Source organism: Anopheles stephensi, chromosome 3, assembly GCF_013141755.1.
Source record: "Anopheles stephensi strain Indian chromosome 3, UCI_ANSTEP_V1.0, whole genome shotgun sequence".
Taxonomy (NCBI): Eukaryota; Metazoa; Arthropoda; class Insecta; order Diptera; family Culicidae; genus Anopheles; species Anopheles stephensi.
The window spans coordinates 32,669,875-32,741,953 of NC_050203.1; the positions used below are offsets into that span (position 1 = coordinate 32,669,875).

Genomic DNA, 72,079 nt, shown 5'->3' on the forward strand with positions numbered 1-72,079 from the left:
ATATATTCATTAAGCAAACCAAAACAAAAAACGGAATTGATGAATGATGCCTACCGCCCATACGCAAACCGTTTGAAATGACACTTGCTCTGAACTTGAACTTGCTTTCCCCACCTTGGAGCGAAGCAGTGGGCAGCCGAAGTGCCACAGTGCGACTTCGTGCAATCGTGAGCCGAGCGAGCACGTGGCGCGAGCGGACGCATGGTCTTTTGTTTGGGGGGTTTTTGGTACGGCGCGTTGGTATTGGTGAAATGAACGAGAGGAGATTCGTTGGGGAGCCATGCTTGAAGAGTTTCTAGGATAAATAATGATCGATATGGAAATTTAAATGTGAGTTTAATTTTTTAAATAAATTAATTAAATAATAATGTTTATAATAATGATACCTTTAAACTAACAAAATAATACAAAATTATACAATATAAAAATAATTTTGTAAAATATGATATAAAATATATTAAAAATAATACTCACAGAACAGCGTCGTAAGTCTGGAAGTCGTAATTCTGAAAAAATTAATAAGATTTTTTTTTTATTAACATCGCAATTATTACCAAATATTAAAATATAAAAAAACCATTTATATTCCAAATAAATATTCTTGGCTTCTTATGTATATTTCATATTCGTTTTGCAATATAAGAAATATCGATTTTTGCATATAAAAAAACTAAAAATAAATTGTTTTAAATTTGATCTACTAAAAAGTACTTAAGACACACAACATGGCCGTTCTTGGGAGATGGAAGAAAAATTACATTTTAAATTATACTTTTGATTATTCCTCAAAACAATACCATTTAACAACTTTAGTTACACAAAATTTTAAAATGCTCATTCGCAGCAAATACATAATTGGATATTGTCTTGTAGACGTAAATTAAAATGCATGCCAAACATATCTTGTTTATTTCAAGTGAATCAGATTGAAAAGAGACAACAAGTTTAATGTTTTAACCGATATCTTCTCAATCTATTTTACGCAACTCTTTCTACGAAATTATTTATCTACTGATTAATGTTTATCTACTGCTAGTTTAATATACTGGCCTTCAAAGATACGATTAATGTTACTGTTATCTTAAAATCCTGTACATATTTACCATCTGGTTTCATTTAATTCAATGTTTTAAAATGAGTGAGTTTAATAGTAACACGCCTGCCAAAGAACATGCCCCACATATTAGTACATTCTCTTCGCGTACATAGCTAATCAGTAACTTGGCTCGGTAGGTGGGCTAGACGAACGGTTGTAAAAAATCATTGATAATATAAAAATATGGTGATAAAAAAAAGAAATTTGGCAGTAAAGTATAAAACAGACATTCTTATCGTACGCTCTTATCATGCAAAAACAGTGTACATAGGCATCACATCTACCGTACAGCAACTTCCGTTCATTATTATCGATCACTCGATAAGACATATGAAACCATTACCACCGCAGCACATTGGGCATTGGTGTGAAAAATTACACAGTACTATTAGGACACATAGATTAATTCTCTGCATGGGTGATACATGCCACTAGTTACAGCCATACCACCTCTTATACATTACCTGTTCCGCAGGCTTCTTGAACCAATCGTCAGTTTCCATCCATCCACTCCTCATCAATAGTACCGATGAATCATGAGTATCGAGTCGAGTTGAGCGTAAAGTATGCACTGTCAACATAAGGCGTGAATCATGTCCCAACCGATAAGATGATAACAGTGTTCGGTGGTGGTGGTCGTGGTCGGTGACAACAGTTTGATCAGTTGCATCTGCTTTTCCTGCTCTCGGGCAACCTTTCAAGCAAGTTGTTGAGCGTAGTGGTGTACATAGACGAGTTTCGGGGTGTTTATTGTGCTAGCAACTTCCGTCAGTGTGTTGGTGGTAGCAGCCCGATATCAGAACCCGAGCTTATCAGTGTGCCGTATTTATTTTACTTGTTCAGCAACAAACCGCCCCGAAGAGTTAGTCACAAGCGAAACGCAACCTGCAACAGGTCCAAGTTCGTACGAGTCCCGCGTTGGTTCGGTTCAGTAGTTTTTTAATTTTGTTAGTCCGTATTAGCAAACTGCAAAGTGCAAGATGAACACAGGTAAGCCGATTTTGTGGTATCGTTGTCTTAATGTTCAATCAGTGTACTTGGAAAAGCGTCGTACAACTGTTCAAACAAACCAGCGAGGAAGACGAACTCTGTGCATTGCATTCGTGGAGCTCCGGTGCAAGGGAGAATAAAGCCCTGTTCTCCTAAGTGCACCTTCGAGCCACGTAACTCAAGTACACGCAAAACATCGAGAAGGTTCGTTATCTTTGCGCAAAACAACAGGAGAAAAAAGCGGGCTGTCTGCAATCGGTCTTACCAACGCCCCATCATCGATTCTTATCTTTGCCTCTGGCAAATGACTAACGTGGACGGTGGACGGAAATGGAAAAAAAGGCCCGCATAAATCGATCGCTAACGCATCTCTTATCGGTTGGATTTCGGTGGGTGATTGGCAGGATTTAACTGGATTCCGTGGACCTCACACCAGGGCATTCCACCGGCAGCGGTGTACGCCGGAAACGACCAGGACGGTTCGCCGATCTACGTGGGCCGGGCGTACCACGAGGGTGACCAGCTGCCGGCGAAGGTGATCCCGTCCAAGCAGGCGGCCTATGTCTCGCACAATGGTATGGAGATATTTAAGTCACACTTTGAGGTAGGTTTCGATCGCTTGAAGTAACTCTGAAAGGGAAATTAGGTTGTATTAAACCGTTCTCCAATTAGGTTCTCACGGGCACCGGATTCACCTGGGTTGGTAGCGGTAATGGACACGTTCCAGCGGGTGCAGTGCTGGCCGGCAATACGACGACCGGTGAGCAGCTGTACGTTGGACGTACCCATCACGAGGGCAGTTTGACACCGGGCAAGGTTCACCGGTCCCACGGATGTCTCTACATTCCGTTCAACGGTGCAGAACAAAGCTTCCTGTCCTATGAAGTGCTCGTTGGACAGCAGCGCTGTAAGTACCTTTCTTCGCTTAAAGACCCTCAAGAATCCCCCCGCTATAATCAACCGTCTTTACAGCGAACTGGCAACACTGCTCGGCACATGCTCCGATGCCCCCGAACGCTATCCTGGCCGGACACGACTCGGACAGCTCACCGATCTACGTGGGCCGCGCCTACCACGAGGGTGATCAGCTCCCGGCGAAGGTCCTGCCCACCAAGCAGATCGCGTACGTTTGCCACAACGGACAGGAAATTCCGAAACACTCGTTCGAGGTGCTGGTCGGTGGTAACGTGTCCTGGGTACCGTCCGGATTCGGTAGCGTACCACCGAATGCCGTCTTCGGTGGACGCACTACCAGTGGGGAGGCGTTGTACATTGGCCGGACGCACTATATGGGCAGCTTGACGCCGGGAAAAATTCACCCCAGCCACCAGACGCTCTACATCCCATACGGGGGCAGTGAGATCCCGATCAAGAACTACGAAGTGCTGATCGAGCACTGATGAACGGTGGGAGTGTTCGATCCCAAGTCTAGCCGGGTTTATGACATGCCTTCCGTTTTGCTTCTTTCGCATATAAAATGGTCGAACTAGTATCGTAAAATGCATTTGTTGGGTTGTTGTTTATTTGTCGATAAAAAAAAACTGCGCGCGTGAGGTTGACAGCTGAATGTGCGAGAGTGGGCATCGCTATGGGAACGGTTTGAGTGATAGTAGTAGGCCGTTAAAAGGTGCAATCCTTCGTCGTGTCCGGTATCTTCTTCACCTGATCTAGTAGCACCAGCTCGTAGGTGATGATTGTACCGGCCATCTGTTGGGGGAGATGAAATTGACATCAATAACACTAGAGACTGTACCAATAAATGCATTTCAGACGGAAAAGCCTTGCTTTATCACACACACACACACAGAACTCAGGAGAAGGCCTCACTGTAATCTTGTAAAGTACCTCAAAGTCCGTTTTACTTTTGTTTTTGTTTGCACTTTACTTAAAGACCGACAAACTGATAACGGACGGAGTTCGATTTACCTTACGCGGTAAGTACTTAGCGTTGTCGGTGAATCAGCACAAAAGTAAGCGATGACGCTCCGGTACTTTACCATTGTGCAACGCTGCATCAAACGCGTCAAAACTGACCGCAATTCAATTGATAAGCTGCTGAACGGAAAAGCTTCCTGTGTGAAGAGCGTAGCATTCCGCCGTCGAAAGCTTACCGCCAGTATCAATGGTCGCCGGACGAAGAAGAACCGCTTGCCGGAAAGAGCATTTTCGGACGTCGCAACTGCGTCGCACAGCCGCCTGAGGTCCAGGTTCCAGTTGGAGCTGGGAAAGCGGCGCAACGTTTCAATAGGTCGTTCCGATGCTCTGCTGATCGAGGACACAACGAACAGCATCAGAAAGCAGCGTGCGATGAGAAATCCGAGCGAGTACCAGAAGTAAACCGTGGTTATGGTGATCGGTTTAAGGCTGCAGGAATGACATTATTTTAATATCGACAGGCTTACCGTACATGGAATCGGACTTACTCGAAACTGTTGAACAACTGCACCGTGATGAAGAACATATCGTTGGCGCAGCTGAACAGAATCAACTTTGAGAAGCGTTCGTCCACAAAAGCGACCAGCTCGGTAAGACGCACAAAGTCAAGCCTCAGTCCACGCCACACGCTCTGCGACTGTGGTTGTCCATCGAGCCTTTCCAGCCGTTCGTTAAACTGTACAAAGCGACGCTGCAACCCAAGGCTCAGGCAGATAATGAAAACATCCACATAGTGCCAGGTAAACTTGGCGATCCTCATCGTCAGCTCGATCGTCCAACCGACTACCGGGTGGTACGGGATGGCGCGCAACACGTACGGATGCTCTCGATGGAAGAAATTCTTCCAAAACCCACTCCGATGAGGACAGTAGCGAATGTGAAGCTCGTTGAGTTTGTAAGCCGAGCAGAAGTTAAGTGTGTCCTCAAGGAACGCGAAAAACATTACGCTGAACGCGATAAGATTGACCATACGGTGGAACGGGAGCGTGCGGGCCGGTGGTCGATATGAGGCACTCCGGAACGGTAACTCATCCACGTACCAACGGCCCATTATTTGGGACCAGTTGCGTGCCAGCAGCATGAGTTCCACCATGAAAAACACAATGATGGCGTAGTACACGAGGGAAGCTACAAGAGAACATTTGGGAGTGGTGGAATTCTGGTCTCCTTTTTAGGGATACGGACACTTACAAGCCTGCTGTACACCGAACGAACTCGCCTCGGCTGTATAAGCGCCCAACATGCCGATGAGTGTCAACATTATTAGCAGCGTAACACACCCGTACACGAACCGCACGGACAGGAAACGCATCGTGACGTTTCGCGGATCACTTCCCGGGCCGTAACCGATGATGGGCATGAGTGAGAACAGTTGGCCCATAAAGATGACCGCTGCCAGCGCTTCGTGCATACTGCATTCCCGGTTTCGATCCTCTCTGGACGATGGTTCCTCGGCCAGTGCGGTCGACGGTGTTGATGGTGGTCTTGTCAAGCTACGGACGCTCGGGAACCGTTCGACCGGTGTCATGTTTTGCATGGTGACAGACCCGGTCCTAGAATCCTGACAAGAGATTATGTCCCGGATGTAAGCAAACACAGGAAGGTTAATCAGGGCCACAGTGTTGAGTCACCGAGTGCAGGAACTATCCACGACGCGCCAGAGGATTACAACTGCTTTGCTGAGCTGTCAAACGAGACTGTTGAGTCCGGGCGGGCAAACAAACCGTACTATCCTTGCTACTAACCTTCGTCCCGAGCGAAAATTGAATATTCGTGACAAACTAATGTAAACAGAACAATTATCCAGGTCCACTTGGTCCACTTGGTCCACTTTCACTTTACGCTGGGAACCGGAACAGATGCTCGCTGGCCGGTCGGGTTGCCTATTCGACGACCCACCACAGCACTATCATAATGCAGATCGTTTTTGTCTCGTGACGTCAGGAGCAGAGCGCGGTCCGGTTTCGGGTGATTGAAAGTCAACATTGGGGTTGGACTTTTCCGGTCAAAAGGGTTTCGCTTATGATTACAATGGGCATGTGCCCGTGTGTGTGTGTGTGTGTGGTCAATGGCTTTGGCCTGATGAGAGCTGATCGTTATAAGCCAATTATGCTGAGCAGTGGAGCGATTCGTTGGCTCGATTTTATCGTCCATAGTGCAAGCGGGACCATTAGCGGTAAATAAGAGCATTAGCGATTCGGAGAGCAAAAATAGAGCGAAACCTTGGCGTGTAAATATTTGACGGTGTAATGGGGTGCTAATTATCGGATTACGGTAGTTGTTGGGTTTGAAGTGGATAGTGGATAGCTTTAGATGATGCATGTATGGGGAGTTTAGTATTTAAAATATTGGCTTTAGTTAAATGATTTAGCCAAGAGTTTTTTGTGAAGCTTTTTGGACAAATATCAGCTTCTATTGCAAGTTGGTCTCAATCGATGTACAATTGAGAAATGGGAAAGTGGATGTCGGTACGATAGCACGAGAGGACATACCGAGGAGTTGAAAATTATTGTTAGCTATCGACAGCATCAGCTAAAAGGACGGACAGAATATCTAATCCAGTTCTTGCTGACTTCTTTTCGTGGAGAAAAACTTTGTGGGGAACACTGGCTAGAATGGGAAGCTCCTTCTTTTTGGAATGCTTTGATATAAGCTTCGCAGTGAAATGGCCAGTTCACTAATCCTTTTCCAGGAAACTTGGTCTTGGAATGCATTCTATTACTCAAAGCTACACCCGATCTCCGACAGTTTCGACTCTACTTGATCTAGCCCACGAACTCTCTGCACTCATCTACGCTTCGTGCAGAACGGGTCGCGGACGAGCATCTTCCTGGTGGAGCATCGTTATCACGAGCCACAGCCATCCTTCCGGCTTTTGCCGCTGTCAAAGTATCAGCGCCGCCTAACAGCTCAGTTAGCTCAAGGCTCATTCAGACAGTTCTTAGCATAAGCCGCACGAAAATGGTGGCTTTATTGGTGTCGTCCGTCAGCATATTCCAGGACACAGTGTGGATCTTCTACCTTTTTAATATCCTCATTTTTCCAGATCGCTTTTGCACAAGCTTATTCTCTGTTTCTTTTAGTGATTTTCCTCTCTTCTTGCCTCGAAATAATCGAAATGTCGTAAATTATGTCCTGTTTTGGGGCAGTCCGGTGGCCGAGGCGAAAACGGCGCCGGTCTTTACAGGACAGAGCACCTCCCCGTACGTAGGGCTGACTACTTTGCTACGGGTAAAATGAAGTCACAGAAAATCAGATGTGGCCGGCCGAGAGCTCTCGAGGTTTTAGTGCCAAAGAAAAAGTAGAAGCGTCTGTCCTTAGCTGCACCTTCCTCTCAGTTTTTAGTTCTAATCTTGCCTCAATTTTCCTAGGATGTACAGACTCCATTTTCGTTTTTCGTTGAACAAGCCTGGTTAGGCTTGAAGCAAGAGTTTAGCAAGCTTATGGTTAATTAGAAATTCCCCTGGGCTCCCGCAACGCATTGATATAGGCGAGGCTGGCGATCCTTTAACAGTACTGACGATAGCAATCATAATGCCAACTCAGTACACACAATGATGAGGATCCGACCGAACGCCAGTCATTGGAATGTTTAATTCTCTGTGAACTACTTATTGTGTAAGACAATAAATTTATGTTTTATTATAAAAATATCTTAATTTACATTTATTTAACTAAGATTCCACATGAGCTATCGTAACCTTTCTTTCCCACGACATTTTCTTGTCTCGGTCGCCTGCAAGCACATTGCAACCAACTTGCAAGCAATGTATGTTTCCATCTCCAGCCACTAGATGGCGCTACGGGTACTGCTAATGCAGAACGTGCGTGCTGCTGATGTTATGCTTTAAGATGAAATTTATCTTACTACAAACCACTTATATATCTTTTACTTTAAGCTATTCTGTGGTAACGCTGTTTGATAATTCTCTCAATCAAAAGAAATTCTAATCATGAACACAGCATCAAAAACCAAAATATTCCCATAAAATCTCCATGAAAATAAATGCGTTTCCCACCCCCAGAAAAAAAGAAGTTCATCGACTTCTTCGTGGCGTGGTAAATTTTTATTTCTCTTCCGTTTATTACCACGTTGTTTTTTGTGTTTTTCCTCTTTCGTTTCCGTTTCACGTTTCCGTCCACGAAATGCGACATCGTGTGCTTCGTGTTTGTGCCGTTCGGCCGTTGATTGCCGGCTTCTGCCCGAAGCTGGCCGGATTTCTTCATGCCGTCATTATCATCATCATCATCATCAGCGGGCTGTGGCGGACTGGAAACGCACAAGAAAACTACCGCGACACAATCACACCATCACCGGCGGAGGTGAAAGACGGCCCGTGGCCCGCTGAGGGCAATAAGAAAGAAGAAAATCCAGGTCGAGCAGCGGAACTGAACTGAGCGCGCGATGATGAAGCGCCCTCAGGAACAACGGGCGAGCATGACTTGCGCAATAAAGCCAGCAACAAAGCGAAACCGAAACGGCCAGTCGAAACAGTCGAGCCGAGTGTAGGTGCAAAGAGCAGCGGGAAAATGTTTAGCAAACCGAAGGCCTCTGCCAGCACCGGGGCTGGTGCTGTTGGCAAATTCGGCGAGGGAAGCGAGCAAGATTCTATCTTGCGGACGAATTGAAACGGAACGAGCGTGGGACGCCGTGGCGTCACTATAGAAAGTGCTTCCGAAACGAATCCCACCCCGGCCCGTTTTGCGGCCAACGACGACGACGATGATGATGATGATGAGGCTGTTGTTGTTGAGCAAGAAAGCTAGAAGGCGAACCACGTTTCTTTCGCTTCGCGGCCAAACAGCGCACAGGGAAATGATTTCTGGGCTGGCTTCTTCTTACCTCTCCAATTCAATTGTACCGCGTCCCAATTTCTTCCAGCACCGTGGCAAAAACGTCCCCCCGTCCGATGGCTTTCCCCGTTGTGGTTTTGTCTGCTTCCCTCAAGGATGGTAAGTTAGAAAAGTTTTCGTGAAAAAAGACATCGGGAAAAAGGGTGCTCCAATAAGGGGGAGGCTTTGGAATTCGGATGCTCGGGAAAGAGATTTTGGGAGCTGTTCTCCTGAGTGGAAGTAATTAGTTCCATCTGGTTAAGATGTTACTGATGGTAGGTTGGGGAAGCTTTTGGGAGGCAGTTAACGTTATGGAAATCAATTAGAAAATTAGCTTGAAAAAGTTGATTCTGGACGTGTTTGGGCTGTTTAGAAACTCAAACTAATGTAATCCAGCGATGAGAACGTCAAACCTCGCTTCATAAAAGATATATTGAATATTTCCTCTTCAGACACTATTTAACTGATATCCTTTATCTATGAATTTTACTGAAGAAAAGTGAAAACAGATCTTCTATCATGCTGCTAATGAAAGTAAAGGTTATTAATAGAGCTCCAGAAATGAGATTCTCTGTTGAGTTTTGATAAAATGTCTGGAAAATGTTTCTTAAGATGCTATTTTACTGAAAACTATCTGGATTCATCTCAAGTCACACATTGTTTAGTCTAAAACATACGAAACGGGCTCGAGGACGCTAGATCTTATTGAGCTTCTCTTCGATGTAACGAATCAGGAATATCAAGAACTACTGTTCATAACGGGGAACGAGTGTCTGAATTGTTTCTAGTAGTACTATCTACTTAAACTTTGGCCTAGAATATAGGTTTTGAAGGAAGCTAATGGGCTGAACCACTCACTAAATATTCACTGTTCAAGATCCGCTGCTATCTCCAGTTTGTCTCCAGACAGTTTACTCTACCTTAGACCAGGGTAACAGCTAAAGCAGACAAGGCATTTTAATAACTTTTGGGCCTGAAGTCGGCGAAGATCGGTCCGTGGGACAAATCTGGCCCCTCAGCTGATTTTATCCAGCCCACGAGATAATATCTCTGTTCAAAGTCACCAAAGTTTTGTTTCCGAGTGAGTGTGCATCGATAACGACCGCATCTAACTTTCAGTAGTTGTTGAGACAGTTTTAATTTGGACGGTATTCGAGCGAGAAACACGTATTAAACTTGCAAAGAGTAATGAACGGATGATTGATGTCTTTAATTTTGTATTAATCCAACAATCGATTATCTATGGATAAAAGAGGCCAGAAGGTCTAAAATCTCTAAAAGTATATGAACAACAACAACCGTCCGGTAAATGTGAAAGAAGGCGTGGACTGGTCCGTTGCAATAAAATTTCATTTGAAGTATTTCAAAAAATCAAAACTCAAAAAAAAATCTTAATTTCTGACGCAATAACGCTATCATTTGGTTTGCTATTTTGTATTATTTTCAAAGCTAACAGAAGTGAAATATGAAGAGGACTGGGGTTCAAATCACTTCCGGGCCGTCCCCCCGTCGTGAGGATTGACTATCCAAATAAGGGGTTTCATTATGTCTTGTAAGCCAGAAATGGCAGAAATGACCTTAAGAGGTCGTTAGGCCAAAGAAGAAGAAGAAGAAGATGACCCAAATTCTAAGCTTCAAAGAGAATAAGACATTAAGAGTCTTACGTTCATGAATTAAATCAAATGTTTAAGATATGGTTAACTTCATGGTGCTAATTCCTATAAGCCTATCTCGTACAAGTGATACGTCTGATGAGTATGCTGATATTGTTTTCTACAAACGAACTCTAGAAGAAATAAGATTTGATATTGAACGGACTCTGGATAACTACATTGATAGACCAAGCGTTCTGAAGAAAGAAGAGAACCAACAAATTTCTTAGGTTATCATAAATGTTTGAGTAAGAAGATTATATTAAACAATTTTCTTTATTAATAACACATTCCTTTGTTTTCTGAAAATTTACAAGAATGACAAAAGAACAAGAAAAACAAAACAAAAATCTTATACAACGAATGCACAAGCCATTTGTCCGGTTGTGTAAGAAAGCGCCATCTAGCGGAGGCTAGCTGAAGTATGTAGGCTACTAGAAGCATGCATCTAGTCTTCGGGTTTCGGTAAATAAACCAGTTAAACCAACGTCACAGCTGATAATTTCACACCAACTTTACACCTACATCCATCCGGTTTATTCTCGATCGCTTATGTCAGCTATGTGCACTTTCAACATTATTGATATAATGCGCCAAGCGAAAGCAAAAAACAATACAAAAGAAAAAACCCGGCATCACAATCGTCTCGATTGATCCGGCCCTTATCAAACCATCCTTTAACCCACATACCTTTACCATACCCCTTTGAGCCACCCAACCTTCCACCAAACCAATGGGCAGACGATAAGAAACGGTGGGGGCAGCCTTTGGTCCGAAACAAAGCAATTCGCGCATGCCTAGCACCAGTGTTACCGACCAGTGGTGTTGCCAGAGTGATCCAGGTGCGCGCGTTTGCCCTGGCCGCGGAACAATGATTTGGCGACGGTGGCGATTTAGTGTAGGGCCGGGTGCAAAAATCAACGAGTGTTGGTGGATTTGCACACGGCACGCTCGGTGTGCGACATGCAGCAGGTCGGCTGTGGTCGGTGCTGCGCGACTTTAGAAAGCGCAACATTTAGCGCAACATCCCTAGCATGACGCGACAGCAGAAGAGAATTGGTGGTATTTTCCGTAGAAGTTAGTCGGTTAAAACATAAATTAAAAAATGGGGAATTAGAGATGTAAAGGTGGACAGTTGAAGGCTTGAAAAAGATAGCAAAATGGTGAATGCAATTATATGCAAAATAGGAAAAAGTAGGAAAATGCAGAAGAAAAATTAGAACACATCGACATTGTTATTAGTGGTAGGATTCAAGTAGGATAATTAAACCAACTAAATCACTACGCCTTAATGCATCCATCGACCATTCTACCGCTTGAAGTTTGTCATCTGTCTTCAAAAGATCGCAAGAAAGCAGTTGATGCAGCTGAGAGAGGCAAGCAAGGGTGTTGCTGTAGAGTGATTAAACGATTGCCGCCTATCACCCGCTGTGAACAACCTTATCAGATGCCTATAAAACGAACCGATGTTGCATTCGGCAGTAGTCAGTATATCGCGAGATTCGACCCGTCTCTGTTCGCACAGTGTGCTTGGTGTGGTGAAGAAGTGATCAGAAGAGGGCCACTATGCAGCGCTGGAGTACTTGGCAGGGTCCTCTGAGCCTGGTGGTGCTCATCCTTGCGACCGGATCCGTGTGGGTGCAGGTCCAAGGGCACGAAGAGCACGATGCACACCACTGGAAGCATATGGCGCACGAGCTGCTGTTCGAGAAGAAGGACTACACGATGCAGAAGATTGTAATTATCGATTGGTGATTCGTTTCAGTGTAGTTTATGTTGGTGAAAGTGTGTGTGTCTTACGGTGTGATTTTGTAACAAGATGTGCCGTACATCGTACCATAGCATAGGTATCGGGATTGTGATAGCTTTCGTTCGAACCTGTAGAGCGAGAGTTTTATGAATGAATTCTTATCTCGACAGAAGCATATCTCCTCAATGAAATGATAAGATGATGCAAAACCAAAATCAACTCTCAACTCGTCGCTGATTGTGAACAGGTTGCGTATCAAACAGGTCGAAATGGAACAAGCCTATCAGCCCGATGTGGTGTAATTGCCGTTGATCCAGTTTGGTAAATAACCGATCCAATTGCGAAAACGGACAACCAGGAGCGTTTCTTATCGTGGGATTGAAGTGGATGCATTCGGATGAGTAGGAATGGGATGGTTCGAAAAGCAATTAAGTTTAATGACTGTTGCTATCGGTAATTTTATTATACACGGGATCAAACTGTATAATGCAACGAATGGTTCATTAATGAACGTTTTACTGCTTTCGATACTTTTACTTGGTATAATCAAAGCAAAATTTCTGTAAAAGCATTCTCAACATCATAGATTTCTACATCAATTTTGTTTGCATTTAAAACTTTACAAATCATTCAGCAGCAATAAAAACATGTCAATTGCAATCGAATTATTTTTATAACGAAATTACTAAGGGGCTGATAGAGGCGACAACGTGGTTCAAATCCCATCCGGACCGTTTCCCCGAACTGAGGACTGACTAACCAGCCACGTGGTATCGTTCAGTCTAATAAGTCAGAAATGACCTTAGGAGGTCGTTAGACCAAGAGGAGATAGAGAGAGAGAGAGAGAGAGAGAGAGAGAGAGAGAGAAACCGTTGAAATACGGCACCATGATGTCAATTTTACGAATTTAAACCAACAGGAGGGCTTATTCTATTGTCCATCTCTGTATTAATCTCGAACGTCAAACGTTCTAAAGTAGCGCTGCTGCTGGTCAGTGGTGGGTCAAGATATTTGGAGACCCCGAGCGGAATGGCAGTTGAGGCCCCTCTAATTGTGATATTAGAGGGAAACAACAGGACAGGAGGCTCCGAGCGGCCGCTCCTTCCACTCCTAGAATGATCCGCCGCTGCTGCTGGTTGTTCCAACCGGTCTTGCTACTCACAATACCTGCCACGACGAATGACTTTGAGGCGCTTTAAGCCTTATTACACAAATATCCCCTTGACACGTGGACTATGGCCAAAAAATATCAAGAAGAAGTTCGGGAAGAGGACCGTGTTTGTGGAAGGACAAAGGAATAGCGAGTTCTAAGAGCAATACGGTGATTTCGCCTGGCTCCGTTGGGTGGGTCACGTCATGAAAATGGCACCAAACCATATAGTCTGTAAAGTCTTTCTAGGTCCACAAGGACATCTGGAACGCGTGGTTGAATTTGCTGACGATGAAGATCATTTGTCTGAGAGGATTTCTATGAAGTAAAGAGTTGACTGTAGAGATCTGCGTCAGTTTGAAGTCATAATTTGAGTTTTCAAATTTGAAGCGAGATGATATAATTGTGTCTTTCAACGGTATCAAATGCTCACTTCACAAGTTTGAAGCATCCTAGTTGAGTTGATGCATCCTAGTTTGGATGCTGCGAGAGTTTCGAATCGAAATTTTCTAAATAATGTTAACTGTCACTTAATCAAAAATTTCACCCATTTTTTAACGATAAAGTTTTCTTCTAATTGCCAAAACTTTCTACATTAATACGTGTTACTTCGTTAGCACATTAACGTTGAGTCTTCTTCTGCTTTCTTGGTCTAACGACCTGTTGGGTCATGCCTGTTATTTTTAGCTTACTAGACTTATTGTTACCGCAGTTCTCACTATGGGGGAACGGCCCAGATGAGATTTGAATTCCGGCCCTTGCGTTGAGTATATTTCCTTATAAAAACATATTTGAATTGATTTAACAACTTTATGCTTCATGATGAGTTTGTTGGAGATGACAGACCCCATAAAAAGCCATGGACCTGCGGTTGTATCTATGGTGTTAGCGACATCCTCTACCTAGAGCAGACCTAAATGAACTAAAATGCATGAAAATGACAGTAAAAAATAGCTGTGACAATTTACACTCTTACTCTTATTTCTCTATTACGAAAACTTGGTCATACGGATTTTTCCTTTCTTTTATAAATATTAATAGTTCGTCTGTGCACACCAGTGAGGTATATCGCTTTGGGTTGTATATTTGCAAACCTATTTCTTCAACCATTTAACACAATTTGCAACAATTAGAGATTTATATGACCAAAGTGATATGCGGCACTGTAGCGTACACTATTCATCGTGTATATTTTCTAACAATTGTTTTAGTAATTTACTATATTATATCGATGTACATACCTTCAGCTATCATTTTACCAATTTCATTTCACAAACTTTAATATACTTTATTCCATTTTATTTTCCACTTTCAAATTGCTTGCCGCGCACACGGCTACCGATTCGCTTCACTGGACCATTTATTGCGGAACGTGCAGAACATTGCCAAAAACATCATGGTGTTTGTCGGGGCCGGGATGTCCCAGGCGACCGTAACTGCTGCCCGGTACTACAACGGGGGCGACAATGAAACGTTTGCCTTCGAGCGTTTGAAGTGGAGCGGAAATGCAAGGGTAAGTGCATGGCCGTGCAGGGATACCAGCAAGGGTACGGGGCCTTTTTGTTCGTTCGGTAGCAAAACCAAACCATGTCCAACGTGGGATGAGATGGTGGCGAGTGTATTGGAATCGTTCGACGGAAAACCGATACTCAGCATCTGGTTTGTTTCTGAGCCGTGCACTATTCGAGGTTTTTATCGATATGATGATGATTTTTCGGGAGAATCGATTTCACTAACCAGATTCTATTGCAGTTCGTGTTTGGGAGATGAGGCAATCAACTGTTAGATGCCGAAATATCGAAAGCAGTCATTTTAGCTGTAATCGTGCTTGATTCCTCAAAAGATTTTCTCAAGATTTATAAGCTAGTTGTGATTTCAAAGCTGATTCAGCACCTTTAAGCGATCCCTTAAACCGTAAACTCTATGCTCCTGTTCCTTTCAAAATAAGTTCTATACTCTCTCACCGGAACCCATCTCACAAGAAAAAACGGTCAGAAGAAACTTTTTATGTGCTATTTTGCTTATGTCCCATTCATGCTTTTCCATCGAACCGGAAAAGCGCACAACATGATTACCAGCTCCTCTGGTATGGAAAACTGGAATCCGGAAGAGTCTACGAGGATGGTCGGGGCGAGAAAATTGGATAAGAACTGTCTTCCCAGGACCCAGAAAAAGAAGAGACAAACTACGACCGGCGTTTCACAGGGCCCAATGCATCGGTAAATCGATTTGGAGGAAAAAAGGTTCGTCCCCGACCTAAACGAGTGGGAAGCAGCCAAAGGGAGAAGCAATTGAAGCGATGACACGGTGGAGTGAGGTTGCCCCATACAGGGGCAGGGCCGGGATTCTATTCTATTTTTCCGGTTATTGATTGGAAACACATGGTTTTTTTTCGTTCGGAGCGAGTATCGTGAGCCGCAAGGACCATGATTTGTAGCGTCATCGTTTGCCCTTTCGTTGCTGCCTCATGGTGGGTGTTTGTGAAGGGTTTTCCGCAATAGAATTTCCCGCCCAACGCTGCTCGAAGCACGAAAAGGGATGGAGTAATAAATTGACCACTTAGTCGATCGGCACTCGCCGAACGGTGTAGCTGGTGCCGGACCGGAGTTGATGCGGGATTCCCAGTTTCCCGAGCTAATGACGATGGATGGGATTTGTTTTCCCGCGTCGACTGCGTTGTGGGGTGGTTCGATTATTTATCTACGCTGTTTGCTCGAGGCTTCTAATCCATCCATGGTATGTTTTTCCCCCCCTCTAGACTTACTGCGTCGATAGCCGTGTACCGGACAGTGCCTGCGCCGGGACAGCCTTTCTGACCGGTGTGAAATCCAACTTCGGCACCGTGGCCATGGATCCGACGGTCCGCCGGGGCGAGTGTACGAACGATGGGGCGAAAAAACTTGCCTCCATCGCCAAATGGGCCCTCGAGGCGGGTAAAGCGGTTGGTAAGTGTTTTTCTTTTATATCCGTGCGACAATAATTTTGCTACCGGGGATTGACTCGGAACTAGCAGGTTGAAAATATCTAGAGGTAAGATTGTGTGATTTATTGATTCTCAATCGAATCGCTTTGTGGCAATTGTTTTTCCTATCGTCGTGTTAAAAACAATCTAAACAAAAGAACATCTTTCCAGTGGCGGAAACATTGTTAAAAATAAGCTGGGTTTTGGGGGCATGCGCAGTTTGACTAGCTATTTATAAAGAAAATCGAGAAAACTGTGTGTACGAGCGCGAAAGCAAGAGAAGGAGCAAAATCATCGAAGCGTTGAGGAAGATCATCAGAAGGCCATTCGATCTATTTTAAGTCTTGAGCATACATCAAGTCCCATATTGTCTAGTGGTTAGGATATCCGGCTCTCACCCGGAAGGCCCGGGTTCGATTCCCGGTATGGGAAACGCTATTTTACGATACTGTCATCCAAATATTGTTGCAACTACTCGTATGTTTTCCCTATTTTTATTATTTTGTATTGCCATTGACAACCGGGTTTTTTGGACACTGTTTACTGCCCTTGATATTAATTTTAAATTACTAAGCATACAATAAGGGAATACAATTAAAGCACCTCATCAGTGCATTTTGCTCAAACTATTGCTTTTTATAGTTTTGAGCTGTTGCAGAAGAATTTGCCCTTGTGAACGGTCTAATAAGGTCGTCGGGTGTCACTCTCATGACATGAACAACCCGTTATCTTTTCACACGTCTATTCGGGGCCACTAATCTTTTTAAGTCTATTCCTCACGAAAGTGGCATTCTGTTTCGGAAGTAGCCTCTATCTCAGAAATGTATTTAATATTTAATGGTCCAGTCAGTTGAGGTGTAGTTTATTGCAACTAGATATGAGAAAGAGGATTCTTTTAAACCTTTGAGTACGATACAATTCATTCCGTTTCTTGTGCAGAACGCGTGTGACAGTTCTTCCGCAAGTCGTCTCTGTGCGGCGACAATTCTGTGTGCAGATGATTCTTCTGATGATGCGATACGACAGGCGAACCGCCATTTTTAACAGACATTAAAAATATCACATTTGCCGATTCTTCCACACGTAGTCAGTGCGGTTCCAATTCAATGTGCTATTTCCATTGTCTGTAAAAGAACAGTGGCTCACCGTACTGTCCGTTTGCATCTCTAGTCGGCAGACTGACTCGTCAGCATATAGAACTGTCGCCGCCCGAGTAACGCGCAGAAGAATCGTGTGTATCTTATTATACTGTGGGGGACTCGTTCACTGAATGTAAAGATTTTTAAGGATCGAAAAGGGTCAGATTCAGTTTGCCCATGCCCATAATCGCAGCAGATTTTTCCATATGAGAAGCGTCCTCAGACTGTGCTATTGCTGTTTAGTAGCTCAGTTGAGTTCACAACTTGTTGTAACAAAAAATGTCTTTTGAGGTGTTTAACGCTTCACGTTGCGGTTGATGTCTCTTGCTGTTTTTTTAGTAAATTATTTATTAAAACTAGATGATCGATATACTCTTTCCATCTGATTTATATATTCTGTAACAATATTTATATTAATCATTTTAAAAAATGAAGCGTTGCGCATTGTTTTCGATTGACAGGCGATCTGATTTCGTTCATGTCATAGAATAAATAAACTCTTTTTGTATAACCAAGTGAACATTCTGATAGAACGTTTCAATATGTTTTCCGACTCGTTTGAGTTATTGCTATAGATGAGCTATAGATCTTGAGTTTGAGTTTGAGCTAAGGATATAAACTAAAATGTGGTAAAGACTGTGGAATATGTCGTGTACCCGAGTCAGATTATCGAGCTTTGCAATACGGACTATGTTCCTTGGAATCTATTGACCATTGGGGAGAATCCTTGTAAATTGGGGACCCTTGCGAGCCCGGGGTATATTTCAATCAAGGCGGCCACGCCAGTCAAGGATTTCAAGACCTCTCAAGGTTGTACAGCCATAGAAGAAAAAGAGGAGTAGGTGGCACAGTTTTATAGATTAATCGAACCTTTGCGTATACTTCACGTAATATCTCTACAAAGAAAAATCAATTCAATTTTTCGTTATTTCTTCAGGCTTCGCTACGACATCTCGCGTTACGTCCGGTTCGACTGCCGCCCTGTACGCCAACAGTCCCGACAGTGACTGGGAAAACGATGCGGCCGTGAATGCGGGCGGGTGCAATACTGCTACCGTACCGGACATTGCTCATCAGCTAATCCACAGTGACATTGGAAAACAATTTAAGGTACGCCGGGTGTAACAAAAGCAAGATTAATTCAATTCCTTTAATTTAATACCTTTTCTCTCTCGCTCGCATGTGGCCAGGTTATTCTTGGTGGAGGACGGAAACATTTCATTCCAACCACCGAAATGGATTCTTCCGGTGCGCGAGGACTGCGAACCGATGGTAAAAACCTCATCAACGAATGGAAACAGTCAAAGCAGGGAGCAAACGCGACGTATATAACAACTGTGGTAAGTACAAGTTCTTCACCATTCAAAAAAAACTCCACAGAATAGCTACTGCAAGAGGTACGATTACGAATAGCAGCACAATCGTTGTGGCCCCCGTTCGTGTTCGGAAGTTTTACACCGCTGTAGCTGGAAAATCCATTAACTTCAGCTCGCTACACGCTTTTTCATTCGCTTATGACCTTACCAATTGATCCCAGCGGGTGGGGGGCAACCGACAACAACCGACCGCCCCGACCCGGTGGGAAAACTTTAACGCTTACGAGTACGAGAACGTTCCGACTGTATTCGGACTGAAGCTTCAACACGGGACAATGTGAGCAGTGGGGGACGTTTTATGTTGTTACTTTATAGGAGAATATTGAAGCCATAAAAACCGGTTCCCCATAGTACGCAATGTATTTTGAAGAATTTCCAGAACATCACGTACCAGATCTATTATCATGCGAAGCCATTTTCCAACCGTGACTTCACGAATAAAACACTGCTAACGATAACATTGTGTCGTGCCTTTTCCGTGCTTCTCCAAACAAAAGTGCGTTGGAGCTGCTGAGCTGAGCTGCGTCTTTAATTTATCATGTCGGTCGGCTCGTTCGAAAAATTGGCCGTTTCGAGGTGATTCGAACGTCTTAATAAAGCCATAATCCAGTACCGCTTTTGGCACATCGCACCACCACCAGCCGGAAGAACCGATATCCGATAAAATCCTCCATGATTTATGAGCCGCCCGGCCCGGCGGTACCGGGGTAAACCGGGTGTATGCTAAACGGTGGAGCTAAAGTGTTTCGTTTCGTCCTTCTTTTTAAATTCAACTGTTTGCTTTCGAGTCTTGAGCTTCGAACGACCAGTTGGTGGGGTGGGTGGCTGCGAGTAATGATTGCGAACGGTTAGTGTAATTTATGTTCGTTTGCTGAACCGATTTGAAGTAAGTTGTACCGGTAAGATTGATGAATGAGTTTGCATTTTTGAATTGCGGATGCCTTGTGTGGAAGGAACAAAAGGAAGAAAGTTGAGTTGAATTTAGAGTCGCTATTTTTAAAGAGTTTTCTATATGGAGGGCATATACGGCTTAGGAAAGCTTCACACTAAAATAGCAATAGCTATTAAGCATTCTTTGCATCAGCGACAGCTTTACCATTCAATGCGCTCGTTGCACGACTGGCGCCAATAAAACTAGTCTCGACAAAGAAGAATGAAGCATGAGTAAAATATATAAAAACCAGCTCCAACCCAGAATGCACTCCAAAACATCGATCAGAAGCCCGGTTCGCCCAGCGCTGGCACCAGCCGGAATGATACCATGCGAGGACACACGTTTGCATGTGCATGATTTATCGTGCCGTGTTCGGTGGTTTGAGCGCCCCGTTCGAACGCGTGTAAAATGGCTGATATAAATCATTCGGCACTGTCAATTGCCCGGCCACTGGCTGCCTGACAGGGTGTGCATAAAATCGGCCAAATGAAACCAGAGAAAAAAACACAAGAACCGAGCCGGAGGTGCGGCTGCAGTGGTCAATCCGATTTGAAGATATTTAGGGTACTTGTGGGGAAAAGGGGATGGAGAAGGTTGAAGAGTGGGGTTTTCTTGGGGGGAATCGGGAATTGAAACGGCAAATAAAGAAGAGAGAAGAACTTGAAGAGTTCCTATAAAGGAGCAGTTAAGGGTGTAGCTTGAGGACAGCTTCCGTTGGCGTGTTTCAGACAAGCAAATTCGGTTGAGTTGGTCAAAATGTAATTAGGAATTGGTTAAATGTACGCTGCTTGAAGCGTTAAGGGCTTATCTTCTTAGCTGTTTAAGAAAAGTATCGAATAGTTAATCGGATAGTTAATAAGAGATCATTGACTGTTGGAAAAGCGCAAGGCTGACTTTTGTTCCCCAAAGCCCTATTTAGACGTTTAAACTGGTCAAACGATTCTTTATTTTATGATGGTTCCCCAATCCAGAGTTTATTCATGACATGTTAGTTTAAGTATGTAGTCTCACTTCAAGCTACGTACACTGTGAAGAATGACAACCATCGATTGGATCCACAAGGAGTATAAACCATGGTAATCACTAGGTATTATAGCCGGTGCACCCGGATGATGCTATACGATTTCCTAACCAAGTTTCTTGTGCACAATTCTGACGATCCGAACCATATGAAGAAATAAGTATGATTTAACCATGTCAGTTGGATAGTTTCTGTTTGACAGTCTTCTTATTTCCTTTTAGACAGGCTATGCAGAGCTTTCTTTCTAACTTTTTTCTTTCATAATTTTTGTGGAATATTTTTCTAAGCATTAAGGACTCCTTAGTGGCAAAAAATTTGAATTAAGCCTCATCCTTCGCGGTCTAAGGTGACAGCGGCTCCGGTCTTCACACGGCAGAACTGGGGTTCATACCCCATCTAGACCACCACCCCGTATACAGGAATGACTAGCCTACTACCGGTAATATAAAGTCACAGAGAGCCAGAAAAAAGGCAGGTCGAGACCTTTCAAGGTTGAAGTGCCAAGGAAGAAGGATAAGCCTCTTCCTTCACCTAGGCACCATTTCTTATGGCTAATGAAGCATTGACACATAAGGTGATTATGATAATCGTTGTGACGAAACAAGATCTAGAAGCAGGTTTGAGTGATCTTCTACACTGATGATCGATTATTCAAATCTTGAAATTTTAATTGAACTTATCCTTTCTAAAAATCCTTCTTTGGGTACCTTGGAGCTGGAATGGAAAACAAGACCGCCTATCAACTCGAGTTTCGAGGCTGCACATCAGCTGACCAGCAAGGCCTAGACAAGGAGCCTCTTCCAAGAGGTCCCTGGTACGAGGCCCCTTACAAGAGAGGCTTTATATAAGGTCATTTATACTTAGCCCGCTGTCCGTGGCCGCATCTACGGAGCTTCTATTAACTGGTCTATTGTACGAGATAGCCCACGGGGTTCTAGGTGGCTGCCAACTCCTCCCAACGTTTGATCTGCCTCTGGGCACCAGAAGGATTCCGAGGACCCGCTTGTAGCTGTTGTTGTTTGGGCCGTGTGAACCTCTTTCATCTCTTACTCGGTTGTAGTGATGCTTTCGTCCATATTGCCTAGCTAAGGATCGAAAGATGGCACTGGTAATCCTGATGCAGACTTGCATGTTTATCGCTGAAGCAAGCACTTATCGCCTTATTTATATTCATTAAATTTACGGGTTAAAAAAGTCTACATTTCGAGCTGTTCCATATTCTTCGGGTAACCCTAGCAAAGAGGCCGATCTGAAGGCCAAAGCGGCAGTGGTGTTAGAGGGTTGGATATCGGAATCCCGTTCGGACCGTACGCCCTACTGTTGATCCAGTTACTTGCTTATAATTGAGTCAAAATAGTCAGGGGCGAGATCTGTGCCTCCAGATCAAGTTAAAATATTCATTTCAAATTTATTATTTATTTATTTATTAATTATTACGGACTGATTCCGTATTGTATTCATTTCAAATGTATGAGTTGTTTTGTATGTCGGAACAAGTTCTGCCGTGATAAAGTTCATACTTTTGTCTAGTAAGCCCCATCCATTTTCACCGTACGTACCTCATACACATTTTTTCCAGAATCGTTAAGCGGTTGGGCACGTTTACCCGGGTGCACAATTCGAACCAGTTTCGAGATGCACAATCGAACTGCATCTGCAAGTGCACCGATATCCGCGCGCAGTTTCACCGACCCTATCCAGTACGTGTCGTGCGAACGTAAACCGAACCAAACGGGATGAGCATTCTGGCCGCTTGTTCGTACGGTGGACGCGTTTGAAGTTTATCGTCACGTTATGCTGCGAACGTCGGGCCCGTGTGGCGGAACGTGTCCAGCAAAGCCGCGCGTCGGCACTTTATTCATTATTATTATTTCGATCGTTCGTTCGTTCGTCCGTTCTGGGTCCGTTTTCTTCGTTCAGGGTCAGCGACTGGGAGAACTGCACGCATGCATCCGAATATATTTCTGCGACACGGCACGATCGGTTTATTGTCAATCATTGGTCGTGGTCGTGCAGACCCGGGCGTCAGATTGTTATCAGTTTTTGATGTTTCTGGCTGTGGCCAGTGGTTCGTCGCCTCATTGCCCTTCCCTGCGCTTTGGCCGAGCGCTTTGGAATTTATATGCAGTTTATGAGTTTACGATTCAAAAGTTGGTCGGCGGGATTTTTTATTCTTATTGTGATGCCACATCTTGACGCTTTTGCGTGCGAGATTCGTTCGAATAATAAAACGGCCCTCAAGCGAAGATGGTCATAGGGTCGTAAATTCAGAGCCATAAGTTTAATGCAAAGTGAGCGGGAATAAAATCTTGGAGGAAATCGATTTTTTTGATATTCTTGAGGCTCATCAAACCAAAAGAAATCCATAATTAAATTATGGAAACTAAAATCTGTTTGCAATTATTTTAAACAAAAAGTTCTTCAGACAGCTCTAGAAATATTTACATCAAGCGGAGTTTTTATATTCACAAAAGTTTCCAATCAGCACGGAATTGTCCTCCCCAAAAACCCCCTTCAAATGGATATGACAGTCGGGAATGTTCACTTTAATTGACCTCACCTTGAGCAGTTCCCTCTAGCGGTTGGCATTGAATCGATTTAGCATTCTTTCTCCATTCGGCACCATTGCGGGTGTGAAGCCCCCCCCCCCCCCCTCCTGTTCAAGCGACGAAGCAAAAATTCATTAAATTTGATCATTGCCATTAATTAGCGGTATAAAAAGCTTGCCGCTCTCGAGCTGTTCAGCCGCCAGTGAGGCTCTGGGCCGTAAATACCGCAGCTTTTATTGAGACATAAAATTCTGCTGCCACGCCAACAGTGGGGCAAACTGGGGAGTTTTTTTTTCCTGTCCTGTCCTGTAATTACCGTACGGTATGGAGCTGCCACAGCACACATGGCAGAAAGCGGTAACGGCGGCTTTCTTTAATCGCTTTCGGAAAAGTTTTGCGCCACAATATTGCACCCAGCGACTGTGGTCGTTTTTCGGTCGCCCTTGCGTGCAGCAGGAATGATCGAGAGCTGGGGCCAGAGAAATCCAATTAAAGGCAAATGTTTACACACAGGATAAGAGTGCGGTACACTCGCTCTAATCCGGCCGATGGTTGGTCTCGGCACGAATTGCTCCGGCATCGATTAGCTTGCAGTCGATGGTGGCTTGGTGGTTGGGCAAGCGCTGTGTTTGCTGCGTCAATGCTTTTCGGTTAAGCAAACCTTCGGGTTGAGCAATTTAAAATCACTGCTAGAGCGAGAGCTGGAAGTTCGTTCGTGAGGGTTTATTCCGTTTTTGGGAGCAGCTCGTTAAATCTGCACTGGTGTAATCGCATTATGGCTCATCCGTTCGGGGTTTCTGTTTCTTATTTTATGAACTATCGGTTGGATGGTATGAAGGCAACAGGTGACCAAGCATTTTCTCTCTCAATCTCGAGTCTTGTGGCACGGATGATAGTACTTTTGGCTATTAGATTGTGTCCGCCGGTGGACTTTTTTTCCATGTTGTTACTTTCACTAGAGTAATATTATATTTGTTAATCTCTTCTTTCTTGGCCTAGCAACCCCTTAGGTCAAGCTTGCCAATTTCTGGATTATTTATTGTAGCTTGGTTTCAATAATCAAGATTTTTATTGTAGTTTAGAGTAGGCCTGCGTTATTTGAAGCCCTTGTACTTCTGAGGATTGCAACCGTATTGAGAGTTTGCAAAAATATTGTACAAGTGTTGCACTCAGACGGATCGATGGTGATGTATCATTACCTCCCTACGAAACTCGGAATCGACTCCTTGGACTCCAGATTCCTTAAATCTGAGACGCCACATTGCTCAGGCTTGTTTCGTTGGCACCTAGCTTCGAGGGTCTACCGATGCTCCGGATCTGCTTTCCCTTGTCTGTTTATATGCTCCTTCCCGATCCTTCCGTCCTCGCGATACTTTACCTTTAGAAACGCGTCATTCTTTGTATTGTTTTAATCACCCACTCCTCTCTTGTTTCAGATGGATTAATCGGTTCTATGTCCATTTTGATTTTAATACCTCCTTAAACTCCTTCCGGTCTCGTGTTGTATCCTCTCTTCATGTCTTTTAGTGTTTTTTTTCTGTTCGCTCTTTCTCTCCTTATATCCTTTATTCCTCTCCAGCTTTGAGCTTTCGATAGTCTTTTCTTTTTTCTGTTTTTTTTTAATATTGTGAAATTTATTAGCTGTTAGGTTAGGTTTATTCATTTTTGTTAAGCCAGGTAGCAAACAAATTTAAATGAATAAATAAATAAATAAATACTGCATAGTTGGGTATTCAGTGCTCACTATGGAGGAAAGGCTCAGATGGGATTTGAATCCCGGTCCTGTCGTGTGAAGACCTGCGCCACTGTCGCAACTACAACGGGGCAGCCCCAACATTGCTTAATTTTGCGTGGATTTTTATAGCATTTTAACGTCCATTGGTAGATTTAATAAAAATCGTTTCGAAAGCGTCCAATTGTGATAGTCCTTGGAGTGAGCAGAAATGCATACGGAAGTCGCATACAGAGTTCCTCACGAAAAGCATCATAAAATGCATGACTGAAAAGATTCTCTGATGATAGGCAAATAGCATACAACCTTAGATTTTATAAAGGAAATAATGAATCGAACAAAGTGCATTGCTATACAAAATAACTATTTAAAATATTCTTTGCCATTCTCAGTCCTTGACAGTTTTTTGGAATGTCTATCAATGCTGGAAATCAGCATTGTAAAGCGCATAACCTTTCTTCTCTTTTTTGGCCTAACGGCCTCTTTAGGTCATGCCTGCCATTTCTGGCTTACTAGACTTATTGATACTGCATCGTTGGATAGTCAATCCTCACTATGAGGGAATGGCCCAGATGGCCAGGATATGAATCCCGGTCCTGCCGTGTGAAGACCGGCACCTCTGTCGCATCTACCACCGAGCCACCCATTGTCAGCGACCCAAGCCTCAGCAATGAAGTCTTCGGCTATTTTATATTACCCTTCTCGATATCAGAACAACAATCTGCCTAGCAATTATTTTGAAATAATTCAATACAAGGCTGTCATAAATAGTTGTGTTCACCTCGGAAGCTACAAGTTACATACATTACAGGACAACAGAATAAGACCACTTTTATAACCGATTCTGCTAAGTATAATCAAACCATAATATGATAAAAACATCTTCAAAATCGTTTCTTTCTATATCGATAATGTTAGTGTTCCAAAATGAACAACTTTTTGATTAAGCATAAAAACAATGTAAATAAAATCAATCTTTTTGTTTCATACGCGAAGGACTGCCAGGCCCTATTGCTAAATAAAGTCAACTTCATTCATGATTAAAAAATCTATTTTTTTATTAACAAAGAGCAAAATATGGTTTGGTCATATTTTCATGGATATGATGAAAAATTACTAAGAGTCGATTTTTCCATTGATTCAATGATACAACCGTTTTCTTTACTATTCAAACTGACAATTTTACAAAAAAAAACTAAGATGACTAAATAAGGACGTCAATTTTACTATTATAAAACAAACAGATGATCTTATTTTGCTGTCCATAAGAGAAATCAATCCAAGAATCTGGCTGTTATAAGCTTGCACAACTCATCATTGCGCTTAGTAATATCAACGAAACGAGACCGTTGATTACGTATCTTAATCTCACGATTGGTTATACTAAGTGTTAACTGACTTTTCTTTATTTGGTTGAATTTTCTTTACGTAAGTTTGAGCCGCTTTCGTCTCTTTCGTCTCTTTTTCTATGTTATTATTGTTACATAAAATTGTACAGCTCTCCTGAAGGAAGTAGATAGAAATAGGTTAGGATTGACTGATTTAGTAAATTAGTTCTTGATTATCTTGTACCTAAATCCTTGTCACTGTTTTGTCTATATTCTTTATAAGGATATTCATATATATTATATATATTATGTTTTGTCTATATTCTTTATAAGTATAGGGAGGTGCTCTTTCAAAATCTTTAAAACTTGTACGAAAGAGGTTCATAAAGCGTAACAGTTTGATTGCGTTCGGTATGTCTTACTCGCACCCTACGTTGCACAAACGTTATCAAATATCGCACAGCGGTTGTCACCCTTCGAAACAAACGCTGCGTATGTTCGAACCTACGGGGATGATTTAAAATGGTAATGGTGGAACGTTTTGCCACGGTTCTATGGGGTGCGTTTACTGCTAATAATCTGTGCAATATAAAATGTGTAATGAAATGCAAACATTAGACGGTTTAATGATGTGGTCAAGAACGCCGAATTGCTGCCTCCAATGAATAATACTGAGAAGAGTATAAGATTAGACATTTTATTCGACGGGGCTTAAGATTCTTTCAATTATGACAGTGTAGTCACATCATGAGACTTTCATTCTCGATGGTTCTCTGCCGTCTACCTAGACAGTAAGAGCCGTGTTAGAATTTAATTTCAAATATCTTTGACCTCACGTATACCATTTTTTATTTGAAGAATGACCTAAAGACTGAAAGACAACAGTTATCCTCAAAGTCCTTATATAGATTGTTGAGTTGAGATGGGTTCCTCAGTACCAGGGAGGCATCTTCGCCATAGCACACCAACATGAGAAAACCTTATCCGTTTAACTCACCATTAGATAATTAAGGAACTATCGCAAGCCTCAATCCTCCATGAAGCTTGAGCTCGATCTACACCTTTAAAAACATCCCACTCAAACGTTCAATATTAAACGCCTGCCACATGACTTGTGACTCCGTTCGCTCACGGCATCACATTACGCGAAATTAGACAAAAACACACTATCCTAGCGACACCGCTCGCTCAACACAATTACACTCCCCCGTCCGGCGGGTCCGAATCGTAATCAGTATTTTAAATATTTATTAAATTCCATCCCTTTCCACTGCCCTCCATCACCCTTTCCCCCTTTTTCCATCAACCCCCTCAAGGACCGAAGGACGCAACGAAGCGTTATTGTACTCTACTGTCAGCATGATTCCTTTTCAGTCTGTCCTGTGTTTTTCTTTTCCGCCTGCTCGCCCTACTGGCACTTGCACCGAAACACGCACCTAAAACACCCTCGCTTGAGTGGAAAACAGCACAGTTTTCCCCCAACCGGGGTTTTGCTTATTTGATTTGATTTGTAATCCCATTTAGTGGCAGAAGTGTGGGCCTTGCATGGAGCGTAACGGAATAGGGGTTGCTTTCGCTGTGTGAAGGAGCACTTTGGTGAGTGTGTGTGTGTATGAGTGACGGCTGTGCTCTTCCGGTTGCACGCTTTGTGTTGGTCGGTGACGTTATCGGCGGAAGCAACATACGTTTGATGAATGTCACACAAATAAGGTTATGAAGTTCGTTTAGGAGGGGTTTTTTCCGGAGGTCCGACCTTCATTAGTTCCAACAACCGACAACTTATCTAGGATTTCACCTTCCCTATATTTTTCCTGGAATGAGTGAAGTTCTACAAAAGCTCCTACTTATACTAGCTACACATGTTGTGATGTAGTATAAAATGTCCCAACTCCTCAGAATCTTATCAGCTTCCCAAGATCACATACCTCATTCTGTACGTTCTAACGCTTACTCCCTCTTCTTCATTCTCTCCCCCCTCCCCCTCCCCCCCACACCAGGGTGAACTGGCCAGCCTGGACACCACCAAGATAGACTACCTGTTCGGCCTGTTCGACTACGACCATCTGCCCTACAGTGCGGACATCGGCAACGGCAGTGATACGCCGGCCCTCGTTCGCATGGTACACTATTCGCTCGAGATGCTCCAGAAACCGGACCACACCGACGGATTCCTGCTGTTCGTGGAAGATGGCAATATCCGGCGGGCACACGGACAAAACAAGCCACGCAAAGCGTTCGACCAGGTTCGCCACTATGCGAACGCCTTCAACATGGCTAAAATGATGGCCAACGAACAGAATACGCTCTTTATCTCGATGAACGACGTGGGCAGTACGCTCGCCCTGCCCGGCTATCCGGCCCGTTCCTCAGATCCGATGGGTACAGCGGCCGGTACCAGCAGCGATGATGCACTACCATACCTTGGGCTTAGCTATGCGACAGGGCCGGCACACTCGCACTACTATCGTGCCGGTGTTGGACGGCTAGATCCGATGGAAGTGCTGCAAGGTGTACCGAACGCCCTGGAACGAACCTGCCCGGCACTGGTCCCGATGGCCGAAGGTGCCGATGGTGGTGAAGATGCCAGCGTGTACGCTTCAGGACCGTGGGCGTTCATGTTGTCCGGAGGTTACGAGCAGCACTTTGTTGCCCACACGATTGCGTTCGCTTCCTGCATGGATGGGGCGTGTGATGGAGCGGCCACGTTGGTTCTTTCGTGGGTTGCGATCCTTGGTGCGGTTGGTGCGAGATTGTTTGCCTAGATTTGTAGCTAATTGCCAAGTGTAGCTTGGCGTTGTAAACGGACGCGTAATGTGAGACCGAAGAATCCACTTGTCAGATGGAACCATGCCCGGAATAAGTCAGGAAGGAGTAGAGCAGATGCGAGACATAGGAAGCGGAGAACTTTGGGTTGGAATGACTTGGGATGGTTTATCTAAAAATAAAGAAATCGAGGAGTTTGTATTGCCTTGTTTGAGATAATATTCTTTGAGAGTGTTTGAGGGCCCTTCTTGGGGAATTCTGGTAAGTAATAAGATGATCGAACGATGTTTAACGTCAACACCCAAGATCTAAAAAATATATTAATAGTTGCTGGAATTGAGGATAAATTTTTAGGACACGTCGTCAACCTACTCTATTAGTCGTGTAACTCTGATAAAATCAGCTCTGAGGTCAGAAACCACCTCAAACCACAAATAGCTTTTCAATTAATCACAGACAATTGTAACTGAAACCGCGAGCCGATCAAACCGGCTGTCAACCGTCAGTTAACGTTAAAACAATCAGAAAGAAATCCTCAAGCTCGAAGCCGAAACCACCTTACTATGCTCGCATTGCATATTTATGTTCGAGGCTCACAGACATTCCTTTGCCTTCGCCGCCGAGACCCTTGGGTCGTGGGGCTCGCTTTCGAAAGTACACGCGGGCGCTTATTAGCATAAAAACCAGTTCTCACTTCGCTTCTTCTGCCACTGCCGACGGAGGTGGTTTTCCTTCATCGCGAAAACTTGTTTTGCGTCCGCCCCCCCCAGGGCTAAGGGGGCGTCCTTTCAACCAACCTCATCCGTGGCCTGCATCGGTAACCCCTTAAAGGCTGCTTCTTATACGCCCTGCACGGTTAGGGAGCGCGTGTGTGGAGTGGACTTCTAGCTAGCAAACACCATACATGGACACAAATTGTGTGGTCCTCCTTCTTGTTTGTTGAACTCCCGGTATAACATTCGGATAAGGGTTGCCTGTAGAATTCAAGCATTTCTATTAACTAAAAGGTATTAAGGAGAGATCTTGCTACTAAAATTAGCCACTATTTTCAACTTAATACACCACTTCAATCCTTTATATAATTTTAAATAATAAAGGAATATTTATTATTTTCCCAAAACTTACAACACTCTAAAGCGTTTCTAGCACCGAAGCGTTAGAAAAACTGGGCGGAGCTTAGCTTTCTTGAGATTATTTCGCTGCACAAAACAAAAGGGAAAATGGGAAAGGGAAACATCCCCGAAACCACCCCGAACATATCCGAACGCTATCCGAACGCGCTGCTCGAACCTCGATGCCACCCTTTGCGTAAAGTGCTCGAAACCGAAGGGGGTTAACTTCGAGGGGGTTTCTTGTAGACTCGAAACCCTTGTAAAGGTATTGTACTGCGTATGAGCTTTGTAACGTTTGATAAAAGTTTGTATTAAGTTTATTAATTTGAATAATATTCATTTATAGTAATATTTTACTTAATTTATATTTTACATATATGATCATAAATAAATAAAGGCTAAGGGAATTTTATGTTCCTTCACTATTCTGAATACTGCAAGGAGTTAGCCTAATTACATTTAAGGCCACCCGTGAAGGACGCTCCTTCGATCTGAAGGGAACTGTTTTTTCTTATCTGCACATGCGCACCACCGTCATCCGCTATGATTCCAGTAGTGTTTTACGGTACTGTACTTTTCACCGAAAGTTCTTCAACTTTGCGCGTTGATTATTACAACTCGTATTGTATGTATGCCTTTTAAAATTAGGGACATAGATAAATTAATATAAAATAATGGAGGATTATAAGTGTAAGTATTTATAGCTACATCCAAATAAGTCGTGAGTACCGATGAATTCATACGACGCTTAAGTGTTTCAGCAGAATCAATACAATAACTTTTTTATTTATTAAATATGACGGTCCGATGCCGTATTGTCAACACCGCATGTGGTGACTGTGAATTACATTCACGCAAAAAAAAACAATTAAACAAAATTAACTAGGCATTTCCTCCTAGTTATTTGCCATATCCCGAGCATGCTCGGTTAATCAATACTATAATAATTAATGTAAAATATTTTAGCAATAACATTAATATTTTATTTTTGCGGAACATTAGTAAACAGTAACAAATAAAAAAAAAAAAACTAAATCATATTGAGACAGGTTCTACGCTTCAAACAACCCGGAATTAGATAGCAATCTTGGAAGGCATGCGCAATATTTCACACCATACAGTGAACGAACGAACAAAAATTCTTCATATTAAATATTTGAAATATTCTTGTTAAACAAATTTAGAAAAACATTTTGTTATAGCATTGGAAAAGTTGACTCATTGTACCACAAAAAGAAATTAAAAGTCATTCATTCTACTACTTTTTTGTCGATTGTAAGATGGTGAGAGAATGGGGCGCCCGCAGTGAGTTCAGAAGAGTTCATACCATACATTCACCTTGATATGTTTCTTGCTGCTTGAAAACACTGTTTTAGGGGTTGTTTTGTTTAAAAGATTGTAAAAACGGTTTGACCATTTTAAGTTGCTTTTGTGAACACTTGAAAAACAAGGTGAACAGCTCGATTCAAAGAAATATAACATGAAAACGAATAGAACTTTCGATGACGCACTGTAGGGCGAGAACTGAAGAGTTCATACGCTGCGCAGAACACTATTTGCGGGAAGAAAGAGTTTTGTTGCTCTAGGGAAAATTATTGTACGTTCTAAATTACTTTCAAATTTTTTACATAGATTTTATTGTAAAGGGTTAAATATAAACATTAAAAGATCATTTGGAAATGTTAAAGAAAGATAAATAATATTTTTCAAGGCAGATTATATGAGCTTAACACAAAATTGAACGTTTTATTATAGCTAAAACCAACTTTCATAAAACGTGTCTCTATTTGGATGTCTAGGCTGCATATATTATGACTTATTTGTCATTCGATTTAGTTCTTAAAGCCTTATTGCCCTTGGCTTGTGTCGCCTAGGCATTAGGCTGAAGGCATGTTCAACTACTCAATGCTGAAAAGTCTGTCCTGAGTATCGGCGTTGAAGTGTCGGGCGTTATATGAAAATAAATGTATTTCCTACATAATACTTTCTATTCTACACCATCTCCTACAGTTTTTTCTTACAGTGAACTACACAAGAAACCATAGAAGCTTGGCCATGAAGCAGCAGTCAACATTTTCATTGCTCACCTTTTTAATCGAATGAGCAGGGAAGAAAACCGGCGATCATGCGCAGTTGGTGGTTACAGGAGGTTTCGGAAAACTTACATCGCCAAGCAGTGGAAAATGCTTGTTGCCAAATTCCAAGCGCTCAACTCAAGAAGATGAGATGAAATAATCTTCTCTATCATATAACTCCATCTGGAGCCGTGTAACTGATATTAATAAAAAATTGCTCTCTTCTTCCTTGGCACTACAACCTCAGGAGGTCTCGACCTGCCATTACTGGGTTTTTGTGACTTGATTTTACTCCGAGCAAAGCAGTCAGCCCTGCATACGAGGCAGCGGTCTTGAAGAGATTTGAACCTCGGTCCTGCCATATGATGACCGGCGCAGACGTCACCTCGGCCACCAAACCGCCCCAATAATAAGAATAGTCATTATGTGGCCTACATGACCTAGGAGATCTCTAATACTAAAAAGGAGAATACGGGGTTTATAGTCCGTAAATATTCAAATAACTACGTAAAAATAACCGAATATTCAACAACAAGTAAATAAAAATCACAGGAAAACTAGAAGCGACTGTCAAGTTCTATCCAACTTCTTCTGAAGTTGTACGACCAACAAAAAAGATGGAGTCGTTTCATGTTTGTCCATTATGTCCATCGTTCATAGTCATTTATTGGACGGACTTTTGGCGTCATAAGTAATTTCCTCCACAGGCCAGGGGCTCTAGGCATCAACTTTGATTAACCGGCTACGAGAACATAAAAGCGGCTACAGAATCAGAAAGGTCATGCAAACTCTGCACTAACTGTCTCACTGCGGGTAAATGAACTCAAACTTGCCTAAACAGCACGAATGAAGCTTTTGTGGAGCTGGTAGTGGCCCAAAATATGGCGACCAGGTCTCGTTGGTCTATTCTCTGTACAATATTATTGAATGTTCCACAAAAAATGTTTGGTGCTTTTCGGATTTTTAATACTGGCATCAGAATAAAGATGGGTTTTGCGATACTTTTCAGCTCTTTTGAGGGTTTGGCGACGAACGATAAAATATATTGCCTCTGCTGGCTGTATGTTGTTGAGAGATGCATGTCGAAAACTGAAAGTAGGTTCTCGCACAATGAATTTTATCGTAACGCTTTTCCCAAAGAAATGAAACGTTTTCCTTGAAGAATTTGGAGGATTGGATGGAGATTTGACGTTTCCTCTTTCACGTTGTAGTTCAAGGCCTTGTTGGTCTTGTTATTCATGGTGACAACCAACCATTCTTTCAGGATTTTTTTGTTGATCGTTTTTTTATAGAGGCTTTGTGTCTTTGAGTCCTCATTCGTCTCTTTCCTTTCAATCGTTACATGTGTGGTAGAACTATTGTGAGTGATTTCTTAACTATTGCTTCTCTGGGTACTGGTTGTGGATGTGTAGAACTCGGATGAGACGGTTCTCCTGTTGTTTGTCGGGTGATAGTATGATAGCTAGGTCGGTATCAAGTTGGCAGGAGGCCCGATTGTATAGTATATCCATGGCAATCGGGGAGCATGTGGCGGACGGTAATGTCGACGCCACAGAAGCTGCAAAGTGTTGGATTGGATCTGTCGAGAAGATAGGAGTGTGTCAGGCGGGTGTGACCAATGCGAATTGGGATCGTCCCAAGGTGCAGTTGGTTGTACTTGATGGAGCGAAGTTTTGTGGAGAGGTCTAGGTCTAGTGTCAGGTGGTGTTCCAGTGTTGATCGACTATTGCGTTAGTGACGCGGATGGCGTGTCGGTACGAAAGAGTACTGTGTGGTTCGGCCGGACGACATCCCCGTATCTCCAGAGGACTATTTCAGGAGATACGGGGATGTCGTCAAGGAGCTGGTTGTTGGTCCGACGTCCTTTGTCGACGGCAAGTTGGATGGCTATTGCTTCGGCTTAAAATATAGATGAGACTGGAATGGATCCCACAACCGGCTGACTGCCGTTTAACGGAGCCGTCTGTGTTTCAGGGTTTTTTTTATTAACAATATTTCAATAATTTTTTAGATTCATCACGAGTGTTTTTTGGCAAATTCTCAAATATCGTTGTGTTTTCATCTAGGAAGAATTGGGTTTTGTTTCGGCAAAAATAATTTTATCATATTTTTGAAACAAACATTTGTATTGAAAAACATTATAAAATAAAAATTGTTACAAAAAATAAAAATATCTGCAAAACGGTCATGTATTCCGAACTATCGAACTATCATAATACTGAAGATGCGGAACGAAAGCTGTTATTGTTTACCAGCTGCCTAAGAAGTCGAATTCGGCTACATCGAACAATTGGAGCATTTTCTTACTTATTACTTACTTTCATGGCACTACAACCTTGAAAGGTTTCGGCCTGCCATTTCTGGCTTTCTGTGACTGGATTTTACCAGCAGCAAGGAAGTCAGCCATGCGTATGGGGAGGCGGTCCGAATGAGATTTGAACCGCGGTCCTGCTGTATGAAGACCGGCGCCGCTGTCGCCTCGGCCACTGGACCACCCCGTATTCTCAGTACAGCTTTTTTGAAATCCTCCATTTAATTTAGGTTCTCACATCTACCGAGTGTATTGGCAGCTATCGATATTTTAATTGCAGAACTCTTGCCGATTCCTTTCACTTCCTTGTGCCGCTTGTCAGTTCTTTACAGTCGCATATTGAAGAGAAGTTTCCAAACGATACATTCATCCCACATAAAAATAAATTGAATGTTTTATTGCACTATTCCGACTTTCAGATTTTTTCCCGTGTTGTAAAACTTTCGAAACCCCTTTGCCCTCCTTACCACCCAGCGAACAGATTCATTTGAAGGCACCCTGTCGCGCTCGGAAGATGAAGGATGACCAACGGGGACGGCCAACGGCAACGGCTCGCTCCGGCTAACTTTAGCTTGCTTATCTTCCGCAATCGCAGTCATCGGTACGATCTTGCACGCCACCCGGGCGACACGCCGGGGGGAAACCGTATGGGTGGGGTAGGTGTAAGGAAAAGGGAGTCTCAAGCTGCCGGGAAAGGCAACACTGACAGCAGCAGCAGCCGACGAGAGCAGGGCAATTAAAAACCGAACCAATACGGCCCACGGTGACGTGCGTTGCATGTGCAATTTGGGGTGGGAGCATTGCAGTACACCCGAACGATCACCAATCGATGGGTGGTGGGGAGAGGGGGTGGAGGGGTAGATGGTTTCGTTGGGGTGGAATGGAAAGCGAACAGTTTTACGAAATCGTATCTGATGTGAGATGTGATCGGTGGTTTTTTTCTCTTTTTTTTGCCGGTGCTGTTGTATTGAGTGTTTGGTTGTCGTTTTCGTACTGGTTGTGGCCTTTTTTTGTGTGAGTGAGAGAGTGTAAAGCAAAGAGTACGAGAATAGGAAGGAAAACAAGTCGACTAGAAACGCTAATTAATTAACAATCCAGCTTCGCGCACCAAATCGAGCGATGTTCAGACCAAAAATGGGGCGATTGGAGTTGGCGAAGATGAACCAAAAATCGTCGACAACGCCTTAAACGTGGTGGCGTTGGAGAGCAAGCGAACGGGGTGAAGAGGTTGAGGAGAGGGTGGAGGATGGTGCATTGCGCAAAAACCAAACCGACTCCAATCGTTGGCCCCCTTTTTTGGGGGCCACTTTTGCGGGTATGTGTGTGTGTGAGAATGTGGTTTGTTTTATTTGGAATGACACTTATCCAGGCAGCTAGGTAAAATCCATTTATGGAGATAATTGTTTTTAATTGTAGTTATGTTCGAGAAGCTATGCAGGAGTCTCGATGTTTAAAATAGTGTCTAAGAGTTTAGATACGGTCACATGAAACATGTTGTAACAACTGAAAAATTCTGTAAAAGTACTTCAAAATTCTATAAACTGTTGAATACATGGACGAAAACAGCTCCGTTTAATATCAGTTCTCAACACAATTTATTCAGGAAATTTATAGTGACCTTATACACTTGTGGTATGACCTGAAAAACCTTTTAAATGTACTTTAAACACCTGTTAATAGATTAAAAAGTTCTTTCAGAGTTCCTTTCAATATCATTAAGAATACATTTCTTCAGAAAACGTTTTGCGGCTTTAGGAATTATTCTGCGTTAAGAGTGAGATGGAACTTGAGTAACCTTATAATTATATTGTTTCTTTAAATAGCCACCTTCACAAGTTACAGTACAATAATTCTGACCCCACAACTATAAAAAAAAAACACCTTAAACTTGCTCTCGTTTGTCTATAAAGCTCTAGAATCTCAAGGCTCTCTAACAGCCTTCCATTCCAGTCGCGTCTAGCACACAAAAATGGCCATTTTTTCTCGTCACCCCTCGTACAAAACACACACACAAAAGTATGCCGTCATCAGCGTCATCATCATCATTACCATCATTGCTACAGGCATAAGCCACAGCAGCAGCAGGCAGCACAACAACGAACATCCAACCAAGGTAAAATTTCACCCGATCGAAACAGCAAAATCATCATCCCTGGGCGAGAAGCGGAGACGAACACGCACACCAACGCGTACACAAGGGGTCGAAATTAAATATGAGTGTGTGTGTACGAAAGAGATAGTAGCGTTGCGTCGGGGCGAAATAAAAAAAGAAACCTTTTCTTGGCGCAAATAAATCGATTTTCATCCCTTCTTGATGATCCCTGTTCCGTACACGGCTCACCAACACATACGCACACACACACACATATACACTCTTTCCTTGGCCTCTTTCAGTGTGGCTTGTTAAAAAGACCTCTCCCGTCTCCTCACCGCTCCCCCACCATCTCCCTGCAGCCACCTCCCCAACACTCGATCGAAACGGCGAAGCGTCCGATTTTAAAGTACGTTGCTCCCACAAGCGTTAAGCGACGGGTCATACTACCCCCCAGCAGAAAAGGGGGTTGAAGGGTGCGAAAGAGGTTGGAAAGGATGGGGTGTGCTCTAGCTTCACTGTGGAAGAACGGGAGCGAAAGATTCCATAAACCCGGAGAGCGAGAGAGAGAGAGAGAGCGCGCGAGCGCGAAAGTATGATCGAAGGCAAACACAGCAACACGCGCGTCATCGTGTTTTGCTGCGACATCGAAAATCTGTGAAACACAAGCTCGGAGCATCAAACCACCACACACTCATAGCGGGGTTGTAAATTGCTGTGGAGTGCGAGACGCACGCACACACACATACACTCAAACGTACACCAACAACAGCTCCGTGCTAGCAGGCTGCGGCGACCGTTCACGCTCGTGTGACTGTGTGCGAGCGCGTTTTTGCTGTGTGCACGTGGGGTACTACAGCAGCGAACAAGGGGTGAGTTTGGAACAGGGGGTGAGTTGGGTGGGAATGTGTGCTCCGCTCCGATTCCGCTCCGTTCCGGAACACCACATCGCTATTACTGCAAGCCGTGCCGTGTGGAGCTGTTGTAGCTTGAGCACACCAAACAACCAACAATTCGAGCGCGTGTGAGTGGAAGCGAGAAGGCTTTCTCGGTCGATGGTCGGTCAATGCGTGTGTGTGCGAGCGAAACGGCGTAACGCTTTGCGCAGTTGCAGTAAAGCGTTATTGATCGCCGACCGACCGACGGACCGAACCGAGCCAGGCTCTTGCTCGTTGTCGGGGAGCATCATTATTAATGAAAATTGCCGTAATAAAAGTTTTATGCTCGGCGTGGAGCATCATCATCGTCGGGTTCCTAGCAGCGCCGGTTTTTCGCCGTCGCATCGTTCTGGGACCCAAGAGGAGTTTACTGATTCTTGGTCGAGCAGGGTAGTTTTGCTGCTTCCACCGGTCCACCAGTGGAATCAAAGAAATGTACAAGCCCTTTGCAGAGGCCGTTTATCATTGGGGAAGCCGATTGTCGAGGACGGAGCTTGGGGCTGGAGATACGCACGAAGTGGAGCTTTATTCTGTTGCGGCAAGGCAAGGATACGCAATGCAAAATTTCGGTTGGAGAATATTTTTGCGTCCTTGTCCCCGTCCATTCGTGATGCGTCTTGCCGGATTTTAGGGAGTTTGGTCAGCTTCGAACGAATGCTTTTTCCATCAATCCTGAGATTCCGTTTCGCTTAAACGGGGAAACTGGTTTGGTATGATTCACTGAAGGTTTAATATTAACTTGTTGGAATGATTAGAGCAACATCGGCTGTTGCTGTAACATCAATCAATCAATTTAATATTTAAATTAGGTTTGCGGACGGCACATAAAACATCCGGCGCGAGATGGATCAATACACAATGGTTAGGGTTTCTGTGTGAGTAAAGTGACTTAATTCCAGTGTGATGCCACACGTGGAATTCATTAATGCGTGTGAGGGGTAACCACAACTTGAAGAAAGATCTTGAGAGCTCAAAGCAAGAAGAGGAATAGGAATAATATAGCTCTTTGTTTATCACGCTAGAAGAATGTTTTTATTGTAGCATCTTCTAGAATGCTCGAGCTCAACGATGGGCGTTTGTTGTACAGAAGTGACTCAGAATGAGCCTACAGCAATCGTGTAATAGCGTATAAATTGAAAATTTCTTTTAAAAATACGTTCAATGAATCCTGCCTGGATCGTCACACTGTGCACAATGGCGGATTGTAGATTCTAAGAAGAACGAATCTTGAGGGTCTCTAACACATCGCATCTGCTGACTAAAGCGATATTACAAGAGGATTAACTTATGGTAGCTCGAGAATTTCTCTTCTTCTTCGTTGGCACTGCCCTCGAGAGGTCTTGGACTGCCATTTTTAGTTTTTCTGATGACTGGATTTTACCTGTAGCTGGAGAGTCAGTCTTTGGTATAAAGAGCCGGCCTGGAAGGGTTTTGTTCCAATGAAAACCTTCGCTGCTGTGCTGAGGCTCCCATAACCACATAGCGTGCTTGTAGGAAGATACGCCATTTTTTATATGAACTGGCCTCTTACAAGCTTGAGGCCTCAAGCATCTGCTTAGTTCGATTCTATTCTATAATCCTACTCAGCAACGGATAAAGAAGGCCAAGGAAGGCCAAAAATCTCCTGAGGTTGTAGACCCCGGAAAACAGCACAACATTTAAAGACAATAATTTTGGAACCATTTGTTGCCGTGACCGCATTGGTCAGTTTAGTAAAAAAGTTTAGCCATTATACTGATATCATTCTTAAGCCTTCCTTGCAGTGATGCAAGTGCAGTTATGCTCAACAAAGTCCTTTCTGTAACGTACTGTTTGGGGATAAGAATTATTGGCACTACAACCTTGGAGAGATCTGGACCTGCAATTTCTGGCTTTCTGTGACTTAATGTGACTTGACCCATAGTAAAGTAGTCAACCCTTTGCATGTGGGGAGGCGGTTTGGTAGGATTTTAACCCCGGTTCTGCCGTGTGAATACCGGTGCCGTTATCGCCTCTGCCACCGTACTGCCCCATTCCCCAGTTAACTTCGACAGGGAATAAATTTTGGTATGTTTTATATGTCTGAAAAATAGATTTCCCTATTCTTACACTAGCTTTTCGATTTTCTGTACTCATATAAAGCAAAGTATTTCCGATAGTTGTCAACCTTTTTTCATCGCCTATCAATGTCCTGCTCTGCTTGTGAGCGTTACTTCTTCAATGCAAATACTTTCTTGGGAATTTTATTATAATTGCCTTAGGGCATTAAAAAAATCAAAAAATACAAAAAATCAAAAACATTTTTCAAAAAAAAACTGTAGCTTACCCCTTAAAACTGTATGACAAGGAGTCAGGTAGGTATTCTTATATTTATGTTATAAGGAGGAATTCTAGTATTAAAAAAATGTTCGAAGTGTATGTAAAAGTATATTTTTTTGCTTGAAAATGTGTTTTTAATTATATTTTACAACTTACCGGAACATCAAACTAAGTTATCTCTTCTAGTTCAATTTTTGTACAAAAAAAAAGAAGCTAGTATTCATATAGTTCTGTTAAGAGCTGTAGCAGCGTCGGTAATGTGTGTCCAAAAACAAGGGACCATTTCGGGATAAAAAGGTAGAATTTAAAATTCCACAACACCTTCTTCAATAACGTTTTACAATACATTATTTTTCAGTCGAGTTTGACGCACAAAATCGCTTCCAACTGTTCCCCGATTCTCCATTTTGTATTTCCAATATTCACCCGTTTGATCAAAACTACGCAGCCGTTTTCGTTCTGTATTTCTCACGCATCCACGACTCTGGTCATAAATCAAAATAAGACACAAACCTTAAACAAGCGTTCAAGAACCAGGGTCGTTTTGAATGTTGATACGTTCTTTATCATGCATTTTTCCTACCCAACCAACAAAACCACAACACAGCACAGCGTGTCATGCTCGACGAGTTTTGCTAAACTTTGACAGCCTGTGGTTTTTTGTCGCTCGAATACCCAACTATGGTAAGCGAAAAGTTTATAACCTGTAAGGCAAGCTTCCAAGCTAAGGTTGCGGTTTTTGTTTTGCTCTCGTGCACGATCAGCGAAGCGTTACGCGTTTGGATGAGTGCCGGGAGTGAGCCGCTTCCACGGTTAGATGAGATGCTTGGGCATGGATCGCGACAACGGGCCTGAACGCACATGGACATGGACAGTTAGTCAAGTGGAACCGTGGCTAAGTGATCGGTATTGTATCAACGAGTAATCAGCCGCCAGTGTCGATAAGCATTGTTGTATTATCTTAGCTTGAAAATGTTTCGCGTTCTGGCGTTCCGTTTTGGGGTATTAAATGATTCGCTATCTGAACAGAGATATGATATGATTTGATAAGAACGGTGAACGGTTTACGTCATACGGTGAACCAAGATAAGCACGGTTTCGAAAATGGTTGACAGTCCGATTCTCGTGGAGAGCGACAAACTGAAAGCCGGTCTTGTCTTGGTGCTTCTTTTAGTTACTGTTATTGATAAAAAAAATGCTCTGGAGTAAGTTGCACAAGCGACGACTAGGTCTGTAGTTAGATGAAGACTTATCAAATGTATCAACTGTGTGTGTGTGTTTATTAATACAGCTAAAAATAAGTATTGCTATAAATGGTAGCGGCTTTCTACAACAAATGGTCGGTTGTCTGGAATTAGAATAACTTAAAGATAATAGTCCGCTCTCTGTAGCTAAGATACTGGGTAGAGAGGCTTGCTATTGATTTGCTTATAGAAACCTCTCTTGAAATAATGAGTCATTTGACTGCATTCATTTCTGGGAGTATATAGTAAGAGCCGTGTGTATCGGCTATAATATACAATGTGCCCCTTCAGGATTAACCTATACTATTACTATATGTATAACGCCAATGAAATGTGTCCCATACTTAATTTGATGCACTTTGTGAACAAGATTTTCCCTACATTTGCCAGGGATAGGGATGTATGGATAAGGGAGAAACCTTAGGTCCAGACACTTAATTGCTGGCAATCGTTTAGCAATCGTTCATCTCGATCTTGCCGGCGAATGCATTAACGCCATTTTGATAGCTTTTGTCATGAGTCATTTTCATAGTCAACTTATCATGAGTATGTTAAAAGCAAAGTTATACCACCGCTGATCTTTCAGACGTCAGGGTTAACCGTCTAGCGATAAGCTACCCAAAGACAAATCATGGCACAAATGGCGGCCAAAGACCTGCACAGGTTTAAGTGCAAAAGACAATAGACAAGGATAAAATATTCCAGCAAAACGGAGAAAAAGGTAGAAGAACTTCAATCCTCTTTTACCCTAATAACGAATGGCTTAAAGCTTAAACAATTTTTTTTTTGAAAAATATTCGATGGGTGTACTTCTTCTTCTTTCAGGGTCTAACGACCTCCAAGAACATGCCTGCCTTTTTTGGCATACTAGACTTATTGTTACCGCATAGTTGGATAGTCAGTCCTCACTATGGGGGAACGGCCCAGATGGGATTTATTACCCGTTCCTTCCATGTGAAGACCGGCGCAGCTGTCGCATCTACCGATCCGGTGTCCCCCTTTTTCTAGGTATACTTAGCACACTTTTTCTCATACTAAGGTGTATTAGAGCGATTGCCGAAGCTCTGCACTAGATGGCTGCTAGAGAGAGAAAATATTGGCTTCTAAAACTAGCTTTTCACTCAACATTGAAAGTAATTGCTTCTACAATAATCAGTGGTGGGTCAAGATATTCGGAGGCCCCAAGTGGAATGGCTATTGAGGCTCCTCTAATTGTGATGTTACAGGGAAACAGCAGGATTTTCCTCACTGATGAGGCCCCCCTGACCGACGAGGCACCGAGCGGCCGCTCCTTCCGCTCCTAGGTTGATCCGCCACTGACAATATTACCTTAGGAAAGCCAAACTCACCCGGGATAAGGTGCTCTTTCACGGTTTGGAGAAGGAAATGTCTTCAAACCACCCTGAATCGTTAAGCAATACGGCCAGGCCGCCCTTCAAGAACAAAAAAAGACTTTAAGAATAAAAAAAAAAAAAAATTGAGGGGTAAAGTTTCCCAAATTTCATAAAATTTCAAAGAATTAAATTGTCTCATTAAAGTAACATATTTTTGTTAAAATTTTAAACCTAAGGGTCATTTCAACCGAGCATGCTCGGGGTATGCCAAACAGCAAGGAGGAAATGCCTTGTTATGTGGTTACATTTGTTTTTCTCGTGAATTAAAAAAATCGCAGTCATTGTATGCGGTGGTGATAATACGGCATCAAACCGTAACAATAAATAAATGTATAGAAATAAAGAAACGAAGGACCGTTTCTAAAATTGCTGGAAAGTCAGCCCATCGTTCCGGGAGGCAGTCTGAATGGGATTTGATCCCCGGTACATCCGTGTGAAGACCGGCGCCATTGCATGGTTGGATAACAACTGTGAATAAAAGGACATTTTAATGATTGGGATTTTCAAATCATTAATTATGTTTTGAACATTAAACATATTAAGTAGTCGTTATTGAGCAAAGGTTTACCCCTTTTATAAAAACATTGAAGGCAATACGGTCCTTGGTGAATAAAAATATATATAAAAAAATGATTGATACCAATTCGTTCCAGACTACTCAAACAACTATTTCATCTAGAGCAGTTCGCCGTTCAACTTCTACATGACAATTCCATTCCATTCCTGTATACTAAGCGAATCTCCCCAGTCGGCGGCATACCTTCAACGATATATCGTGACAATACTGCCGGCTGCCATCCGATGACACTTTTCGCACGGTTTCTGTTACAAATCCTTCACCGGCGTAAGACGCGATCCGATATCGAGACGACAGACTCCGCGGCTTCCATGCGGCACCGATGCGCAGCTCAGATTGCAGCTCAGCGTTCGCTGTCCCGCTTTCGCTTGCTTGCCCCGAAATGCGATTCTCTGCATCGATCATCGAGCGTTGGTGCATCGGTGCAACCGGAACCACCAGGCGAGGACGGTGGGTTGGTGGAGTGCGGCGTAGCCTGAAGTGACAAGAAAATCAGGTTTGTGCACCGGGAGTGCTTGCGATGCACTCGTTGCGCTTGGCTAGGGGCGTGTGTGGGGACGAGCTCTGCATTGGCATTACATAAAAGTGACATCAATTATAGCAATCAAACTGTCTCGCGGTGTCTGGCAGCTGTTGCTCAGGGTAGGGTTGGTTCGGGTGGAAAGAGTGAGGGGTGTTTTGCACGTACGATGCAAATCTGTCGCTGCACTCGGATCTCAACCACCCAGACCTAGCCGAGGCGGGTCGTTTTTTGTTGCTCTTTGCCACGTTTGCGCTTCCTCCATCCGTACAGACGAGTGGAGTCAGCCTCGATTGAGATGTTCGTTATTGGGAATTATTCTCCACCGGTGAAGGAGCCGCCGTGTCGAGTGCGTTGGATTGGGACGCGAACCGATGAGCCGGGTGGAGAAACAATAAAGTGTGGGATTTGTAAACGCATCGAGGCCACGTCGTAAAACGGTGAGGGCGGGGACGATGATGACGACAACGGCGGCGAATCAATTGGACGTGCACTTTATGCGTTTTGCGGGCTGGGTGCAACGGAACGGCTGGGCAGCAATGGATTTTTTCTACCATTAGCTTATGTATTCATTTGCATTAAATCATTCAGAGCCTATAAACTGTGCTAATGTGGCGAATGTTGAGAGGAAATACTTTTTAATTACCCCAGATGTTAAAAAAAGTGTTCAGATTTCTCTATTTTAAGCTTTAGTTGACTTGATCGGACCACGTAATTAGAATCTCTTAGAGAAAAAGGTGATATCCAATGCTGCTTGAACTATGTACCCTATGCGAGTACAGTACAGGATATTAATTGCTATTAGTTTTACATCTATTATTGAATGATATGCATCGCTTGTGATAGTGGATACTCTGGAGGTTTTAGGTTGCCATTTTTTACTTTTTGAAGTTTTTGTATTCGTTAACCGCTAGTGAGACAATAAATGTTGACGAGAACAGTCTAAACGAATATTAAAACTTAACTTGAATATTCTATAACTAAACAGTAAACTCTTCACATCGAGGGGATGAGGGGATATGAAAACCCACCCGTTCTGGATCCATTTTGCTCTTGCCCAGATATGGACCCAGAACGGGTGGGTTTTTTAGTTTGAAAGAGAGATAGTAGAGGAGTGTAGAGTATTTTTAGAGGTACACGCACCTCATTCAAATGCGTGATATAATAACTATTCATGTAATTGGGTTATAAAATATCATGTACCTATCTAGAAAGTTATCTTTAGAATGTTGTTCGCATTGCTCATGTTTTGTTGAAGACCGAAACGCAAGTGATTCAAGTTTAGCTTAAACCAAGTTTTTTTGTGGAGTTACCTTCAGGATTTACTCACTATTTGTAGGAAGTGCAATGGGACGTTTTGGTGGCCGAGGCGTGAAAGGTGCCGGTCTTCACTCGGTATGACCGGGGATCAAATCAAATCCAGACTTCCAGAGTCTTCCTAGTACGCAGGGCTGATTTCTTTACTACGAATAAAATCAAGTCACAGGAATGGTAGACCGAGGCCTTTGGAGATTGTGAAGCTAAAGCTAAGGAAGAATAAGAAGTAGAAGAGGCAATTGCGTTTTAGTTTTATACAGAAAATTAGTTTCAAATCTTAAGCAAGGCTTTTAAAGTTTGTCTTCTCAAATTCTCAAATTTCTATTCTCAAGGAACTTAGTTCGAGCGTATTTTTCATTTCAACAAGCACAATTAACACCGGTTTGGAAACATGAAAGGGCATCTTATTCCGGTTAGGCTCGGCCTTAGTTTGATCGTTATCGAGCTCTAATTTTTTGCTCATGACACGGCGGTCTCTTCTTTGACTGAACGACTTGCGTTGGGCTGCTGGCTGTGCAATTAATTATTAGACTTATTTATACCACGTAGTTGGATAATCAGTTCAAGCAGTTTGACTGACCGCTATCGCCTCGACCACCGGAAAGCCTCAACTATACGACGACATGTTTTATTTAATTGATTAACACTTTGACTAGCTTTTGCCTGGTATTCTTTGCCACAAATTTTGTCATTTGTCTATATTGTGCTTCGAAATAAATGCAGAAAACCGTTCGATGATGTAAATGAGTACATACTTTTTGATTAAATCCTTCGAATACCGAATGATTGAAATAGCTCAAGCAGTCGAGCGTTAAACTCATCGTCTCTGGTTTTATATTAAGATTTGGTGGTATCCAAAAATGTGCAGTAAAATCAGTTTAAAGCTTCAATTCTTTGTCCGTTGAATTCTTGAACCACAATCAAATAAACACTAGCCATCAAGAACGGAATAAAACCTGACAAACGATTGGAAAACGATTAATGAGCAAAGCAGGAGGCGATAACAAAGGATTGTTGTTTAGAAACCCCATTTTTCAACATTTAACGTAAGGTAGATGCAACCCACACCGAAATTGCCACCTATAATTCGTCTATTATTATACACTTATCTGCTGTTATTTGCATCTACTGTGCATACAAAATGATTGCTCTTGGAGGGTCTAAAATAATATTATGAAAAGAGGAAAACGATGGTAAAATTCAAGTTAGTAATTGCTTAGGAATTTTTAAAATACTCATGTTTTTCGATCGAAATATTTTTAAAGGTTATAGGTTATCTTGTAAAGGATATTCACAGTAAATCTTCTTCTTCCTTGGCACTACAACCTCGACAACCTATGTGGGTCTCTGTCTGCAATTTCTGGCTGTCTATGACTTGATTTTACCCGCAGCAAACCAGTCAGCCCTGCGTACGGGTAAGCGGCCTGGATGGGATTTGAACCCCGGTTCTACCGTGTTAAGACCGGGATCCTTATGGCCTCGGCTACCGGGCTACCGCACAGCAATAAAAAACATTTGTTTCAATCTATGTATAGTAAATAGAGGCATTTATATTGGCATCATGATCTATCCACATCAGTCTAGATTTGTTAAATAGTTTATAAATAATCTCTCTTAGACAATACTGAGTTTTTTTAAATTTAGAAGTTAAGTGATTTAACAAACACCACGCAATACGGCCATGTCGTTTCATAAGAATTGAAAAAAATAAAAAAATATATTCATAAACAGAAAAATTACATTTATGCTGCTAAATACTAAAATCTGTTAGAACTTCATAATAAATCTGTTCACAGTCGGAAAGGATATTCCATTTCCGACCATTACTCCCTTTACAGGAAAAAAAGCTTTCCCTAAAAGGATGAGCAAACAAAAGTGTCGAAAAACAAAATCAAGATGGTGACCGTTTCTCACGTTCTCAACTACGGATACGTTGAATTGGTTCGGAGAATCCGATTATACTGCTGCTGCTGCTGTATGTCTTCATTCAAGACTTTTGGAGCCGTTGTGCAAGTCTGCGGGAGGAGAACACACGTATTCGATAGTTGATGGAGATTTCGTGTCAAGTGTAATTTAGCCTTGTTCAAGCCATGCATCGACTAAGGCAATTAAGCCCGTGGAGCGATGGGCATGGATGGAGTGTGCGAAAGAAGCAACAGGAAGGGTGGAAAGAGTGGCGCAGTGCAGTCCTGCTGAGCAGTTAACGAACGAAATTGGAAACGGTTGGACGCTATTATTGATTGGAAGTTTTTTCTTTGTTTGTTTTGTTTTGTTTCTCGAAAGGCAATTCAGCTGCAGGGAAAAAGTCGATTAACTGCCTGCTTTTGGGGGTGAAGTTCCACGATGAAGATCATGTGAAATATGTTTTGAAGTTTATGTTCGATGTGCATGTGACTGTAATTCTATCAAGTTATGTATTTTACGTCTCATCTGGTATTGGAATGATTGCAAATGAAAGTAATTTGTGAAGCGGATAGTATGTTTCTTACAAGAAATTGATGGGTGAAACGTTGATGCACAATGGAAAATAGACAATCCTTTTGAGGTGTCCTTATCGGCTAAAGTTTAATCTATTAATTCATGGATTTAAGTGACCTGAGGAACTTACATACTGTAAGGGAAAAATGATATGGTCTAGGAATTTCGTAAATGTGTTAATGTTTAGGTCAATTGCAATTCTTGAAAACTTGATTCAAGGGCTTCTAAAATCGAGGCATCAGAAAATTGGCTTTCATTTGTTTTCGGTGGTTATGATGTAATGAGCCGTATCCAAAATATCTCGAAACTGATTCTTACGCAGAGATTTTACCCTTTTGGGAGAACCTAAAATAGCGACTGAAAGTTAAGATAATGCTTATGTTTCCTTCAAATTTTGGTAAAATATACAGAAAAAAAGAAATTTAAAATCGATCCATATAATAGAATATTGGGTTGAGACATTGAGATTGTTGAATGAAGATTGGATTATTGAAAATCCGTTCTAGAATATTGCAATCATACAATCGAAACTTGCATACAGTTAGGAGAAATTTGCAAATATGACGGTGGATTTCTGCCAGCTTTGGATTAGGTATAATAGTTAATTCAATTAGTTGCTAGAGAAGTTACTGTTGGAGATAGCCATTCGTTACTCGGAGGTGGAAACAACTAGGATCATCAAGTCAATCCAGATCCTGGCATACGCATATTACATAGTCATCAATCGGATTGAGGCCCTCCTGCATAACAGAAGCTGACCAAAAGATCGGTACCAAGTGGCACCAAACTTCGAGTTGGAAATTGTAGGTGAAGAGGTGAAAACTAAAGATGAAGGTGTCAATGCCAGCGGCCTCTGCTAACATACTGATTTACAAAGGGGATATACATACAGGTGACCGCAGCTTTGAAGTCTTCCAAAACATCGGACTATCCGAGGAGAAAAGTCAGTACCGATACAAACACTGATTTTGAGTTACAGTTTTAGTCAAGGGTACTGGTTGTCATCCGGGCAAACTATTTCTTCCTTTTCACTACAGCCTCGAGAGGTTCTGGGTTAAACGTTTAGCTGAGTAATCAGTCCTGTGCTAGAGAAGAGATTTGAATCCTGGTTCGAATAAAGATCGGCGATGGCCATTTCTGGCTTTCTGTGACCGCCAGACCGGACGAAGGTCCGATCATACTACAGCCTGAGGAAACTTCTCCACTTGACGAAACTGGGACTGTACAGAACATTGTTAGTTGAGTTACTCACAAACGCCTCAGAGACATGTACTTTAACCAAAACTGACGAAACCCTCTTAGCCTTGTTCGAAGAATTGTTGGCCCCTTTATGTGTGGAAGAATAATGAAGGAGCTAATACAATGATGTGCTCTATGAGCTGCACGTTGATTTCACCTGTCATGTCATGAGTATAGCGCCAGAAGACCTAGGCCGTAAAGGCCTTAGAGGCCGTCCAATAAAAAAGGAATAAAAGAAGGCTCTAATTGAGATGGAGTGATGCGTCGTTTTGATATATATGTTGTTGTATTGGAGAATTTCCATGAGAAAATATATTTTTAAGATTTTATCAACGTGATAGTGTTATTTCTTAAACATGACTCAAGTTAAAGTAAAGCTCTCTTTCGCTTTGATTTACCAAAAAACATCATTTCATGTGTAATTTTCCTAATGAAATCTCAATTAAAATTAAATCAAACAGCAAACTTTCTGACATTTCAAACTCGATCTGCTACAGCACCGAAAGTTTGTAGTGGTCAGCTAGCATTTCGAACGCTGCCTACTTTGTTAGTCAAACACACCTCTACGCAACACTACTCACGTAAACCGTTCCAGCACCAACCGAACGGTTGCGTAAATAACATCAATCCAAAGGCAAGTTGCGGTGTTATTACGACGAAAAACCCCGATTCTCCCGAACGAACCAACTGCACTGTCCGAAGTGTTGTACCGTCCAGACCGAAATGTTCGAAATTGGCTTCGGTTCGGTTCCAAATACAAGCAATTCCCGGTCCGACCCGGGCGGGAAAATCATTCTACGATGGAATTCTGTTAATTAATTTTCCCTCCCCATGTTTCCTGCTTTACCACAACCCCAAGCGGCCTGTCTCTCTCTCTCTCTCTGTCTGTTGGTAAGTTCCATCATCGTCAGTAGCAGAAACGATGACGATGGCAACTACCACGCACGACGACGACGACGGCGAACGAGCACGATGAGCACGATGTTGCGGACGGTGGCTATGTATCGAGCATTCCGTCTTTTTTATCCGTGGTGTGTGTATGTGTGCCCTCTTTTCCACCATTTCCCATCCCCTTTCGTTTCTGGCACCACCCTAGGTTCAACAGACGGACGGAGGAAGCACATTCCCAGCATAAGCCGCCCGGTGTCTCTTCTCATAGCCTTGCTTTCGTTCGTTCCGTTGCGTGCGATGGGAAATGTTGGTCGAGCCGACTGTGAGGCAAGCTATGCTGCAGTGCACTCTCTGTGCTGAGTAGGCTGCTTTTTCTCTCAGCATAAAACTCCCAATCGGCCTCTACCTTCTATCAACCGTGCCAGCACGGCTTGCTTGGATCGAAACGTCGTCGTCCCATGCTGTTGCTGATGTTAGATCGAATTAAACTTTTCCTGTGTGTGCGTGTTAGTGCGCATTGCGAAGCATTAGATAGACTCACACACACACACACACACACACCAGGGAACACGCGGAGCATAATAACCACACCGGGCACGGAAATATGCTGCTATGCTAAGCGAGCATTGGGAAGCGAGTACGAAAAACGGACAAACTGCAAGCCAAACCCGCAAAAAACCCTCGAACGAAGCATATTAATTCCACACCGACAAGCACACGTACACGTAGCCGGGTTGTTTGCTCCGAATGCCCCACAGGGTTCGACGAAATTTAGTACCACATAAAACCGACAACGCAAAGAAAAATCACGTGTGTGAGTGTGGAGCGGGAATGAGCATTAAAAACGACCAACGACCACACATTCACAAGTACATAGGCGAAAGTGGCACGCGGATGGGGAAAGGCACACGGAACGGGCGATTATGCTTAGAGCGGAAAGATTTTGCGCCGTAAAGAGTGGGCCACAAGAAAGCCAGCGAACGCGTGGGGCAGCGTTGGCCTGTCTTCGATTCGGATTTCTGATCGTGGCGAACCGGGAAAGCCGTCGAATGATTGACGAGGAAATGAGTTTTCGGTGCCAAAACACGACCGGCACACATTCTGCTAGTGTGTGGGAGGCCGTGAGACATCAGGGCAAGGTTTTGGTTGAGGAGGAAGTTAAAGAATGCAATCAAAATACTACACTTGCCAAGTGCTCACCCTGTGCTGGTTGATTTAATTGCTATTTTTAGTTGAAAAACCCACGTGTGCGACTATGGTTGGTTGTGGGATGAATGCCATGTCAAAGAACAGTCGTCAGATCAATCCACAAGGAAGGACAGATGAAGCTTAAATTTACAGCCTGTATGCGGTGAAATACACGAAGGAATGGTTTTGTGGAATTGTTAAACAACAAATGCTGAGTGTATAATGCTTTACGCAATTACTATATTATATTGTGCATTTTCAGTTCGTTTTTTAAAATCTCGACGATCCGGTGGCCGAGGCGATAGCGACGCTAGTATTCACACGGTAGCTCAAATCCTACCCAGACCGCCTTCCCGTACGCAGAACCGGCTCATCAAATCACTGAATGTCGTTTTTTAAATTTTATTTTATGGAAGTTTGTGCTAGCAGTAAGATCAAATTCAGAGACTGGTCCCATGGACGAAACGTTAACATGCTACGCCTGATACCGCTAGTGCCGTCGAATGCCCGTCCAATATCCCGTCCTTTTTAGTGGACGCATCATCGCCATCACTCCATCTTAAGTTGTACCAATCAAGAATCCTCTGTCTTTGTGGACAGCCTATAGAAACTTTACGCCCTGGATCATCCGGTGGAATTCGCATGGCATGGCTAACAGACCGGCCTTACAAGTTTAAGCTGTTGAATAATAGTAAGATTTTGGATGCCGTACAGCTGACAGGATTCGTTTTAAAAGGCTCTTGAATTTTCCTACTACACATCCGAACTAAAAAATCCATCTCAGCATTATTAAACGTTTGTAAGTGCTGGGACCAGAGGCCTTCTAAATGAACAAATAAATGGACTGAATATTCTGCTACGGGTAAAATCAAGCTCAGGAAGTCTGAAATAGTTGGAATTGTTGGGGCTTTAGCACCAGTCCGGTCCATGTGGCCTAGGCGATAACGGCGCCGGTGTTCACACGGCACAGGACAGGGGCTCAAATCCCATCCAGACCGCCTCCCCGTACGCAGGGTTGACTACTTTGCTACGGGTAAAATGAAGTTACAGAAAGCCTGAATGGCAGGCCGAGACCTCTCGAGGTTGTAGTGCAAAGAAAGAAGAAGAGAAGCGCCAGTGGACTGGCCAAATATCAGAGACATTAGTTCTTGAACACATTATAAACACCAAGTCTGGGCCACAAACGTTAGACTTGGTTAGTCTAAGATCAGTGGTCGGTCTGAGCAGCCGCGGGAAGCCCTGAACTACCAAATAACTTCCTCTTTTGCCAGTCAATAAAATCTATGTGGTGGAGCTTTCTAACTATCATTCCACTTAGGACAATTGGTGGGCTGAATGTATCATTGTCAAGGATAGCTAATTCAAACGGATGTTAGTGGCCCGCAAGTTATTACATTGCGAGAACAAATAAAAACCAATATTAAGAATAAAAATGTATCACCTATTAATAAATCCTATAAGATCCTTAGGATGCACTCGTAAAGCACAGGCGGGCATGGACAATCTACAAAGGTATAGCTTTGTGACAGAGCATGCACAATATTTCTATCGGATGGGACTGGAGCTTATTTTCCACGCAGCAATCACCATGTGAGTCTCAATAAAAATCAAGAGGTGAATGAGGTTTCAGAGTCTCAAAGCCTTTATAAGTAAATAAATCAATTTTTAGTCCTTAAAATGAGTTTTTCATTAGCTATTAGATTACGAAATCAAATAATTACGCCTTTCCTGCTCGAGAGGTCAAAGGCAGTAAAGAAAATCTTGAGTGAAAGGATAGTTCATGCACTTTAAGTATTTTAAAATAATTTTGCTCGAAATGCATCTCAAATATTACTATTAAATACTACTATTACTTATATAAAATATAAATCCTTCAACGAAGCGGTTATGCTGAGGCTATGGTAATAATTTAATGTATTCCAAGACTTTCTTCAGTGGTGTACTGATTGTTTAGTAAGATTTAATGATTTGGCTCTTCAAATTAATGCCATTTTGTAGCGAGTTTTATTGTAGCTCTCTTACACAAATAAATTGATCAATGGCCCTGATAGTTGACAAAACTCTTGCCAAAACCTTTTGCTTCTTCTAGTCTTAATCTCTCGACCACATCAGCGACAAATCACTTATCGGAAAACTTTTCACATGAACCAAAATTGTTGATCAGAAATGGTTTTTACGTAGAGGTTTCGCCTTTCTCTACTTGCTTTCTCTAGCGAGCTTGCTGAACTCATGCTTCGTTTATCACGGGTTTAATAATCGATTTCCCCAATTTTCTTTGGAAAGCATTTACTTAGCGCTCAGGAAGTTTTTCGATGCCCAGAAAACGATGTTATCCGCTTGGTGACTGTTCCCGACAGCGGGTGAAATGGATGCATTAAAACTTCATAATCCAATTTACTGCTAGCTTCCGGAGTTTCTGTTGAGTCATTAGACCGGCGAGTGGATTGAATTTGCCTAGATAGAATACATGATTTCTTTTGGATACCAATGCTCTATTTTGTATTGAATCGAAAATATTCAAATAATACATTTACTTAAACTCCAGTCGAGTTACCTTTTAGCTATAACTTCTACTTCCCCGTGTAAAAACCCAAAAAACAAAGTCCATTTTTCTATCATATTTCTTCCCTAACGCCCCGCAAACGCCGGTTGCTGATAAAATCTCAATTATTTCGATGAAAAATATTTCCCATGCGGTTTTGCGAGTTTCCGCAAACCCTTGCCCGACTTCTCGATTGTCCTCGTGTATGCTGTGGTACGAGGGTTTTGCCGCACAGCATCCTTTCCAGCTCTGTCCCCATCATAAACCGTTGAAATTCAACAAAACTAACACAGAAGATTCGTTACGGGTACGTTTGTATTGGTGAGTTTGTAAAGTGTTTCCTGGATATGTTCTCATCCTCCACACGGCTTCCTGTTTCATATGGAGGGCCAATAAAAAAGGGGGAATCAAGTGGGGCTTTTCTATGTGTTGCTTTCACACACTCATTCTCAGGACTCAGGATAAACGCGTATCATTGTCTTTTAATTGTATGGAGTTTATATTATGATATTCTCTGTATGAAAGCCTTTTCTCTTTAAAGCAACATTTTTTAACCAAATGCTGGGGAGCTCTGCATTCATCAGGCTGAAAGTGTGCGGCTGGTTCGAATGAATTGAATAGAATTTCATTTTAGCCCTGGAGCCTTAAGTTCTTCCAGGATTTGCTTCATAAGCGGCCAGAGTTACAGGTGGAGCACAAGAGCGAAAACGGGGTTCTTAAAAATTGAATTGCCCCATGAAAAGGCTTTCGTTGCCATTAATTGTGTCTCCCGGAGCAACCAAAAGCCCGACTCCTCAAACTTCCTCTACCGAAGCTGCCTCACCATTGTCCTTGTGGCTGGTTGTCTTCAAGCATCGCTCGTCTCAAGTGGTGGTGCGCCAGTGATGCCATCTTCTTAATGTGTGCTCTCGAACAGGGTACGAGGAGATGAAAACCAGCACCAGCAACCGAAGCGTACAAATAAGAACCAAGTACGAAGCAGCAGCTCGAACCGTCGCCAGGCACAATTCGAATCCGCCACAGACGAAAAAAAAAGAAGAAGCATTCCCAAAAAAGGGCAAAAGAAAACGCCGAAAGCACATCAGCGCCCAACAAACACCGAACCGAACAAAGCGGAATCCAAACCAATATCGTAGTGAGGTTTTGTGGAGCTGGCCAAGCATAAGAACGAGGGAGGCATAAAACAAGCTGAAAACAAAACAAAAAAAAGGGGGAATACAACACCGGGCCCGATGGGAACGGTCGAAAGGCACCGAGGGCAACGAAGGAACGAATCTCGCCCGAGAAGTTAATACGGCCCATCTAAATGCGCATACATTTTCCTCTAATCCAATTGGTTTTTTCGGTTGAGGGGTTGTGGCGGTTACAGAGGGAGAGAGCGAGGCATGGGAAGGACTGGCGGTGGTGGTGGCCTCATGCTCGAAACTTGGCTATGGCTGCAGCTTCTTTGCGTGCGTCGCAACAAAAAGGGATGTTTGTTTGGTGGTTGGGCAAAAGTTTTTTCGGGGCCTCCCTACTGTCGGGATGCCTCCCAAAGTCTTATCTTAGCACCAAAAGGGAGGCTAAGTTTGTTGAGCCAAAAAAGGTTGAGCCAAGGGTTGATGAGAGCATAAAGAATAAATAGAATTTATGCCGGTTAATATTGGAGCTGTGGGAGAGTTGCGAGAGGCACACTTGGGTGGGGAACTTGTTGTAGAAAAAAAGTGTTACATTCAGTTAGTTTTAAACATCATTGTTTAAGGAGATGAGAAACTACATTATAATTCAATTACAGCAAACAACTAAAATGAGTTAAAGCATTGCGTGGAATGTTGTCTGATGAGTATTCTTACATCTTCTGCATCGACGGTTTTTAAGTCAAAAGGCAGAGTTGCTACTAAAGATGGAGACTTAGCTGTATCTTAACAGTGTTTGTTAGAGTTGTAATCAAATGTCAAGCAAGACTTGAAACTCACGGAGACTAAAAACATCTTTATTTAAGATAAAATGTCAGCAATACTGGTGGTAGGGTACAGATTTCCAGGAAATACACTCGACTACAAAAATTGCACCCACTCTACACGGCGGAAATTTCAATAAGCTGGGCACCAGGTAAGTCTTTTCATACTGTACGATATATTCAACCTAGAATATTTTAACAACTAATCGGAAATCGGAACCTATTTATGTTGGAATCTCTACCAAACATTTTTTAATAAGTCTTTAAAATCACTCTAAAATCTATCACTTCTTTCTTGCGTATCAATATTACGGAATCCAACGGGTTAAGATTATGGCTTCAACAAAACTTTGGTTTATTATTTCATCAATATTATTTACTGAAAACAGACGATATGTCCGAACCAAGCCAAATATCGTGACATCATTCTACAAACTGGTCCTTTTTAAAGACCCTGGATGTTCTTGAATCAAGCTATATTGCACTGTGGCTCTAGAAGTTAATAGTAAAAGAATTCTTCGTAGATGTGTCAGCAATCTTCTAGCAATCCTCGCATTGATCGAGTTTTTTTAAGTTTAGTGTATGAATAAACATTTTTTTCCCCATTTTCGTACCTTTTAATCATTCATTAGAGACTTTTTGACCCGAGAAACTAAGACTCAATGATACACTTTGGCGTATCATTAAACTCAATGATACACTTTGGCGTATAAGGAAGTGGGAGTTAGAAATTACCAAAAGAAAATCAGCTGTCAACTGAACTAAGTAAAACAAGTCTGACCAAAGTTGATCCAATACTCTGGATATGTTCCAATTTTTTTTCATGCCGGTTCCTGTAATAAGAGAAAGTACACTAACATCCTGTTCCTCTTTCGGTGTCTCGTCTATTGTGAATCCCTTCTCAGAGTAGACTTGAAAGGTCTACTCTGAAAGGTTTGAAAGGTTTTCAATCCCAACCAAAGAACCATTGTTGATTCACAGAGACTGTTGTCTGTGATAAAACGTTTTCAGCAAATAGTCTGTGCTGTGCTGTACCGTTTCAGTGCGCCGAATCATTTACACAACTTTTACAGAAGCTTGTACAGCTAATACTGCTACCGCTCAGCAACAACCAATCTCAAATGCCAACTACTACATAGTTTCCATATAGCCGAAACTTCGAGGATCAAAATAATACAAGGAAATAAAGAGACGTTTTATAGTTACATGAGTTAGTGACGGATCAACTTAGGAGCGGAAGGAGCGGCCGCTCGGGACCTCGTCGGTCCGAGGGGGCCTCATCGGTGAGGGCAAACCTGCTGTTTCCCTCTAATATCACAATTAGAGGAGCCTCAACTGCCATTCCGCTCGGGGTCTCCAAATATCTTGACCCACCGCTGACAAGAGTTGCTGCTCTTATCCAATTTAAGGTGCATGTTGAACCGAATATCGTTACACTTCTCATCCAAAATCAAGAAAATAAAGTAAAGCAATCAAGTCGTCAAGTAAGTAAAATATTAACTGAAAAGTATGAGTCATTAACATTATTATTTATGCAGCAGGCTTTAACCAAATTGCCTTGCTCTATTTCTTGTTAAGGCTTCATGCCAGCCAACCAAAAGTAACTAACCTGCTCCGTTTAACCCATTTGCTCACGACACGACATTTGGCAACAGCTGTACACATCCGCGCGCCAATTGACACAAACTTATTGGCAAACCCTCGGAGGCCCCCAAAAACTTGGCCCCGCAGCCGAACGGTTTCGCGCTATAAATACGCACCAGCAAATCAGTGCAAATCGCCAGCAGGTCTTGCATCATGGTGGAGTTAACTTCCCCAACCCCCAACACCCCTTACTAGTACTGCTCGTTCACCTCCTCCAAGATGGGCCCGTGTGGGTTCCATGGTAGCATGTGCGAATTTTGCACGGCATCACGGGGGTCATCGGTAACGGTAGCAGCAACCCGGTCGAGGGGCTGCAAAACGTTGCCTTCGTCACTCATCGCTAATTGGTTGCCCAACGTGATCGCACTTGCGCATATACGATTGACTCGTTCGACGACCTTAGGACAGATGATAAAAAAAAACAAAACCCCCCCCGGGACGGTTTCGTAACCGAGAGCTTGTGGATGGAATCGTATTGCAAATTGTAGAAAGTGGCTGGATCTTGGTGAATTTCGGTTATTGATTGATATGCTTAAGGGATGACAATAGTTAACTGACAATGTTCATAAATCATGTTGGAGTTATATTTAAGTCTTATACTTTCTACATTTTGGGCCAAAAAATTTAGGTTTTGGTTTGTTTAAAATAAGACAAATTAAAATAATCAGCTTATTGTTCCTTAACTTTTTTATAAGTGTTTTTTAGCCTTAATTATAGCTATCCCACGTAAGTGTATTTGGAAGAATAATTTAATTCAAAAGCAATTAATTTTTAAATATTTTTTTTTATAAAATAGGATAAGTACATAGAAGCCTTATATTAGATATCAGAAAAAAATAAAATAAAAATTAAATTTTGGTCAATACGGCGTCAAGCCGTCAAACTAGAAATATAAATAAATGAATAAAAATTAAATTTTGTTAGAATTTTATGTAAGATTTTTGGTAATTGTACAACAATTTTATTTTTTCAAATTAAAAAAATAAATGATGTACACTTGACAAACTTCAAAATCAAACAAATATCATATAATGAATAAAACAATTTAACATTAGTCGACTAACTAGCTATATTATCAAAGCATAGAAAAAAGGAAAAAGCGAAGAGAACAATGGTGAAGTCATCCAATGAACCAATTAAATTTAATAACTAAATAGCATTCCGTATTGTGTCTCCACGACACAAAGAACGACAAACATATTCGCGGAAAACTGATTTCTATATTATTTACGATTAATACAATGCGATTAAAACCATTTTGCACGCGGCAGCTCTTATCGCCAATTTCGCCTAATGAAACAACCGATGGCATTCAATACTTTCAGAGCAATCACAATCCTACTGGATCGCGACGCCACAACGCGAATGGAGGCTGTAATACGGAACACGATAATGTGGCCAATCCACAGACACACATACACACACACTCACACACAGTCGGACGGTCCCGCGGTAGACACGATCCACGCTGCATCCGCTGCAACGGATGAGTTGTGCTGGAGGTTTGTTTCTTTTTGCGCAACATTAACTACCCGGCTGATTACTGCAATTAGAGCCTGTCCGTTGGGCCACCACCTTCCCTCCTTCCGCCCCCTACCATCCCTCTCACCCCTTAGAACCGGGATAATGCAGCAGTCACAGCATAACGACGGTTCTGGCGCCGAGAACGTGGTACAGGTTGGGCAGTGTTGGGACATTTATCATTTCTGTCCCTCGGTCGTGTAGTTGTTAATTATGCTAAAACGTTAAACATGCACGCGTTGCCGATGCAGTCGCTGCCGTCAATGCATGGAAGTGCATGGTTGGTGGTGGGAAGTGCAGTTTGAGGCGTTGGTTTGTTTCGCAGAACGAATGGACAGCATTCGTTTGCCGCCAAGTTTGTCGGGTGAAAGGTTTTCCTTTTTTTCCTGGTCTTAATTCTTTGTAAAATGGTGAGTGAATTGGCTACAGTATTGTATTTTGTTAAGGAAGAGTGCAATAAAAATTAGATCAAGTTTCGCTCTCTGAAGTACATTAGAGTTAATTGATTAAACTATTCTAGAAGTCTAAAGTTTACTGGTAACCAAAGATTATTTAGAGGAATTCTGAAATGTCTCTTTTTCCTCCCTGGCACTAAAACCTTGAAAGGTTTCGGCCTGCCAGTTCTGACTTTCTGTGAAGCCATCTCGCATCACTGTCAGTTCTTTTGTGCCGTTAAATACGAGTAAATTAGAAGTTTTGTCCCCTTACGATTGTCTCCCAATAATCGCAGACCTATCTTAGTAGGACAACTTCATCTGACAGATGAGGACAATCATCTGATTCCAGACAGCAACACTGCTTAGACACAATTCCGTACGGAGCTCGAAGCTAAGAAAGATTTCAAGGTTATTATGGTCTTTATGAACAGCAATATTTATCATGTTACCATCATCATTGTAGAAGATGTCTAAGGACAATCTTACTGCAATCCCTCATCGAGTTCCTTCTCAAGGTCTAAAGATTCTATGCTTCCTCTGACAACGTACACGTCCGCCATATCTCCAAGAGCACATTCGACAAGCATTATGTTTGCTATGAAAATCCGTCGATTTGTTCCCCAGTGCGTAACATGGCTGGGATGGCTGGTTAGCCATCAAGATTTTATTTTCTGCCCATAAACCAAGTGAGTGAAATCATTCCAGTTTTGCTGAATGAGGTTGATGTTGTTTGGAAGGATCATAGCTGGAAAGGATGGATCGGTTTATGGGGTTAAAATAATACAAACAAATGTCAAATTTTCATTCCTTTTCAGTTGAATTTCGCTGCAAGAAAATCAAACAATGCAATGAAAGTGTGAAATATTCCATGGAATCTTCTTCTTCCTTGGCACTACAACGCCGAAAGGTCTCGGCCGGCCCATTCTCTGGCTTTCTGTAACCCTTAAATTTCCTTTTTTTCACGTTGTGACGGCCAGGCCGTATATCTTATCGACTATACGTAATACTAACAAAATAATTCATGGATATATGATATTTTGGTAGGAGACATTTCCTTCTCCTGCCATTGAAATGCACCTTATCCCGGGTGAACTCGTTAGTGCATGGGGAGTTCCGCTGGTAAAGTGGGAATCGCGAGCGTCGTCAGGTTGTCTTCACGTGTTTTCGGGACGGAAGGCAGCCTTTGTGGTTTTGCGTTTCGGCAATTTGATGACACCGTCCTATGCGTCGAACTCCCTCGATGAAGCTTCGAATCTCCAAACCGTTTGTTCCGGATTGCGTGCTGATGTCGTCATTGACGACCACGCCGCCGGGAGAATGTCTGGGTTCGAGAACCACAACAGCTTAGTTGAGCCATCGTAGTAGTAGACACACATACTCCGCAGGCAACATGGCCTCCAATAGCGACCTCAGGTCTCTTGAGTACTGCTTAGGTAAAAATGCGACTGGCGCACGTTGGAGTTATTGAGTGGGACAAACAAGGAACAATAAACACATAGCACACTATATGAAGTTGGACAATCAATAGTGCGTACTACTACGGGATAGGAAGTGGGAAGGAATCGGAGGATGATTACCATCTATTTGGCGAAGCCGAACAGGATCCGCGCGTATTCGTCGTCCTTCTGACCCAGGATGTCGCGTATTGGCACCGCGGAGGATTTTCCTAATGCCCGAACGGCTGATAGTAACCCGGGTCTTGCCGCTTCGAATTCCACGCATGGCCAGAGGATGTGTCGTGGTATCCGTTGCTACAGCTACAAACCTTACTGCCAGCACTGCCTACACGATGAAGATGCGCGTTCAATGCAAAATGGTTCGACATGAGTCTAGACATCATGCGAAAAAACGCACGATCCACCGGGAGCCCGTGAAACCAGGGACGCAGAGATACCTGTGGAGAGATGGAGTACAAGAACCTCCCGAGTTCATCCTCATCCCACTGGCCCTGCCAGCGAGCCATACAAATAAATCCTTTTACAATCATTATAATAAAGTGTAGAACTACGTAAAAATAGCTGGCAGCAAATGGCGGTAAGTAAGGCAGTTAAATATTGAGTTTCTCATTGCTTTAATTCATCGTCCTATCGTCCTACATGATTTTAATAATATGGTTAAAAATTCTCTTGCATCAATGAGCAAGACCGGAGTTTAGATTTATCACTGTAGCTTAAAATACAGGCATTTTATTTTCAAAACCGAGTCACATTGTTAGCTTATTAAAGGGAGCTCCACAAAGTCTTTGCACAAATGCTAGCCATGATTTATTAGGTCGTTAGGCCAAGAAGAGAAAGAGAGAGGGTAGTATTAATCTTTCAATTTTAGCGTATTAAGTGGCGGTTCGTTTTCTCAAAAAAAAAATGACGTATTTGTTCCTGGAAAAATCAGAAACAGATCGTACAGAAATACTGCACTGTTCGGTACAGTTACCGGAATCTGTAAAAAAAATGGAAGGTGTGATGAAAATCGGATCAACCACTGACCAGATCTTCACGATGCGGCAAATCTTGGAGAAGATGGCGGAGCAGCTGCTTCAATCCTACCATCTCTTCATTGATTTTACAGCTGCATATGACAGCATAGCCAGGGTAAAACTGTAATGAGCTCTTTTGGAATCTCGGCCAAGCTTACCGGGCTTGTAAGAATGACAATGGCCAACATCACATGCCAGGTGAAGGTGGATGGAAAACTCTCAGGGCCCTTTGCTACCAACAAGATGGGCTTGGCAGTCTCCCTTTCAATCTGGCGCTAGAGAGAGCCATCCTCGACTCGGTTGAAAACTTCGGGGTGAAATCTTCTATAAGTCAATGCAGATCCTGGCATACGCTGATGACATAGACTTCATTGGTTTGAGGCTCTCCTACGTAGCAGAAGCTTATCAAAGGATCGAGCGTGCGGCACAAAACCTCGGTTTGGAGATTAGGCGAGGCGAAAACCAAAATGATGGTGGCACCACCAGCGACCTTGCTAACAAACACTGATTTACGCATGGGTGATGTACAGATAGGTGATCACACCTTCGAAGTCGTCCAAAGCTTAATCCGTCTGGGGTCAACAGTCAGCACCGACAACAACATTGATGTTGAGTTACGCGCACGGGTGCTGGCTGTCAACCAGTCATACTACAGCCTGAGGAAACTTTTCCACTCTAAATACCTTTCGCGAAGGAAGAAGCTGGGACTGTACAGAACATTTATAGTGTCAGTATTCACATACGCCTCCGAGACATGGACTCTGTCTAAAACTGACGAAGACCTCTTAGCCGCATCCGAGAAGAAGATGCTCAGAAGGATTTTTGGCCCCATATATGTGGAAGGACAATGGAGGAGACGCTACAATGACGAGCTCTACGAGCTGTACGATGATCTCACCATCGAGCAGTGAATTAGACTCGCCAGGCTCCGGTGGGCTGATCACGTCATGAGAATGACTCAGGACGACCCAGCCCGTTAAGTCCTTTTAGGCAGTCCACAAGGACAGGGGAAGCGTGGTGGGCCCAAATTGAGATGGAGTTATGGCGTTGATGCGTCCGCCAGAACGGCCGAGATAATGTTGCCGTTGTTGGCCGAGGATTCTTGCAGCGGCAGTTCGGAGCAGTTCCTAATGCAATTTGGATTAAAGGGATCCTCAAGTTCTACGAAAAATAACTGCATGGAAAACCGCCTTGCGTTAAAATGGGATGTATCCCACTAGATGTGACGATGGAACTTTTTTGGATGACCAATTTTACACGGTCCAAACTGGACTAAGCTTTGTAGATTATTTATTTATTTATTTATTTATTTATTTACTATTCGTTATTATGACAACTAATACGATGACATCAGACGCTTGTTTTTGGTACCAGTTGCAGCTACGTCCGTATCCTGTGATTCATAGGCCTTAAAATTCAGTACTGTTTTTGCCAGATTTGGCAACAGTGAATTAGGTGATATACTACGCGGCATCCGTAACCAGATTAATTTGAGACAAGATTAATTGAAACTGTTTGCTTCCTAATTTAAGGTTAATTTCGTAAAAACCTGGCAAAGCAGAGGATTTCCTTATGACTTCTGAAAACGATTTGAAGAAAGCATTAATAGTGATGGACAAACTATTTGCTCTGAAGCTAATGGGTAGCGTAAGGTTAAAAGACCGCTCGTTGGTGCACACTTGAAATAGAACTCGAAAATGTCAAACTTCGAGCTGTCGAACGAAGATAGACGGCTTGGCTTATACTATACAATAAACACTAGGCCTTTCTTCCCAGGTTCTGTTGTTGGGAGTATTCATGCCTCCTGGGCTATTGTATTAGTAGTGTGTATAGGTTTATTGAAGATTGTATGTTAAAAAAGTATCAATCTTAACAAAATACTGAAAAAACCTGTCAAAAGGTATGCGGTGGATAGCAAAACAAATAGTGCTGTAAACTGTTGTGGTTTATGTCAGATTTGGCTGTGCCGGTCACAGTTGTACCACTCATTTTCAAATCTAATTTTACAGTTGTGTTTTTTATTATTTCTTTGCCTTGGCTGAACTTAAATCTTCATTAAATTTATGTGAAACGGATTTTTAAAACGAATGTTAATACAAGGACCAGCTTGTAGTACGAAATACGGAGCAAAGAAGTTCAACATTCATCTGCCCAAAAACTGCGTTCTGCGTTAATTCCACTCGGCTGAAGATGGCGCAAGCAGTCCCTTCGATTAATGAAGCAAACCGTCTTGGCTCCATTCAAAATGGACCTTTCCCCCTTTTTGATTACACGCGAACGCGCACCGATGTCCATTGCAAATAAGGGCAAATAAGGGGAAAGGCAACATATTCGCAATCCGCAGGACGGACAAAAAGTAAAAGGAAAACAAACAGACAAACGGCACGACGGCACGTTGTAGTAAGAAAGTCTGCCACCCTCTTAAGCGCACCAAATGTCTTCCTGACATAGGCCTGCAGGAGCGAAAACCCGACAAACGATTCACCCTCGGACCGAATACTGGAAATGAAAAAAGGGGATCCTTGCTGTGCGTTGTCGAAACCCCCTTTTTTTGGTCGATTACATACGCTTCATGCCCGGCCACAGACAGACCCGGCTGCCCACCCGTATGGCGTATGCGCACCAATAGTGTTTGCGTATTTGGTACTTCGCCACAATAACCTTCTCCACGGCGCACCGGTGAGACAATGAAGCGGCACAAAAAGTTGGACCCTGGTGGCGCTGGCTGGGTTTTTTTTGCATGGGCGAACGAAAAAACCGCGGAATCGACAACTTCATTGTGAAGGGTGGTAGAATATGATTTTGTAACGCGACAATTGTGTCGTATTAAATATTCATTAGGAAGAGAGTGGAAAAAAGCCGCGTTCGTAGTCGCTGGTGATGACGTAGCTCAGGTGGAAGCTTCTCAGGGTTGTGGGAAGGTGGGGGGGGGGGGGGGTGGTATGTAACTGAGGCAGTGGTAAAGGCCTCGGTGGGAGCGCGTGTGCTCGTGGAAAATAAAACCATTACCAATTGCGGTCGGTTTCGGTTCACTCGGTGTCACTCGACATTTCAGCTCAGGGGGTTTGGAAGGAGGGGGTGGTGCCAAAGGGGGGGAGGACACTTGATACCCGGGGATCAACATGCAGCTCGATTGCTGGATCAGCATTAAATCGGTTTAAACACACACACTCGCACACAGACACAGTGGTTGGGGCCAATGCTTACGACATCTCGGCACCACACAACCTACCGGCCTTGTACGACTTGCACGGCTGCTAATGCTCGAATTGCGCCTATGAAAACCAACCGTCTTTTTTGTTGTTGTTGTTGCTGCTCTTTGGCTGGTTGATGTACGAATTATTGTACGCCGGGCATTGTGGCAGGCAGGCTTTTTGATAAGGCAGGAACATTGTCTAGGGAAGGAAAATAGCTTCATTGTGCGATGTATAGCATGACTTTTTTAATAGGATTTCTTATCATGGGTTTTAATGATTTTATTTTCAGTAGCCAAACAGTTAATAAGGCTTTCATATGGACTGATGAAGACAAAAATGGCATCAGTATTTAAAAAAGACTTTGAAATTAAATAAATTGTAACAAAAGCTATTCTTGCATTCCATTTATGTAAGTGTTAACATGCATTTATAAGCTATTCAAGCTGCCATGGCGAATCCCGAACAAGAATTGGCACACTTTTCTTCGGAAAGGAAAGACTGAAACTGCAGGCATAAAAATATAATATAACAAAATGAGTGTTACTTCAACAGTTTTTGGATTAACCGTAATTACAATAATTATATTTATATTATATTTATAATCTTAATAGATACTCAGGGGACCACCTATCAGCTACTGTTGGATTGGCTACATAGTAAAAGTTTAAGTCCTCGAGCTTTAAAAAATTACACACATCCAGATCACAAACGAGAGTATGACATTGGAAATGAGTGATATACACGATGTGGTTGTCGGGCGTTTTTTTTTACATGATCGCCATTGGTCTCCTTATACCAGGCGCTTTTAGCTTTTAACGATGATCAACTACTTGTCGCGGCAGCACGTTCGTGCACGGAGGTCATAGCTGTTGAAGCATCCTGTAAAACTTAGACACAGCAGTTGGCGACGTCGATTTATTTTCGATTTTAATTATTTTCCACTGAATAAAACAAGCTGGTAGGTCAGATAAGCTAGCCGATCATAGTCAATTATTTCACAAGAAATAATCAAAATCGTACATTTTATGTGTTTTAAGATTAATTCGAGTGACGCATGATGCGGTAATTTGTCGCCAATAATAATATTTGAGGCATTGTGAACAAGGCATAAAATGGTCGCCGGTAATCTAAAGTTTTTATTATACCTTTATGTTATCCCTGTTGTCCCTGTGTTTGTTGACTCAGAATTCAGAATTCGTAACGAGAAGACTTGCTATAAATGTTGGCTGTTTAAATTCTGTTGATGGAGCTATTTAATGAATGCATAATTATATAAAAAAACATTTTTCATTGGAGTCCCGTTTTTTATTTTCGTTCGTTCTTTCGTTCTTTCCACGAAAATAACTTCTAGGAGTGCGGTCGAGCGCCTATACAGTTCATAAAGGATACGTAGACCACTATAGACTTCCAGGTAAATGAAGCTCCTCGTTATCCTTCTAATTCTCACTGTTCACAATGACAAAGCTTTACTGCAGTAATGGCGGGACCTGCAGTAACAGTGGAGTTAGTACGGACGTGTCCGGCGAAGCCCCAAGAATGTTCTGCAACGCCATGAGACTCGCAAATCGCAGTTGTTAGTTATTGTATTTTATTCTCTCTTGGGCATTGAGTGGCGAACACTAACCATTCCTTTCATTGTGATATGCTGTATTGTCTTTGTTTTTTGAATGGTTTTTTAAAGTGTCACTGTCAGGGACAACAGGATTTGCTACAAAAAGAAGACTGAAATTGAGGTCTGTCAAACATTAGCGGGTTTAATGTTAAGCTAACTAAGAGCTCATAAGATCGTTTTAAGAGTCTTGAATTCAATGTTGATGCGATTGATATCGCATTGCTAGATCTTATCCTGCTTTGTTTCTCCGAATCCTGCTTTGGATTCCGAAAAATTCGTCGGCTTGGTTACCTCTAAAATTAATAGCTACTGCTGGCTAAGACGACCGAAATTGGTGAAGGCAAAAATCGAGATGAATCGAGCGCTTACCAAAGCATTTTGCACGTTCAGTTTTATTTCCAAACAGACAGCAAATAAATTGGACCTTCAAAGAAGGATCCTAATTTTCTCTAGGCCCACGTCTCCACTAACACTACAATAAGAGTATAACAAACAGCGAATATTCACAAAACCAACCTAAAAGCACAGCAATAGTAAACTTAAATTCTTACAGCCTATCCTTATAAAAGTTATACGTACGTACGTGCGGTGCTCCTCTAAGGGCTCGAGTCTCGAGACTATGCTTGACAGAGAACGCCAATGCATTCGCCATCTTCGATCAGTCGAGTGGAACTAAGGACTCACTTTGACGATGTGGCGAGCAGGTGTAGAGAAGCAGAATGAACCACGAGTCAGCTGAGCTTGTTGACGACTATCTTATCCTGACGGTGGTTAAAGCCGAAAGAATTCGATGGCTGACGCACGTGATGATGATGCCGGACTCATGCTCCTCCAGGAAGGTGTTCGGCACGCGGCTGGATCAGGTAAAGTCCAATATGTCGAAAATCGTGTTTGTAGGAATGCATCCTCGGGCCGAGTTTTCTGGAAAAGAATTGGCATCCTTGCCATGACTAATAGATGTGCTCTATCCAGACAACTAGCACATGAAAAAGAAGAAAAGAAATTTTTTAGTCGATCCTGTAGCCTAGTGCTAGAGCCGGTGTCCCTTCACACGGCAGGATCCAGTATCAAATCTCATCTGGACTGGCCCTTGTGTGCTAAACGGTTATTTGTTATTAATAACTCCATGAGGCCATTATATTACTTTGCATTATTTAGCAAGATCAGGCTATAGGTTTTGTAAAATCCAGTTGAAGAAGATATTTGTCAACCGTAAAATCTTAGAGTGATGCTCCAATTTAAACGGAACAACGTATAGAGCCCCCGATTCCACATACTGCCAGGTTGGAATGAACGTCAACCGCCTTCGGAACGATCGAACAACGTCCAACCATAGCCCTGAATACTTGATTTGCATAGCATGCAACCAATTGATCACTGTTTAACCTTTTAATCTTTCACGGTGTGAAACGGTTTGTTTGCTTGTTTTGTTTATTTACTGTTTATGTAATTTTTCCTTCATTTTTTTTGCACGACGACGATAGCCTTCGCTCATTTACTTTGTTCGGACGTGTCGGGAAAGGTGTCCGGCACCTTCTTCAGCAAGAGGGTGTCGTCCATACGCGAGTTGTTGTTTATGTACGTTTGTTAGGTGTGTTTGCTTATCTTCTCGCTCTGCTCACCAGCTGGGTACCACCTTTTTATGATGCTAAAACCACTTCTCTAGCGAGTGTCTATGCAAATAAGTATGTGCGGAACGCAGCGCCTAGTGGAGTTTGTTGGAATGGAAAGAAACGGAACCAGGAGTTGGCATTGGAGTGGAATTAAAATTTGAATAACGCGTAGTATTGATGGTAAATTTATCAAACTCTTTAGCATTGTTCGAGACTTTTTTGGGTAGAGCTACTTTAACTACGATAGTACAGGCATTTTTTCGCTACTGAGCATGTCGCACGCTTTTTTTTTCTCCACTGTTGCTGGGGGCAACGGATGATTGACGAATTTTGGCCGGCCAGCAATCGCGGTACACATGTTCTGTGTGTGGCTGTAGCGAGCATCGCACACATCCAAACACATGTCCAAAAACGGCACCGAGCGTAAAACCGCGCGCGTTTTGTTACGAAACGGTGTTGGGTGGTTGTTGCGTTTTGTTGGTTTTGAGTTTCGCGCCGCGTCTGCTTCGTGTTGGTTTTATTTGCTGCTTTTTTCCTTATGCTCCCGATGGTTTCTCTCTCTCTCTCTCTCACTCGCACGCATGTTGGTTAGCTCAGATGCGGATGCGCAAGCTTTATAGCGCTCTTTGTTACGCTATCGACCGACAACACTAGCAGGCGGTGTACAGTGACTGACGAAGTTTCTGCCTCACTTTTGTACACTACACATAGTTTTTCATGAAGTAACTATGTGCTTTTAAGTAGCTATTGCTGTCTACCGAAGAGGAATATTGAAAGCCAATTGCATTTTTATAATGGATTTTTGCATACATTTAAGACAAAAATGGAATGTTAATGTGGAATTTTGGAACTAGCTGTGCTTGAGACAAAAAAATGCATTAAACCTGTTCGAATGTGCATGACAGGACTTCTTCATGTAAACAAATAATTCAATGACATTTTGCTATACGACAGTTTAACAGGACGGCACCAAACACTTGGGCAGAAAATCCACAGTTGATTTTAAAGTTCCGCAACGGGCTTGCAATATTCCACCTTCCAGCTTTTTTAAACATTTCCCTTATTGATTTTACAATTCCATCATATGGATCGAAATCTGCATTCCTTTATTTTTTTATTATAATTATTTTTATTACAATTTTATTATTTTACAATTTATCTTTTTACTCATTTAAATTCAAAGAATTAATTTAAAATAATTTTAGGAAATGTCATGTTTGAAAGCGTCGAATACTAAAGAGGAAGTTTTTAATATTTTTTTTATTAACAAATGCTCGGGAAAAAGTTGTTCCCCTTGATTGTGTTGTATTTGGTTAATTAATCACATTTTTAATATTATTTATAAATTGTTATACCCACTATTTTTTATATTGTGTATATTTTGAAGTCTTTTTTTTAATCATCACAATAATATTTTCAAGGATTTAAATAAATTTTTAGTCCAAAACTTTAAATAAGTAAATTATCTGGATTGAAATGCTTTAAAAATGTATTTGACGCACAATTCAGCTATAATTCAATAGCCACCCTCTTTTTCTGCAAAGCACTGTAGTTTTCATAGTTCACCACCGTTGCACAACTACACTGACCAATGCGTTATCAAATCTTCCCGCGGTTCGACCCGCGGACCCATTCTCCACCCCAAGCGCTCACCTTTACCCGCGACCCCACCAATTTCCCTACCAACCCTCCCAAATCCCCTCCCTCCCCAGTGCCTACAAGACTTTCGACATTTGTCGATTGCCGACCGTCCGGCCGACGTGTCGCGGCCACCACACGGCGCACCGTTTTCTCATGTATTTTATAGCCATTGGTCACGCAATTTTGGTTGTGGCGTTAGCCGTTCTTTTTTCCACGCTTTGCTCTTCCTTTTCTTTCCTTCGCGACTTTACCTACCTTTGCTTGCTCATTCACTCGCCCGTGGCGCTGCGCTGGCCGACGAACCGAATTGACGCAAGCCATCATCTCGCGTCGCGGCCTTTACATCCCGTGGCATAAACACGCGGCATAAATCAATCATAAAAATGCGACAGCCTCGGACCCGAACCACACCGGGGAGCGATCGATCGCTTTGATCTTTCGATCGGGCGGTGTTTGGTCTATTGAAGCGTACGGACTTTTCCTTCTTTCGTTCGGTGGAGGTCTTTACGCCGGGATTAAGGGAACATCATAATTAAAGTAGCGGGCAGCAATCTTTCACCGTTCCCTGGAGACTGGAGCCCAGCTATGGGACAGAAGGTTTTGATTCCCTGGCAGGGTTTAGTGTGATGAAGTTGAATTAAATCGCAGAGTAATGTTTGATCGCTGTCAAGATGAAAATTTACTATCACCGTGAGAGCTAGAAATTGGAGAGCATGAGCAATAAATTGTAACTAGTTTTTTTTTTTAAATGCCGGTTTCTTTGTAGCTAACAAATTTTCCAATTCCAGAGTGCAATAAAAAATTGTGTAAAACTAAGCAATAAACTCAGGGGAATAGCTATTCTGTTTGATCATAAATTGTGACCCAGATGAGATTCAATCCACAACATTCATTAAGTTGGTCCACAAAACACTATTCCTAGAAGCTACTGGCAGTCTTCCATCAATCTTTCAGTCCAACCAAATCCAGCCGCGAAAACTCTAGATTCAAAACTCTTCTCAAAAATAGCAACACAAGTTATGTTCATGCACATTCTATCGAAAAATATATAAGAGATTCTTATTTTATTTATTTATTTCCTCCTTGTTATTTTGCCTTATCCGGGGCATGCTCGGTTGAACAAGAGATTCTGCTTCATTATTTTTTTACTGGAAGAAAACAGGAACAAACTCTGTCAAATGAAATGTAAACCACCCGTGAAAAGAGGGTTTTTGACCGAAGGCCAATGGGGTCTAAGAGACTCAAAGCCTGTTTAAATAACCTTTTAATTTAAAACTCACAACAAAAAGGATTGTTGAGAGATTTTATACGGTTTGTCAGATCCATCCTTCCCTTCGTTGGTGGTTTGAAGGGTTCGTGAAAGACTTTTTGCTTGCTTCTTCTTCTTCTTCTTTGGCACTACAACCTCGAAAGTACTTGGTCTACCATTTCTAGCTTTCCTTGAGTTGATGTTTGCCGTACCTGCATATTCAGTCCTCCTTCTGGGTAGGCGGTCTGGCCTGGATGGGATTTGAACCACAGTACTGTTAAGACCAGCCTCCGTCTGCTGATGTGCTTAGTGCTGATAATACGGCTACAAGCTGTTTCCTTCTTCGTTGCCACTACAATCTTCAGAGGTCGCAGCCAAATGGCTGGCTTTTTGTGATTTAGTTTTAGCCATAGCTGGTTAGTAAGTCCTGGGTACGAAGAGACAGTCTGGAACCCCGGTCCTGGCGAGTGAAGATCGGCACCTGAATCGCCTCGGCCATCGATCCGCCACGTCTTACATAATAATAATTATTAATAAAAAAGACATTTGGTAAATTGTTTGCATTGTGTAAAATCTGCAAAAAAAAAGGTAATTGAACATCATTAGCCCTCTTTTAAGTGCGCTTCCATCGTTAGTTGATCACTTATTGAAAGTTCTAGAAAAATGCTCTGTTCCATGTGATTTTTATTGTAGTAACAGATATACTAATAAATTAATAACTCTACCTCTTCTCTTTCTTAAGAACTATTGAGCGGTCTTTGGACCGTCGCTTCTTTAACTAGATTATATCTCTACCTTACGGGCGGATGATATGGAAGAGATTGGATACCTATTCAACATGCCGTGTGAAAGTCAACCATTGCTACTAAAAGGTCACTGAACAACTTTCGTTAAATTATACACAAAAGGCACAAACTAGCATTCGAAGTATTATTAATATAATGAAGATCTCTTGCCAACGATTCAGTACGATGTTAGTCATGCCTTTCCGTGAGTTGTGGAAGATTTTTTTTGTCGTTTCAAATGATAGAGGAATTGTTTTTTCTGCTGAGGCTATTGTTAGGTTTTTTTTTCTGTAGTTAATCATGGATCATGGGGATTGTTGCACGCACAAATTTCATGTTTGTACTGTCCAAATAATTGTGCTTGTTTGTTTCAGTCCAGACCCACATCACACGCTACAATAGACAACCGGAGCGAACCAACCCCCGTCGAAGCCATAGCCACAGCAACAGAACCGGACCAACAAACTTACAACACACACAATAAAAATGGACACCAACCACCCATCTTCGCTGCACAACCGAGCATGCCCGGGATATGGCAA

The 72,079-nt window shown here is 42.6% G+C and overlaps 3 protein-coding genes and 1 non-coding gene across 4 annotated transcripts; 3 read left to right on the forward strand and 1 right to left on the reverse strand.

Annotated features, from left to right (window-relative positions):
• The first annotated feature begins 1,936 nt into the window (after window positions 1-1,936).
• On the forward strand, window positions 1,937-3,590 carry LOC118509562. Its single transcript, XM_036050318.1, has 4 exons — window positions 1,937-2,086; window positions 2,491-2,690; window positions 2,759-2,993; window positions 3,059-3,590. The coding sequence occupies exons 1-4, from the start codon at window positions 2,077-2,079 to the stop codon at window positions 3,484-3,486; spliced, it is 873 nt and encodes a 290-aa protein (XP_035906211.1). The 5' UTR covers window positions 1,937-2,076; the 3' UTR covers window positions 3,487-3,590.
• A 116-nt stretch (window positions 3,591-3,706) lies between these two features.
• Window positions 3,707-5,549, reverse strand: LOC118508940 (gustatory receptor for sugar taste 64a-like). The gene is made up of 4 exons (XM_036048849.1): window positions 5,213-5,549; window positions 4,510-5,149; window positions 4,198-4,450; window positions 3,707-3,793 (listed from the first exon to the last, which is right to left on the reverse strand). The coding sequence occupies exons 1-4, from the start codon at window positions 5,547-5,549 to the stop codon at window positions 3,707-3,709; spliced, it is 1,317 nt and encodes a 438-aa protein (XP_035904742.1).
• Window positions 5,550-11,974: 6,425 nt separating this feature from the next.
• LOC118509561 (membrane-bound alkaline phosphatase-like) lies at window positions 11,975-29,429 on the forward strand. The gene is made up of 6 exons (XM_036050316.1): window positions 11,975-12,243; window positions 14,785-14,919; window positions 16,165-16,351; window positions 18,445-18,617; window positions 18,698-18,847; window positions 28,445-29,429. Exons 1-6 carry the CDS (start codon window positions 12,073-12,075, stop codon window positions 29,207-29,209), a joined length of 1,581 nt encoding a protein of 526 aa, XP_035906209.1. The 5' UTR covers window positions 11,975-12,072; the 3' UTR covers window positions 29,210-29,429.
• On the forward strand, window positions 16,729-16,800 carry Trnae-cuc. The gene has a single exon. It is a non-coding gene; the product is annotated as a tRNA-Glu (tRNA).
• Window positions 29,430-72,079: the final 42,650 nt, after the last annotated feature.

Bases quoted from the DNA above. Each gene is read 5' to 3' on its own strand.
- LOC118509562 (XM_036050318.1), top strand. The intron at 2,691-2,758 runs GTAGGTTTCGAT...TTCTCCAATTAG, and splicing joins TATTTAAGTCACACTTTGAG to GTTCTCACGGGCACCGGATT. The intron at 2,994-3,058 runs GTAAGTACCTTT...CCGTCTTTACAG, and splicing joins GCTCGTTGGACAGCAGCGCT to CGAACTGGCAACACTGCTCG.
- LOC118508940 (XM_036048849.1), bottom strand. From the start codon at position 5,549: ATGACACCGGTCGAACGGTTCCCGAGCGTCCGTAGCTTGACAAGACCA. The intron at 5,150-5,212 runs GTAAGTGTCCGT...GTTCTCTTGTAG, and splicing joins GTTCGGTGTACAGCAGGCTT to CTTCCCTCGTGTACTACGCC. The intron at 3,794-4,197 runs GTAAGCTTTCGA...CTCCCCCAACAG, and splicing joins GGCGACCATTGATACTGGCG to ATGGCCGGTACAATCATCAC.
- LOC118509561 (XM_036050316.1), top strand. From the start codon at position 12,073: ATGCAGCGCTGGAGTACTTGGCAGGGTCCTCTGAGCCTGGTGGTGCTC. The intron at 18,618-18,697 runs GTACGCCGGGTG...GCATGTGGCCAG, and splicing joins ACATTGGAAAACAATTTAAG to GTTATTCTTGGTGGAGGACG. The intron at 18,848-28,444 runs GTAAGTACAAGT...CCCCCACACCAG, and splicing joins CGACGTATATAACAACTGTG to GGTGAACTGGCCAGCCTGGA.